This window comes from Pimephales promelas, chromosome 9 (assembly GCF_988280905.1).
Source record: "Pimephales promelas chromosome 9, fPimPro1.hap1.1, whole genome shotgun sequence".
Taxonomy (NCBI): Eukaryota; Metazoa; Chordata; class Actinopteri; order Cypriniformes; family Leuciscidae; genus Pimephales; species Pimephales promelas.
This window is the reverse complement of record NC_142777.1, coordinates 38,693,446-38,765,534: the sequence shown is the minus strand read 5'-3', so window position 1 is coordinate 38,765,534 and position 72,089 is coordinate 38,693,446. Positions and strand designations below refer to the sequence as shown.

The following is a 72,089-nucleotide window of genomic DNA, read 5'->3' as shown; positions in this document are numbered from 1 at the left end:
TTTGGGCAAAATTCTGCTTCCCTACCTCTTTATTGCATTTTAAATTGCAATTGCAATTTTTATCGGGATAATTGCAATTTAATACAAAAATATATATATTTTTAGACTATTTCAAATTTATAAAAGTGTGCAGTATATATAATTATGTAACGTAAAATATGTAATAGTTATTATGAAGCAGTGTTCTAATTGTTAACTAAAACTATTCAAAACTGATTTTGTTAAGCGCATAAAGCTTCAATTAATATATATATATATATATATATATATATATATATATAAAATATTAGAAATTATGAATTGCGTAATTTAATAATGAAAAAGGTTCAAGCACTAATATTAAAACTGAAATAGAAGTTAATTAAACTTATATACAACTATAAAAAAGACAAAGGCACAAAACAAAATTCCTAAAAATTGAAATAAAAAAAGGCCGATTTAAAACATGAATGAATCTAATAACAGTAAATGAATATTACCAAAATAAGTCTGTGTGAGCCTGAACTCAAATCAGACTCAATCAAGTGTGTTTGCTCACGATGTCACTTCCTGCAGCCTGACCCACAATCAGCACAGCAAACACACCCATAAATCACTGTCAACACACACACACACACACACACACACACACACACTCTCACGCAGAGACAGACAGGCCGCGAGAGAAAGACAGAAAGCATCGGGAGACAGTCATGCTGATTCTGTAAAACTGCAGCTCAAAACACACGCAGCTGCTTTCAATTAGGCAGCGAAACACGCAAACACACACACACACACACACACACACACGCGTCCGCCGCTGTTCACATTCAACCCCGTTTCTCTGACTCTTTAAAGTTGGTGTGTTACAACAAACACTCGTTTCTGTGCGCAAACCAACCCGTGGTGTTCTGGATGAACTGCGGTTAGTTAAGTCCACTAGTACTAGTCCTGGAGCTCGTAGTGATGCGGTCAAACCTCTCACGTGCAAATGCAATTTGAAAGAAAGGAATAGCATTAAAATGAACGTCTACATCATTTCCTCTTTAGCCCCGCCCACTGATTCAGTGAATACAAGAGAGACGCAAACAGCAACAAAACCATAAAGACGAGCGACTACATCAACTCGTCTCTGGTCAACAAAATCACATATTTGAGTGTTTGAATGTAACTCGACACCCTCGCCTCATTTAGTATGCGCGGTTCTATGAATATGCAAATGAGCCCCGCCTCCACTCACTCCGAGATCCACTCGTTGATCTGATTGGTTAAAGGTCATTTGTGACGTCAGAAACACCAGCGAATGAACTCAGTCACTCAGAACGACCATTTGGTTTACCATTAATATGAATTAAAAAAGCGCTCAGAATTCATCGACATCGCAGAGAGCGTTCTGATTGGCTGTCAGGCTGTCACAGGTGTGATGCTGCACACGACCTGTTTGAGGTAGTGACGTACACACACACACAGAGGGTTTAGAGAGGAATGTGTGTATCAGTCCAAACACTCCCACTGCTGAAAGAGAAAAGAGAGAAAGGGAGTAAAGAGAGACGGTAATCAGCCTTAAATCAGTCACACACACACACACACACACATCAGACAGAATGAAAAGAGCAAGACATCAAAACTGTCTGCATTTTAATATTTCTAAAAAACTATATTTTTATACCAAATGAGGACGTCTCTCACACACACACACACACAAACGATGAAACCTCACAAACACACAGCGATCGAGGAGCTGTTTTCTAAAGTCTAACACGAAGCACATTCGCTCCGCGGAAGGAAAAAGCCCGATTTATAAAGGCCAATCATCAAGCCTGTAATAATATAACATTTCTCCGTTCCAGTTGAAATTTCCAAAACACACACATATATAGAATCCCATTTGTTTTTCATTTGAGCAAGAGGCCTGCGCACACAAACCCACAAGCCCAGTGTAGAGTTTCATCTGGAGTTTAACTCTACCCCTCGAGGGAGAGTTTAGCGTCGCGACGCACCAACAGAACGCGCAGATTACGTTTCAGGCCTTCCCTCCGCGCTGTGAAAGAGCATTTCTATTCACTGGGACTTAGAGGGTCAGCTGAATTTAATGGTCACTTATTGCCCGTTCAGGCACAAAGCCGGGTCTCTGGGACCACCCTGCTCCGACATCGCCTGTGGCGGCAAACCCGGATAATTCCCTCGCTCGCTCAGTGGGAGACAGGTATCCGAGTCCCACACGCGGATCCGCAACACTCATTTCCCTTCAGACGCTTTATTTCAGCAGAAAACCATTACAATGAGAAAGAAACACACAATCCCATCCCGCCGTTTCGCGTTATTAGGCTTTTTTTCAGCTGCTTACACACGTTTTCACATCTTAGCATCTTTTTTTTTTCACAACTTTACACACAAATCCAGTAATTGCACACACAACCTATTCACTGCTGAAACCACATAACTGTGATTTCTTGTTGATAAGATTTACAATCATATAAATGAAGTGCCTAATCAAAGCGAACACTATCACATCCATTAATGAAGTCGGCTTATGTGAACTCATAACATGATGAGAGAACGCAACTAGAGAAAGAAGAAGAGGGAATGAGTGAAACGTCACTGTGTAACTCTTTTAGTTTGTTCTTAGCTAAAAACACTTAGTTATTTTAAATATATATGTGCTCGTTAACGTATTTACTTCGTTCAAGTAATAAAGTATTCTCGTGAGTGTATAATACGCCATTGAAAATACATACGGGTAAGGGTTTCGCCATGTTGCCCCTCCATCTTGAAAGTACGTTAGCCAAAGAGGGACATACCCGTTAATTAAGTTAACACTCATGGACGAGGTCGAACCGGAAGCCATGTTAATCTTGGACTACACTGGCCACCGTAGGAGTTAAAACGAAATCGGAATTGAGAGGAACAGAAACTAATATTCACCGGATGGTCATATACCTTTTCACCACTAGATGGAGGTAAAAATCACACGGTGTAGCTTTAAAACACATTTCTTGAAATCATCACTCACTTTCTCAAAACCTTAAACAACACCAAGTTTTCAAACCACATTCATGTCCACACTAAAACGTGTTTATTTGAAAACGTATATTTTTCTCTCCGTTTTGGCCTTCTGTCCACACTGAGACGGCGTTTTAAGTCAACAAAAACGTATCGTTTGGAAAACGCTCTCCAAAGTGGATAAATTTGAAAACGCCGTTTTCGCGTTGTAGTGTGGACAGTGAAACCGGGGGGTATTTCAAAACGATGCCGTAAGTTTAGTCATGTGATCCATGTAGTACCAATAGATATTCATGTTTATCGGTATTGTGCCTGTTATGTGTTATTAATTTTTACACTATTGCTAAAATATGTTACTTAATATGTGCTATTCTTCATAGCACAGTATTGCAAAGATAACAGATAATGTAGCTTACTCACATTTGCTGTCCTGCAGCAAAACAGGAGAGCAGTTGCGTTTTAGACCAAACATGTGGTTTTATAAATAAATAAAAATAAAATAAAAATTTAAATAAAAATTAAAAAATTTATTAAATAAAAATTTATTTTAAATTTATTTTAAAAAAAATACAAATTTATTTTCCCATCTGTATCATCTCAGTGAGCTTTTGTGAAGTTTCACGCATGCGCATTAAAGTGAATTTAGAAGTTCCTCATCCACACTGAAACGTCGGAAAACACCTGAAAACGCTAGTGTGGACGGAGAGCGTTTTTAAACGAAAACCCCGTTTTCAAATGTATCCGGATTAATGTGGACGTAGCCTCAGAGAACCTCTGACTTTTCCGGCAAAATCAAGCAATCGCCTCAAAAGCATTTCATCTGTTCAGAACTACACACGTTTAACGTTTTCAGATCCGACTCTATCAAACACTGGAGGACACAGAGCCCAAAGCACGCCGTTACAGGAACACCAGTACAGTGACTGGGTAAACTCATCTTCCGACTTCTGACAGCGTACAGTAGTGTGGTGAATAAATGCTGCTGTGTGCACTGCAAGTGTATATTCAGCTCTGGAATACATTGAACACACAGTGACACAGGGCAGAACACACAACTAGGGTTGGGTATCGTTTGAATTTGAACGATTCTGATTCCGATTCCGATTCCTTGTTTCGATTCCGGTTCCTAACGATTCTCGATTCCGATTCCTTGTTTCGATTCCGGTTCCTAACGATTCTCGATTCCGATTCCTTGTTTCGATTCCGGTTCCTAACGATTCTCGATTCCGATTCTTTTAAGAGGCAGGGTCAAAAAAGTTTAGCTAACCTTGCTAACCAACGGCTTTTCTGAAGGAAATACTCCTTCTGTAAAAATACTCCTTTTGTCACAAATTTTGCATTTTGCCGAGATTTCGTTATTTTTAGAAAAGTGAAGCCACACTTTGGATCGCCGACGTAAGTTACTCATGTTCGACTCGCGTGATTATGCCAACACTTCCGGTAGACGCTTCTTCGTTGGTGTTGTTCAGCGGTTTCTTCTTCCGGTCGGCGGACTGTGAATATCGAAACTAGGAATCGAAATTTTAACTTTTGAACGATTCCGGGAAAAACGAAAAGTTAGTCTCGGTTCCAATCGATACTTAATTCTCGATACCCAACCCTACACACAACCCAGATAGCAAACTGACATTGAATCAACGTGGAAATATGACATCGAAACAACGTTGATCGGACATTGTTTTGCTCATCGAATTAATGTTGAACCAACGTCAGACGCGTCATTCTTTCAAAACTAACAAAAATCAACTTGAAATCAACGCGTTGTTTCAACGTTATGAAAGCAAACCAATTTTCGATTTTCATTTAGCTTTGAAGAATGCCGCGCCTGACGTTGGTTCAACGTTAATTCGATGAGCAAAATCAACGTTGTTTCAATGTCATGAGAGACGTCGTTTCCACGTTGATTCAATGTCAGTTTGCTGTCTGGGAACGGATACAGTAAAAACTCAGAGAGAGAAACTGATCCTGCTTCACACACTCTTCCTCCTCTTACACACACACACTCTTCTTCTGACAGGATAATTTCATAAGAGTCGCCATCATATGTTGGGTCTAAAACGCTAAACTGATCTCATGTTTGACAGCAGATGTAAGTACGATATGTGAAGTAACATATTTCAGCAAAAATGTGAAAGTCAACCGCACATAACAGGCACAATACCGGTATAAACATCAATATATATTGCTACAATATGCGTCACATGACTAAACTTACGTCATCGTTTTTAAATCCCTCCGTTTTAACAGTGCACACCGCAACACGAAAAACGCGTTTTCACATTTATCCACTTTGGAGAGCGTTTTCAAACAACTTCGTTTTCATTAATAAAAACAAAAAAAACGCGTCTTCAATGTGACTGAAGGCCAAAACGGAGGGAAAAAGGAGGCGTTTTCAAACAAAAACAAAAACTAATACGTATTAGTGTGGACAAGGCCTAAGACAGAAACAAACTATTTGCTCTTTAATATCTGCAACCGTCTGATTGGTTAAATTTGTCGCCGCTGAGAAGAGAGATTAGTCCACTAGTCTATATATTACCCAGGATTCCCCTCTCTCTCAGCCTGAGATTAAGGCCTGTGCTCTCTCTGAGCTGAAACAATACAGTAAGCCTGCCAAAAAACAAAGCCCACATTCTCAAGTGCAAAGCAATTTATACTTAATACAACCCAGATCGGCTAAAAAAGAACAGGGGGAGGGAAGAAAAGAAACCAGGAACTTTAGTAATGCACGTACGGTTCAGCTTGGATATTTTCGCTCAGGTTTTTCCACCACATTCACACAAATGAGTTCAGCACATGTGTCCGAACACACCACCAGTCAAACGTGAAGACGTCTCTTCTGCTCAGCAAGACTGCATTTATATGATTAAAAATACAACAACAAAACAGTAATACTGTGAAATATTATTACAATTTAAAATCATCTGTTTTCTATGTGAATATACAGTAAAGTGTGATTTATTCCTGTGATTTTCAGCATCGTTACTCCAGCCTTCAGTGTCACATGATCCTTCACAAATCACTCTAATATGAGGATCTGATGATCAAGAAAATAATAATATTATTTTCAATGTTGAAAAAAAAAACAGAAAGATCAAAAGAACAGCATTTATTTGAAATAGAATATTTTGTAACATTATAAAATGTCTTTACTGGCACTTTTGATCAATTGAATACATCCTTAATGAATAAAAGTATTGATTTATTTTTTTTCTTTCCCCAAAAAAATAAAATAAAATTTCTTACTGACCCCAAACTTTCCAACGGTAGTGTTTAATGTTAAAAAAAATCTTTATATTTCAGATAAATGCTGTTCTTTTGAACTTCATATTCATCAAAGAATCTTGAAATAAAAATGTAAATAACGTGTCTTGATCATCAGATCCTCATATTAGAGTGATTTGTGAAGGATCATGTGACACTGAAGACTGGAGTAATGATGCTGAAAATTCAGGAATAAATTACATTTGACTATATATTCACATTGAAAACAGATGATTTACATTACAATAATATTTAACTGTTTTACTGTATTTTTTTTAATCAAATAAATGCAACTGATGAGCCTCTTTCAAAAACATAAATAAACTTACCGATCTTACAATATGGAAGAACCATCAAAATCGATCACGGACACCAAGAAAAAACAGAAACTCACCTCGGCGTGTTGCGTTCTGGGCTGGCTAGCGTCGGATTCGATGGCGTACACGTCCAGCAAGTACAGATCCGAGCCTTGCTCCCGGTCCAGTTCGGCCGCCGTTTGGATCGTCCCGGTGTGGCGTCCGATGGTGAACAGCCGGCCCGCGGCCTTCCCGCCGCTACGAACCGACACAATAAAAAACTCCACCTTGGTGCCGGTGCCTCGAGGACTGGAGGCGTCCAGGGAGATGACGTTGGTTCCCGGCGGCTGGCCTTCCTTTAAAATGGTGATGTATTTGGGTTGGGAGAAAACCGGGCCATCCGTACCCTGAAGGAGTATCGTTAGCTCCGTACGTGAGGTTTTGCGATCCGTGCCGTGATCCGTCGCCGACACGGTTAAACTATAGATGAGCTTGGAGGGAACGAGCTGAGATGCTAATCTGATATCTCCGCTGTAGCGATCCATTATAAACGTGTCTGAATCTCCTCTCACAAGCTCGTACTCCACCTCTCCGTTCGCCCCTTCGTCCGGATCAAAAGCGATCACGGTTGTCAGAATGGATCCGATCACGATGTTGGATTCTGCAACTAGTGCATTCTGGGAGATAAACGTCGGGATGTTGTCATTTTGGTCCGTCACCCAGATAGTGACGTTTTTAAGAGCGAAACGGCGAAACTCGGATGGCACGGCTTGGTCGGTGGCTTTGATTGTGAGCTCAAAAAGGTTTGAGAACTCTCGGTCGATGTTTTTATTGGTGTAGATCACGCCAGACGAAGGGTCTATGCTGAAGTGAGCACCCCTGGGTGTCTGCTGGACGATTGAGTACTCCAGCTCGCCGTTGATATCGGCGTCCGTGTCGTGAGCCGCGATAGTCATAACCGAGGTTGAGAGCGGGAGGTTTTCAGGGATTGACTTAAAAATGTCACCTGGTGTAAAAACAGGAGGGTTGTCGTTAAAATCCCTCACGTGGATTATAACCGGAATAGAGGAAGACTTGGACGGCCTTCCGTTATCTTTAGCCGTCACGTTGAGTTTGTAAAGCGACTGAGTCTCAAAGTCAAGTTTCTTGACTAGGAAGATGCTGCCGGTGTTGGGACTGATGCTGAACGTGCCGTGGTTGTTTGTAGCAGAAATGCTGTACGTGATTTCAGCGTTGGAGCCCGAATCAGAGTCCGTGGCGGTTATTGAGGCGACTAGCTCTCCGATCCGCATGTTCTCCAGCACATCCACCGTGAGGGTTGATTTGGGAAAAGACGGATAGTTGTCGTTATCATCCAGAACGCTGATGCTCAGCACACAAGTGGATGACAGAGGCACAGTCCCAGAGTCCTCAGCTATAATTTTAAGGGAGTAAAAGGGCGTCGACTCAAAGTCTAGCTTCCCCACTAGCGTAACCTGACCAGAGCTGCCATCAATGCTAAACTGTTTTTCCTCATTTCCCTCTATTATGTCGTAGCGAACGAGTCCGTTTTTATTTTCATCCACATCTGAGGCCGAGACTCGGAGCAGTTGCGTCATGTTCGGTGCGGATTCGGAGATTGAGCCCTGGTAAATGTCTTTGGTGAACTTCGGCGGGTTGTCGTTGATGTCTTGTATGTAGACTTGAACTTTAGCCTGGTCTTTGAGAGGCTTGGGAAGGCCTTGGTCGGAAGAAACGACCGTGAAACTGAACACCGAAGCTCCTCGTTGCCTCATGAGAGATTCACGGTCAAACTGTAGCGTGCTAGTCAACACGCCCGTGATGGCGTTGAGCTCGAAATTTAGCTGTGGCGTTTCAAAGGAATAACGGACTTCGCAATTCGGCCCGAAGTCTTTATCCTCGGCGAAAACACGCCCGACGAGCGACCCTCGTTCCCGCTCTTCCTCGAAGTGAAACACGTAATTGGTGCTGTTGAAAAGCGGACGATTGTCGTTGACGTCGTCGAGGAGAACCGTCACATTAACGCTCGCGCTCAGCGGCTCGACGGCTCGGTCTTTAGCCACCACTAATAAACTATACCGATCTTGTACTTCTCGGTCCAAATCTGCTTTGATATACAACTGTCCATCGGGGAAAATCCCAAAAATGTCGTTCGTGTTCCCGCTAGCGATGTCGTACACGATTTCCCCATTGAGCCCAGAGTCTTTATCGCCGGCCTCCACTTTAAAAAAACGGCTATTTACCGGCTCGGATTCCAAGATGGTGACTTCGTAGGAGAGCTGGTCGAACACCGGCGCGTTGTCGTTAACGTCGTACACGCTAATAGTGAGAATAAAGCTGGATGTGCGCTGAGGGACGCCGAGGTCAGAGGCCACGACCTCCAGCTGGTAGGAACTGGTTGTGACCTCTAGGGGGCCGGTGAGAGAGATCAATCCGTGCTTTTCGTGAATGTGAAACAAACCTTTAGGGTTTTGTTTGAGGCTGTACACGATCACGCCATTTGTGCCTTCATCCGGATCCGAAGCTTTCGCCTGGAATATATGGAGGCCGGCGGCCCAGTTTTCAACAGCGCTAACGTGCTCGACCGCATGAATAAAACGAGGTGCGTTATCGTTTAAATCTTTCACTGTGATGTTAACTAGCGCTTCCCCTGTAACCTCCCCACTCCTAGCGATCACCGTTAGCTGGTAAAACGCCTGTTCTTCTCTGTCTATAACACCGGACGCTATGATCTGCCCAGTGCCGCGTTTAACGTCAAACAAACCGCGTTGGTCGCCCGACGCGATTAAATACGTGATATTAGTGTTCAGATCTACAGTCGTGGCCGACACAGTCCCGATGATGCTATCAATCGCCACATTTTCAAACATAACGAAGCTGTATTCGTTCTGACTGAATACGGGAGGGTTATCTTGCGTATCTATAACCGTGATCGTGACTATAGCGTGTGTGTGCGAACGCAACCCGCCTCCGTCGGTCGCCGAAACCTGCAGCTGATACGTGGTTTTTTCCTCTCTATCGAGTGGCACCAGAGTCGTGATTTTACCAGAGTTGCCGTTAATGTGAAACTTGTAGGAGTCGCCAGCGGTGATGGCGTATTTAACAGTGCCGTTGCGACCCAAATCAGGATCGGAAGCGGTTACGATACTCACGAATGAGCCGGCCGGCTCGTTTTCTTTTATATTAGCGAAATATTGCACGGGGTAAAACACTGGGCTGTTATCGTTAACATCTTTCAGTGTGATGTTAACTTTGCAGCCGGAGTAAAGAGGAGGCGTTCCTGCATCTGTGGCTTTGATGTATAGAAGATACGAGCTTTCCTCTTCTCTATCTAACTCAGACGCTGAGCTCAAACGGCCTGAAATCGCATCTAATCTAAATCGGCTCTGAACGCTAACCGGGGTTTCGGTGTCGAACGAGAATCGGATCGTGCCGTTTGACCCGAGATCCGAATCCGTCGCAGACAACACCACAAGCTCGGATCCGACAGGGGAATGTTCGACCAACGAAACGTGATATGTGTTTTGCGTAAAAGTGGGGATTTGATCATTAACGTCTGTTATGTTCACAATCAATTTGGTGTAGGAGATTCTCGGCTGCAGGCCTTGGTCTTTGGCGCTGATATTTAGCACTATTTGAGATGCTTTTTCTCTATCGAGTTCTGCCGCACTGGTGACCAAACCACTGTTCTCACTGATGGCAAACCAACCCAAACTGTTTCCAGACACAAGTGAGTAACGGAGATTGGCGTTTTGCCCGGAGTCTCCATCTGTGGCCGAGACCCCTTTAATGTAACTGCCTTTGGGAATGTCTTCGCTTATGTCTACTTTATACACAGCTTCCTGAAATATAGGCGGATGGTCGTTAATATCATTCACGAATATAACCAGGCTTGCGAAGGACGAGCGGGACACGGGCTTGCCGTTGTCCGACACTGAAACGGTGAGGTTGTACGAGGAGATTCTCTCTCTGTCTAACACACTTGCTACTTTGATCAGACTCAGATTTGGGACGGGCGAACTGTGAACGTCAAAGTGTCTCTGCTCGTTCCCACCGAGTATCGAAACCGAGATGTTACCGTTAGCGGTGGCCGAATCCGAGTCCGAAACGGTCAATAATGCTACGACCGTCCCGACTTGTGCGTTTTCGTCCACCGAAGCGAATTTGGACGTTGTAGGGAAGTAGCGAAATTTAACAACAGGGTCGTTGTCATTAACGTCAAGCAGTTTGATAGTGGCTTCAGACCTGACTGAGAGCGAGGGAATGCCGTTATCCACAGCATGGATGGTTAGGGAATACTCTTTCCTAGTCTCATAGTCTAACCCGTCCTTTATAATAACAGTCCCGGCTTTGGGGTCGATCTGAAATGGAGTTCCTTCATCTAAAAGATATGTAATATCAGCATTCGCACCCTCATCCAAGTCTGTGGCTGATATCTGAAGTACACTGGAGCCAATGGCAGAGTCCTCAAACACACTGGTCTGATACTGGTCCTGGTCAAACGCAGGCGGGTTGTCATTTATATCCTGAATTGTGACGTTTACCTGCAGGTACCCGAACTTTTTAGGTTCTCCTTTGTCTTCAACCTGGATTAGGAGCTGATAGAAAGGGGTTATTTCTCTGTCAAGCCCTCCTGTGGACACGAGGTGCAGAAACGCGCCTTCACCGCTCGGGTTTACGGTGATATCCAGGCGAAATTTACGTTGATCGTTCCCGTTAATGATTCGGTAAGTCGTGTGATCCACTCCATTGGTCCCGATGTCTGAATCCGTCGCGGTGTCTAATATCACCTGACGCCCGTTGCTCGCGTCCTCTTTAAACGACACCACGATCGACGCGTCGGGAAACACGGGCGCGTTATCATTAATATCCAGAACCACGATGCGCACTTCGGTTGGGTAAGTCGGCTGACTGGATAAAACCACGACATTAATGATATTACTCGGCAAAACTTCTCGATCGATCACCGAGGACGTGTATATGACGCCCGTCGTGGCGTTGATGGAAAAAAGTTTGTGTTGTTCGCTGAATCTGTATGTGAAAGTGGGTTTGGTGTTGATAGTGCCCACATATGTGCCCATCGGCTGCTCTTCCAGAACCTCAAACTCCTGCCGAACTTGACTGGATAAAGAATAGCGCGATAAAGTCCATAAAACGAATAAAATGAGGTGCAAAGTGTCCATAGATGTACCTGAACGCGCCATGATCACGGATCCAGTCAGGGTTTTTCCAAGCCTGATACATTCAACTCACATTTGCATTGTATCCAAAAAAAAAAAAAAAGAAAAGAAAAGAAAGAAAATACAAAAAAAGATGATTATATATCCAAATGCATCCGCGTTTGGTGTTTTAAACAAACTTAAGGTAAAGTTGAGATCTTACTGTTGTAATTCCACGGGTTTAATCCTTCAAAAAATCCTTTTACGGGAGGAAAATGAGTTCATTCGCATGCAGTAAAATCCTGTCAGAACTTCACCCTGCAAAACTCAACGCGTTCCTCTCATGATGAGGAAGATGATGATGATGATGGAGTTTCCATTGTGGGGAGAAAGGAAAAGTAAATCCTCAGTTCTCACACTGCACAAGAGTTTTCCCTGGAGGAGATAAAGGAGCTCTGATATTATCCCTGTGATTCTCATACGGGATGTCCCGCGGAATAACGGTGACCAAACTTCACTTTACTGCCCTGACAGAGAACAAAAGCCCGAGTTGAGAAAGTGCCCGCCCTCCTGTCCAGCGATTGGCTCTCTGTGTAAGACCCCGCCCCTCTCTGGCTCCCCTTTCTATTGTAAAGTCATCGCCTCGGCTGCTGATTGGACGAGGAGGATGTCAATCATCGCATGGACTGAATAGTACACGCGAGTTGCGCTCCAGGTACTGGATGTACCGTTATGTGCCCACAATAACATTCCCAACTTACCGTAGTTTTTATAACTCTCCATTAGTGTTTTAAATACATTTATATATTTGGTAAAACTTTAAAATAAGGTTAACAACATTAATTATCATGAACTACACTTATACAGCATTTATTGATCTTTGTTAATTTCAACATTTACTAATACATATATTTAAATTAATACATTTACTAATAATATTATTAAATTAGTTAATGCACTTTGAAATAACATGAACAAACAATGAACAGCTTTATTTTTATTAACTAACATCAATAAAGATGAACAAAAACAGTGACAAATGTGTTGCTCATTGTTAGTTTATGATGTTAACTAATGAACCTTACTGTAAAGTATTGATTTTTTTTTTTAGAAAATGCTTTTAAATGTTCAATTTATTTTTATTTTATCACAATGATATTTTTTTTTCAATAACAGAAAGTTTCTGACGTTGAAAATCTCAAGCTTTGTTTTTTTTACACCGAATTTCAAGTCTTTTTTTTCATGTTAGAGTTTCTCATGCTCGGTTGGGAAAATGAGCTCTATTAGTTTATTAAGTTACAAATACAATCAGGAGCAACAGTTTATCAATGAAATGTCCCTGCGGTGTGTGTGTGTGTGTGTGTGTGTGTGTGCAGATTCACCAGCGCGTGGCGCCATCTAGCGGTCAGATACAGACAGTAGTGTAAAGTTTCACGAATGAAGCCTAATCACGTATTGCAGGGTGAAATATCCTCTTTATTAACTGCTGTGCTGATATATATATATATATATATATCTTTATTTACTGCTGATATAAAGCTTCTCCTCGTCCGAGTGTAAATGAGATGTCCGGCAGATCCGGTTCTCGGTTCTCACAGTAAATCGGATTATGCGCAGGATCTGCTCCACTAATCTCCCAGCGTTCAGTCCTGTGTCGTTACTCAGTTTGTGCTGATCTTTTAATTGGGCCAATGCATTGATGTTTCTTTCCTCTTTAATTAAAAACGTCTTCTGGGTCTGATGAGGCTAATTTTAGCCCATTAATGCAGCACACTGACCTACTTGAAGAACAAACAAGTACACAAATGCCCAGGAAGCGTTCGAGACTGTATTGATCCAGTAACTAACCGATGTAAAACATAAACTAGGCCTGCTTTAGGAACACGACACACGCAGAAACACTCTTGATGATAAAGTTCAAATAAAGTTCAAAACCGCACTCTAAAATACTGGGAATATGATGCATATTGTGCTGGAAAACAAGACAGAAACATATTTTTTGCAGTGTGTGTGTGTTTCTGTTTATGTGTGTGTTGTGACAACATGCCCCGGTTTATTTAACCACGTCTGATCACACAGTGCACTGAGAGACACACACACACGTGTTGAGACACTAAACTAAACTCCCCGAGTGTGTGGACAGAAGCAGTATTGTCGTGTATTAACTGGATATACGAGCGGCCGCTGTTTGTTTAACACACATTCAGGGTTTAAATGGTCGTTTTAATTTCCCCTGGATTTTCCCTCACACACACACACACACACTCTGTGTTTCTCCCTGAATGTTCCTCTGTTCCCTCTCTCGTCCAAACCGCAGCGTCTCGTTCCTCTGTTACAGGAAATAAAGTTTAATCAGAGTGTGTGTGTGTGTGTGTGTGTGTGTGTGTGTGTGTGTGAGCGCTGATATACGACAGAAAACACACTCACTGTACATGAAGAAACCACAGCGAGAGCCTGCTCACTCCACAGCATCTTCATCATCATCATCATCATCGTCACGCGTGTGTGTTTCTGTGCAGGGGGACAAAAGTGGGCAAAATTATTTTGATTTATTTTTAAAAAATACTTCCCTTGATCTGAGCGGGACAAGACGAACACACACACACACACACACACACGACTCGATTCGACAATGTTAAGTGGGTGAAAAAACTCTTTAATTAATTGTTCGTGGACAGAAATGGGCACCCATATGGGAATGAATAAGGAAAAAAATAAATAATAATAAAAAAATAAATAAATCCAATACAATATATATCTACCATACACACATATGAAGGGCTGGTCCTGTACAACATTCTCATGGCAAAAACTATCACTCACTCACACACACACACACCACAAATTATGCATTCAGTGACCCTATGACCGAGCATTTTTTTATAAAAAATTTTTTACAATTAAAAACTCTCACACATATAAAAACAAAGAATAGTGAGCTGATGTCGGAGCATGCATCATCAGACTCTCCACATGAGCGACTACTGTCTTTTTCTTAAAGCATGGTCATATTTAAATAAATATAAATTTAATCTTAGCATATTTTGGCATCTTTGTATAGTCTCACCTAACACCGATATTTTTTATTATTACAATTTTAACTTGCGATAGTCAAAAACTTAAGAGGTCAACCGTCAAATTCATTGGTTCATAGAGTTCAGCAGCCTATATGCCGCCATCTAGTGGCTATTGATATTAATGTTTTTCTTACCAACATAAGACAGCAGATGCCAGCAAACACACTTCATCTTTAGGTTTTAACTCTCAGAACTTTGTGGAATGGTATTTTAAATATAACATAAAATAAGCTCAATTTACAGAGAAAATGTGGTACTTTTAGAGGTAAATAAATTCAAAAATACCCTCAAAAAATGGATAGTATAAATTTAATCGAAGACAGTGACAGTTTATACGGGCTGTGAAGTGAACAGGGCATGCATGAGGGTTAAAGTACGGTGGCCGAGAGGTGCAAAACAAATCACAATTATGAAAACAAAAAAACAAGTCAGAAAACACAACGACAATTCAGAAAACAAAATAACAAATCAGAAAACACAACAACAAATCTGAAAACAAATTAACAAGTCAGAAAACACAACGGCAAGTCAGACAAAACGGAAAAGGTAGGTATATGTGGCGAATGGAATACTGATCGCTGATTAAACAAACATGTGCAAACATGTTTCTAATAATTCAACAGGCGTTATTTACTTCGAAACTCTTCACTGGATGCATTTCAACACATTTGTCAGGTTAAAATGCTCTTGTGTGTGGGACTAATTTCTTTCACTTTGAGAGAGAGAGAGAGAGAGAGAGAGAGAGAGAGAGAGAGAGATTCCAATAATGAGACAGAAATGGATGTGCGTCGATATTGTTTTATTTATTTATTTCTTAAGTCAATCGTTAATTTTTTTTCTTTGGTTTTATACTGAGTTGTTAAAATGTTCGTTCACCATAAATATTAAAATGGGCTTTGGGATAGACTGAGTGTCATGCAGTGATTGTCCAGCAGGGGGCAGTGTTTCCCAGCACTGATCTGCCATAACTCACAGTGACCATACTAGGAGTAGAGATGTGGAGTAGAGATGTAGAGTAGAGATGTAAAGTAGAGATGTGGAGTAGAGATGTGGAGTAGAGATGTGGAGTAGAGATGTGGAGTAGAGATGTGGAGTAGAGATGTAGAGTAGAGATGTAGAGTAGAGATGTGGAGTAGAAATGTGGAGTAGAGATGTGGAGTAGAGATGTGGAGTAGAGATATGGAGTAGAGATGTGTAATAGAGGTGTGGAGTAGAGATGTGGAGTAGAGATGTGGAGTAGAGATATGGAGTAGATATGTGGAGTAGAGATGTGGAGTAGAGATGTGGAGTAGAGATGTGTAATAGAGGTGTGGAGTAGATATGTGGAGTAGAGATGTGGAGTAGAGATGTGGAGTAGAGATGTGGAGTAGAGATGTGGAGTAGAGATGTGGAGTAGAGATGTGGAGTAGAGATATGGAGTAGAGATGTGGAGTAGAGATGTGGAGTAGAGATGTGGAGTAGAGATGTGTAATAGAGGTGTGGAGTAGATATGTGGAGTAGAGATGTGGAGTAGAGATGTGGAGTAGAGATGTGGAGTAGAGATGTGGAGTAGAGATATGGAGTAGAGATGTGTAATAGAGGTGTGGAGTAGATATGTGGAGTAGAGATGTGGAGTAGATATGTGGAGTAGAGATGTGGAGTAGAGATGTGGAGTAGAGATGTGGAGTAGAGATGTGGAGTAGAGATGTGGAGTAGAGATGTGGAGTAGAGATGTGGAGTAGAGATGTGGAGTAGAGATGTGGAGTAGAGATGTGGAGTAGAGATGTAGAGTAGAGATGTAGAGTAGAGATGTGGAGTAGAGATGTAGAGTAGAGATGTAGAGTAGAGATGTGGAGCAGAGATGTGGAGTAGAGATGTGTAATAGAGGTGTAGAGTAGAGATGTAGAGTAGAGATGTGGAGCAGAGATGTGGAGTAGAGATGTGGAGTAGAGGTGTGGAGTAGAGATGTGGAGTAGAGATGTGGAGTAGAGATGTGGAGTAGATATGTGGAGTAGAGATGTGGAGTAGAGATGTGGAGTAGAGATGTGGAGTAGAGATGTAGAGTAGAGATGTAGAGTAGAGATGTGGAGCAGAGATGTGGAGTAGAGATGTGGAGTAGAGGTGTGGAGTAGAGATGTGGAGTAGAGATGTGGAGTAGAGATGTGGAGTAGATATGTGGAGTAGAGATGTGGAGTAGAGATGTGGAGTAGAGATGTGGAGTAGAGATGTGGAGTAGAGATGTGGAGTAGAGATGTAGAGTAGAGATGTAGAGTAGAGATGTGGAGCAGAGATGTGGAGTAGAGATGTGGAGTAGAGGTGTGGAGTAGAGATGTGGAGTAGAGATGTGGAGTAGAGATGTGGAGTAGATATGTGGAGTAGAGATGTGGAGTAGAGATGTGGAGTAGAGATGTGGAGTAGAGATGTGGAGTAGAGATGTGGAGTAGAGATGTAGAGTAGAGATGTAGAGTAGAGATGTGGAGCAGAGATGTGGAGTAGAGATGTGGAGTAGAGGTGTGGAGTAGAGATGTGGAGTAGAGATGTGGAGTAGAGATGTGGAGTAGATATGTGGAGTAGAGATGTAGAGTAGAGATGTAGAGTAGAGATGTGGAGCAGAGATGTGGAGTAGAGATGTGGAGTAGAGGTGTGGAGTAGAGATGTGGAGTAGAGATGTGGAGTAGATATGTGGAGTAGAGATGTGGAGTAGAGATGTGGAGTAGAGATGTGGAGTAGAGATGTGGAGTAGAGATGTGGAGTAGAGATGTAGAGTAGAGATGTAGAGTAGAGATGTGGAGCAGAGATGTGGAGTAGAGATGTGGAGTAGAGGTGTGGAGTAGAGATGTGGAGTAGAGATGTGGAGTAGAGATGTGGAGTAGATATGTGGAGTAGAGATGTAGAGTAGAGATGTAGAGTAGAGATGTGGAGTAGAGATGTGGAGTAGAGATGTGGAGTAGAGGTGTGGAGTAGAGATGTGGAGTAGAGATGTGGAGTAGAGATGTGGAGTAGATATGTAGAGTAGATATGTGGAGTAGAGATGTGGAGTAGAGATGTAGAGTAGAGATGTAGAGTAGATATGTGGAGTAGAGATGTGGAGTAGAGATGTGGAGTAGAGATGTAGAGTAGAGATGTAGAGTAGATATGTGGAGTAGAGATGTGTAATAGAGTTATTGTGCTGCTGTTCTCCAGGAGGATCTGGACTGAGAGGAACGCTCACAAACAGACTAAACATCTGGTTGCCTCCTGGAGAACCGCAGGATTGATCGGCTCCACACACACACACATCAGAAGCTCCACTGAACACTCATCTGTGTCTGTGTGTGTGTGTGTGTGTGTGTGTGTGTGTGTGTGTGTGTGTGTGTGTGTGTGTGTGAAATCTGTACCGTCAGCATTATCCAGCCTCACGAAGATCAGTTACAGCCTCAATCTATCAAGAGTTGGACTGAGAGCATCATATATCAGCACATCTCTCTCTCTCTCTCTCTCTCTCTCTCTCTCTCTCTCTCGTAACATTATATATATATATGCTGGGTACAATTAATGGTATAAGTTATCATCAACTCATACATCTATTGAAACTATTTTAAGTGTAACCATATTTCGTCATTTAACCTTTCAAGTACAAAGGATGTAACTAGTTTTAGTTGTATGTTACTAATAATAATAATAATACACAACACACACACACTCACATATATTGTAAACACAAAACTTTTATGTTGGATGCGATTAATCGTTGCCCAGAACTAAAGAAAATCTCAATTTAATTAAAGTTTTACTTTTTTGTTGTTGTCATTTTAACTTTTTTTTCAGTTTGAATTATTTTACTACATCAATTTAAACAAAATTAAAATAAGAAATGTTTTATTTGCAACTAGCTAAAATAAAAATAAATAAATAACTATAATAAACCTTTTTGTGAGGATGGAAACCTAGATCATTAATTAAATTATAAAATGTAAAAAGAAATTTAATTAAGTACATTTTTAAATAAAAACAATCAAAATTAAACACTCAGTAGAATGTAATAATTAAAAGTTAAACAATTGAATTAAAAGACTGATTTGATCTGCTTTGAAATGATTGAAATATTACAGTATTTGAAGAGCGCTGATAAAGCTAATCTTTCATCTTACGACAGTGACTGATCTGAGTTTACACTCATGATGTCATCAATCACCTGAGTGTGCGTGATTTACATTCATGAATATGCTAATGAGCTGCATTAGGAGCAGAGTGTGCATGAAGGATCTGTGTGTGTGTGTGTGTGTGAGAGAGAGAGAGCAAGAGAGAGAGAGTGCATCTGTATCTGAAACACACACACACAGAGAGAGAGAGAGAGAGAGAGAGAGAGAGAGAGAGAGAGAGAGAGAGAGAGAGAGTTATGTGTTCTGGATCTGTGTTGTACAGAGAGTCATTATTTAAAATGTTCAGATAAAAAAAAAAAAACAGGATCTTATGTCGAACAGAACCAGAATGTGGGTCAATCTTTCTCCTGAACCGACCCGTGTGTGTGTGTGTGTGTGTGTGTGTGTGTGTGATGGAAAGTTTAACAGACTCATATGGCAGTCATTACTGAGAGGGATGATATTTAAACACGTGACACTGATGCCTCTAGTGTTCACTAGTGAAACTACACACACACAAACACACACACTGAGAGAGAGAGAGAGAGAGAGAGAGAGAGAGAGAGAGAGAGAGAGAGAGAGAGAGAGAGAGAGAGAGAGAGTGTTGCAGAGGTTTCTCAGCTCTTGCTGCTGGATTTTTCCTCTGTTGTCGATTTTGATTTTTTCCCCAGTTTTCCTGAATCCAGCCCCCAGGATGACTCACTGAATCATCAGTCTTTCCTTCATCAGTGCAAGTCTGTTCAATCATCAGTTGACTCACTGAATCATTAGTACGAGTCTCAGTTCAATCATCAGATGACTCAATGAATCATTAGCACGATTCTCAGTTCAATCATCAGATGAATCACTGAATCATTGGCGCGAGTCTCAGTTCAATCATCAGATGACTCACTGAATCATCAGCGCCAGCCTCAGTTCAATCATCAGATGACTCACTGAATCATCAGCGCGAGTCTCAGTTCAATCATCAGATGACTCACTGAATCATTAGCTCGAGTCTCAGTTCAATCATCAGATGACTCAATGAATCATCAGCGCGAGTCTCAGTTTAATCATCAGTTCGACCTGCAGAAACATCACAGAATCAGATTCAAACAGACTCACTTTTAATTCGAATATAAACGAATTTAGCCCCAAATTTAGTGCACTTTGTGACTTCGAATTGAACTTTGAATTGATCATTGATTTTGATTTTGATTCATCTGGAGTTCGGCAATAACTAAGATTGCATGACGTCATAATGACAATATCAAGTACATTTGTGGCCTCGAGTGTTTTGATTCGGTTTGATTGAGTCACTTTTACTGAATCAGTGCGAGTCAGAATCAGATTCAAACAGACGACTCGGTTTTAATTAAAATATAAATGAATCCAGCCCTAAATATTGTGCATTTTATGGATTTGACACTTTTGATTTTGGAGTTCAGTGATAACTTGCATTACGTCATGATGATGACACATTCGTAGCCTTGTGTTTCGATTCATTTCGATTGACTCTGATTGATTCGACTGAATCAGTTCAAGTCCCAGAGAGAATCGGTCTGTGAAGCAGTTTCCGCACTTCAATCCTTCACATGTGTTTCACAGACGCTCGCTTAACAGAAATAATCTTTCATTAGCAGATAAAACAACAGTAAAGCGCGCACACACACACACACACACACACACACTCTCTCTCCCTCACACACACACTCTCTCTCCCTCAAACACACACAGACACACACACACTGTCTTTCTCACGTTCCTCCTTCTGTGAATCCGATCCCGATCCTGAGGCTGTTCTGAGGCTTGTCCCACTTCACACACACACACACTCTCACACACACACACTCACACACACACACACACACACACTCACACACACACACACACCTCACAGTATCTGCTCTGGTTTCAGGAGGGATCGGATGCCCGTGGGGTCGACGAGTCTCCTTCCCAGCGCAGGGAAACATCTGGAAAACACATCACACACACACACACACACACACGTGAGGAAACCTGCTTTATTATCCTGTTCATCAAGAAAATAATAATAACACCGTTCAAGTGTGTTCAAGACACAGAAAACACAAACAGGAGTTACTTTTGCTCTGAGAAGCACATATTTTATCTGTGATCACTGACTGTCACACACACACACACACACACACACACACGTTGATGTTCTGCTGATGAAGACGAGGGTGTGTTGTTGTGTCTTCATCAGAAAGTCCCTGTTCAGGAGGTCAGAGGTCAGAGGGCAAGCCGACATGACAAGCTGAAGTGGAGAAAATTCCCCATGAGATTCTGTCCTGAATCCCTGATCAATGAACACACACACACACACACACACACACACACACACACACCATCAGATCAAAAATGAAAAGAGAGCACACCTGTGACATCAGACGCTCTTTCATGATATAGTGAGTGTGTGTGTGTGTGTGTGTGTGTGACAGTAATACTCTTCTGATTAAACACCTGTCTGTGTTTGCCCTCCCATAATGCCCTGCAGCGACAACAGCTGACATCTCTCAGACCATCTATATGCTAATGAACACACACACACACACACACCGATCTGAGCTGCTCCTCCCCCTCACACACAAACACAAAAACAACACACGCACAAAAAAAACACACACACACACACACATACAAACACACACACTGGAGGTCTGACCCTGCTTGACCTCTGACCCCAGCGCTCGTCAGGCTGACGGGTCGTCCTGAGCGTTTAACGATGACAGTAATGAGTGCACTCGAGTTTGATGAAGAACACACAGTGATCAAACCGAGTATGTGTGTGTGTGTGTGTGTGTGTGTGTGTGTGTGTGTGTGTGTGTGTGTGTGTGTGTACATGAATCTTGCACAACCCTGTTAGTCTGAAGATGGTGAAAAGGCTAATGGAGCTTAAAGACACTCTGACCATCAATTATTCAGTCTTCTTTTGTGCCACACCTGTGTATCTCACACACACACACACACACACACACACACATGCTCAAATAAACACACTCACACACACACACACACACTCACATGCTCAAATAAACACACTCACTCACACACACACACTCACACATCCACTCAAACACACCCACACCCTCGAAAATACACTAGCACACACACACACACACACACACGCTCAAATAAACACACTCACTCACACACACACACTCACACATCCACTCAAACACACCCACACCCTCGAAAATACACTAGCACACACACCCACACACACACACACACATGCTCAAATAAACACACTCACTCACACACACACACTCACACATCCACTCAAACACACCCACACCCTCGAAAATACACTAGCACACACACACACACACACACACACGCTCAAATAAACACACTCACTCACACACACACACTCACACATCCACTCAAACACACCCACACCCTCGAAAATACACTAGCACACACACACACACACACACACACACGCTCAAATAAACACACACATCCACTTACACAATATCAAAAATAAACTCGCACGCACACACAAACACAAACACTCACACTCACACACACTCACACGCTCAAATAAACACACTCACATTCTCACACACACACACACACACACACTCACGCTCAAATAAACACACTCACTCACACACTCACACACACACACACACACACACACTCACAGGCTCTCACACACACACACACACACACACACACACACACACACACACACACACACACACACACACTCACCAGCACAATCAAGAGACGCTTAAAAGCACCGGGAGACTAAAACACACCCGCCCTTGTGTCTCAGGCTTTTTGACAGGCTGTTGTGTGTGTGTGTGTATGTGTGAGTGTGTGTGTGTGTGTGTGTGTGTGCGTTCTGCTCATGTAGACTGTAATTCCCCGGCAGTAGAGACGTGTCCTCAGCTCAACTCTGAACACATGCTCACACACACACACTCCAAGAAATCCTCCAAAGCATTCAAAACACTCCCACACACACACACACACACACACACACACACACACACACACAGCTGTTGAGATACCGAGTTCAACACAAACCCTACAGTGAGTGTGTGAGTTTTGTGATCTGCTTTTAACACACACACACACACACACACACACACACACTCCTCTGGCCAGAGATATCCCGAGTCAAAGTTACACTCTGCCGTAAAACACACACATTGAAATAAGGGGTCAGAACACACCAATACACATGATGTCATCTGCCTCCAGTAAGTGTGATTTATTATGATTATTATTTTTGATATACGATTATAGTTTTTATTCATATTTTGTATATTATGTCATAAAATACATAAAAATAAAAAAGGTGTATTTTCACTGCAATTCGATTTCACAGAAATGGCAAGAAACATTGAATTAAGAATTCTCTAAGACTGAAACAGTATTTTCTGATTAAAAAAAACTAATAATTTTAGTATTATTTATATAGCATTGAATATGACTTTGCTTTTCTCTTTATATTTCCAATTTTCATTGAAGCTTCATTTGATAGAAACGAGTGCCTTTATCATTTGTATTACTGTTTGTTATTTTGTAATTTTAACATTTAGGTTTAATTTATTTGTTATTTCAGTTTTTATTTATTTGCAGTTAATATTTAGGTAACATGCCTAGTTTTTTCATCTAATATTGATATTTGATTTAAACTCTATTATGAGCAGAAGTCGTGTAGTGTGTGTGGGAAGCTCGATCTGCCACGTGCACGGCCCTCACCGCAGCACACACACACACACACACACACGATGGAAACACTGAGGAGAGCTCGTCCGCATCACTCCTGCAGTTAGAAGGACTCTACAAGGGTCTGAGGCCAGACCTTTAAAGGGACAGTACACACAAAACATCATATTTTGACAAATGACTGCATTTTGCTTATAATGAAAGTAAATGGGGTCCAAAGTTGTTTGACTCCATATGTTCGCCCTGATATGCTCATGGCCAAGATCTTTCTCATTCTTCGCATAGGGGTTTGAACAAGTTTAAAGAATATATATATATATATACTGTTATTAAACATCTGATCATGGAGATGTTAGCGATGCAACACTTTATAAATCCTAAAAGTATAAGTAGACAAATCCCGCACACGCCTAGAGCTTACATTGTGCAACCTTCATCAGGAATTGTTTTTCTATTTATTTTTGTCATTTTTACAGTAAAATAATGTTAAATGTAAAGTTTTTGGAAGTGAAAAAAAAACAAGTCATCTTAATTAATTAATTTCTTAATCCAAGTTAATTAGTTTAATTTAATTTTTAAATAATCGTTCGTGTGATTTACAGTAAAAATAGACAGTCAACTCTTGCTGCCAGAATTTTAATGTAAAAAAAATATGGTGGTAGAATTTTAAGTTTTACAGATTTAACTTAAATTCACAATTAATATAAATATATAATATATTGACACCACCTTAATAACAGGTGGTAAAGAGAAAGACCAGATGAATGAAGAAGACGCTTTACAAGTATACTTCTCCACAAGCTGATATAGCTTAATATTAACGTATTTCATTTATTTATTCTTTTGCAAATTTAAATTCAATCTGTAAAACTTGCCACTAGCATATTTTTACAGTAAATTTCTAGGGTTTCTTTACTGTAAAATTCGCATTTTGTCTCACCAGAAATCACATGATCGCTTTGAGTGAGACCACCTTCGATCACCTTCATCAAGTATTGTTTTCCTTTATCTATTTTTGTAATTTTACAGTAAAATAATTTTGGAGTGAAAAAGAACAGGTCATCTTATAATTTACAGCAAAAAAACCCCAAAACAAAACAATAAACAACGTAAATTTAGACTCCCAGAATCATACGTGTGATTTACAGTAAAGGTCAGCTGTGGTTGCCGGAATATTACTGTAAAAAAATATGGTAGCGGCGTTTTAACGTTTGTGTATTTACAAAAAAATTATAAAATATAAATCGTAATATATTGACAACCACCTTAAAAACATGTGGTACAAGCTGATATAAATAGTATAAAAATATTTATATATACAATAACTATCTACTGTATATACTATATATATATATACAAAACGCACAACACTAAAATTATGCAATAAACATTAATCAACATAAGATGTACTATATTGGAGTAATCTGGTTTAACATGACTTTGTGTGTGTGTGTAAATTTCAGTTTATTCTGTAAAACCTAAAATGTCACTAGAATATTTCTATTACTGTAAAATTCACATTTCATCTCGCCAGAAATCCCATGATGGCTTTGAGTGAGACGGATCAAAAACAAGTCCTTCATTGAGTCTTACCCTCGGACGAGTCTCGGCAGGTTCGGCACGGCTCCGGATGTCAAGCCTGGGTTCGGCAGAACTGAACACGCGCACCAATGAGATGGCAGAGCTACACAGCCTACACACAGCCAAGCACTTCTATACAAGACACAGTCCCATTCTCCTTCAGTATCTGTTTGGGTTTCACAGAAGAATTATTATAAAAATAAAGCGTTTCTTAAATAAAAGACACTATAAAGAACCTTTTCTGGATCAATGCCAATGAACAAGCTTTATTTTTAAGAGTGTACTCACAAATATTTCGATAGGGATCTCTGTTGTTCACATTTGTGTTCTTGTCATACTTCACCAACATTTCTGAAGTGGGCACAGAATCTTTTTTTTTTTTCCTGGAAAATCTCGTCTTATCATCTGAACTCTGAAAACACAAGATATATGTCATGTGTGAAAGCTGTTAGCGACTGAGATATCGCTGGCTCCTTTCTGTGAGAGATCCAGTCTTGTGATATGATGTAAAAACAACATTTTTGTCATGGTGTCTACAGGTTGTGTGTGCAATAAGGGCACTGTGCCCACATCCAAACACTGCACAATACTTACGATAAGATACTTTAAGGCAAGACACTACAGGCGAATCATTCGGATAAAAATGAACTAATCCACATCGTTTCTGAAATGTTTAAATATGGACTTATTTACATTTCCAGGTGTATCTGAACATTGGATAAAGCCAGGCTGGAAATCCTGTTCGGTGTTGATGAAGGTTTTTACAGAGGGAATTTAAGACATCTCTTTTTTTCACTGCATAAATTGGAAATTGCGAACGATATATGAACAAACCCCTCAGAATATCGATCTTCAGATAATCGCTGGTGTTTCTGACGTCACAAACAGATCAACGTGTGATCGTCAACCAGTGGATCTCTGAGTGAGTGAGTGGGGGCGGGGCTCATTTGCATATTCATAGAACCATGGATACTAAATGAGGCAAGGGTGTCAAGTTACATTCAAGATATTTTAAGGCATGATTGCTGATCGAAGACGAGTTTTAAGGGGTACGATGATTGACTACAGGGGGACATTGGATGTAAAACTGTATGAAAAGACGATGGTTTGCCATTTGACATTGGTAAAGTCCACATCCATGGTGCGGGCGTCCCTCCTCCTGCAATACAAGTCTGTGAGAGTTTTTTTTCTGAGCAACAACGACGGTCATGATCGACTCAGAAAACACCACAAATCAAGAATGAATTTGCTTTGGCAGAAAAGCAGATATGTTTATTAAGCACTTTAATATGTCAGAAAATTCAGCTCAATATAATACAGGAAATTAAATTTCAAAATGTGAACATTTCCGATGTACACGGTCAGCTATTTACAATCAAACTTCTCTTTAAGCTCAGAGAACCAAAACAGCTGGACAAAAGGAGGAAAACAGATGGCTTGAGATTTCTGAATACTGTCCAGGGCTCATCTTCATCTAAAAAGCGTCCTTGTCCCAGGCTTAGTAATTCTTCAGAGGACAAGCTTTCTGATGCAAGTTGTACCCAATATGGCCTTTCTCATAGCAAACAGATGTCTGAAACCCAGTCCACGCCCACCCCATCCTCCCTCCCCCATACAGACCTTTTTGTGTCCTTACTGGGTTTTAACTTTGGCTTGAGGAGTATACATTTCAAAAACCCCTTCCTGAAATCACAATATTACTGCGGTTCGCTGCTTGGCATGAGTACAAAGCACAATGACCTTTCACTGACCTTATAATCAGAAGTCCCTGACATCACCTGCGCACAAACGACACTACCCTCGTTGCATTTTCTTCAGTCGCTGAGAACGCCGCATTTAGCACCAAACTCTGTAGTTAACGATACACGTCAGCTGTTTAAATATGCAATTATGCAAATAGAGAAAAAACAAACAAACAAACAAAGACAGGTCCCACAGGGACTAAATAATGAAGCATGGTAAAGCCAGAGTTACTCTTCCTTAAGGGCATCAATAATGCTACAAATATAATATAGCAATACCAATTAAAATGACGGAATAAGACGTTTGTGGTTCAGGCCTGTGAGAAAATAATACAAAATAATTAAAGCAGGCGACGCCAAAACATAGCACCATGGTAATAGCAATACAGCACACATGGAAGAGGCTTTTTCTCCAAAATAAATATGTGCGAAGAGTAAACTAAGACTGGTTTCATAATTGTATGAGTGAACTTTAAGAGACTGTGAATATGAGTTTGGAAACAACGTACTCCGGCGGCACATTGCTGTCAGTTGCACTTATACAGGTCAAGACAAAACAAACAGAACAATTTACATTTCTTCTTTTAAAGTAAACTCTGTTAAAACAAAGGCAAAAAAAACTTAAAATACAATTTAGATTTAAAAAAAAAAAAAAAAAAAAAGGAAAACAACGGAAGAAAGTGCATCCACTGCCTATTAAATATTAATGCATTAAATTAAAAGCGTCTGTGTGCATCATGGTCACCACAAGAAGGCTGGAGCAATCACGACAGGCACGAGGACTAATTTGCATCACCGTTGGGTTACAGTCCCCTCTTTAGTTCTTTAATTTTCCTTTCTTCTTGAGACGTTGAAATGCGAGAAATGGTTTCAGTTCGTTTGCAGATGAAAGCGTTCACTTTGGCACAGTCTCTTTCTGAATGGCGAATAGCGATTAAGACATCTGAAAAAGCATTAAAACCACCCGGGTCAGCATTTGAGACGTTATTGTCAAGCTTACAATAAATATATGAGTGGTTCTCAAACTTTTCAGGCCAAGTTCACTCTTAGAAGAAAAGGTTCTATATGGAACCCTTTAAAAGGTTCTAAAGCGCTACATATTTGGAACCCCTAAAATGCAATGCATGATCACAAAATTAAAGATATGGTGGTTAAAATGTAATTAATAAATATCACATTATCTCCAAAAATCTGCATGATTAAAATGTGATATTAAGTTACTACAACAGTTTAATAAACAATAATTTAATTACAACTACAAAATGTTGAAGAATAATGTAACATATGAATGAATAATAGCCTTTAAAGAACCTTTGTGCCAAAAGTGTTCTTTCTTGTCATTATTGAACCTTTTTTTAGCATAAAATGTCCTTCGGAGTTATGCTACATACATATATAGAAGCCTTTTTTCTAAGAGTGATACCTTCGATCATAAATCATATCAATCATAAAGGTAATTTGACATGCAGTACACAAACCATAGTTTGAGAACCACTAACATGCATAAATGAATAATTTTACTATGGTTATCTTAGAGGCCATATGATGTTTACAGAGAGAAAAGCTTTACACTACATCATTTATAAACACCACAATGCTATAAAAACTACAGAATTACAGCTTTATGTAATAATACACTGTACATCTACGTGACAATTTAATAATACTGTGAATGTGAGTTACAAATGTGCTTTAAGATACAAAATGGCCAATAGAGAGCCTAAGTCCCGCCGCTCCGCTTCCGGCTCATGGGACCTTATTTCGGAAAAAATATGGCGAGAGACAACTTATCTTTTTATTCCGTCTGAACTGTGCCCTCAATTACACATATGATGTTTGTCAATTTAAAAGATAATTCTAAAAGTCAAAAACGTCGCAGTTTGTCATAAAACAGAAGAGTAACATTTAGTTTTATGTGAAAATCGCTCTGTGAACTACATCTCCCAGAAGCGAAACAACGAGTGAGATCCACTGCTCGTGTGTGTGCAGTCTGGTACAAAACACTCAGGTATGACGGCGTAACGTTACGATTATAACGTAAGATTATAGAAACAATGACAGACGTTAGCCTGTTGTAGTCTTTGTATTTACGTATTTTCACAGTCTTATACCTCAACGGTTTTACATCAAACTGCGACTTTCTTTACTTTAAAATGTATCTTTTAAATTGACAAACATCATATGTGTAATTCAGGGCACAATTCAAACGAGATCAAAATATTTGGTGTCTCTCACCATTGACTACCATTCAATATTTTTCCAAAATAAGGTCCCATGGTGGTCGACCGGAAGGGGAGGGACTTAGGCTCTCTATTGACTCAATTTCCAAACGTCATGTACTCACCATTTATAGCGGCGTCTCTTTTTTGCAGTTAATCCCAGGGTCCGATCCTTCAATCTGGAGCTGTAAGGCTTGTTTCAGGCTTAATTCCGTCTCCCCTATTGGGTAATTGTCCAGTAGGTCCTGGTGGCCCCTGCTGGGAACGGTCCTGGGGACTGAAACTCTCCCAAGAAAAACTTGGTTTCCCTGTAGGTGGTATTTGGGGTTGGTCATAATGCCGTTCCTCTTCTTCTCGGCACAGCTCTGGGTCTGAATGTAAAACTGCTCTTGTGTTTGGACCGACTCTACGGCGTTGGATCTGCCCACTATAATCTTACACTGAGGATCTTTAACTGCAATGCTGGACACTGCAAGGCTTTTATCAAACTGAGTCAGCTCATACTCAAGAACCTGACCTTGCGAATAAGAACTATTCTTGCTTTTCTTCCTTTCGCTTGACGTTCCCTTGTTCGAGCAGTTTTGGCCGTTCTTGGACGCTTTGGTGGACTTGAGGCCTGGCTTCACTTGGCTCCAGTCGAACTCGCTGGTTGGAGAGCCAGGTTGAGTGCCGACGGACCTCGTAGTTGAGGAGGGCGAAACGATGGATTGTCGACTACGACTGCGAGGCAGTGAATGCTGCTGGATCTGCTCGATGAAAGAAAGGGCATGGACGCTGTCAATGGGAACGGTTTGGGCGGTCGCAGTGGACGAGGTGGTCCTCAGCGAAGAGTTCTTTGAACTTTTGAGCGAGTTATTGGAGAGGGAGGACTTCTGCCGGTCCACTGTTGAGTCTGGAGACTCTGACGGTGAGCTGAAAGCATGAACGGGTCCATTGGATTGTCCTCGCCCGGCATGAACATCACCGGCTCCCGTGCTTCCAGAGCTGCTAGACTTAATAGTGAGGGACTGAACTTTCCCCGCAACCGAAACTGGGATTTGTTGCTCCATAGTGTGGACCGGAGATGGGTTACAGCCATTGAGACTTGAGGCACCATATTTATCCAAGAGTTTGATTATGGCGCTGTGACCACCTTTGGCTGCCACTCTCATGGCAGTGCGTCCAAACTGATCAGCGTGATTAGGATCCGCACCATGTTCTAGAAGAATCTGAACCGCGTCGATGTGCCCCTCCTGAGCGGCGATTCCCAGAGCTGTCGCACCCTGGTTGCATGTGTGGTCTACAACAGTGCCGTTTTCAATCAAGATCTGAACGATCTTTATGTGACCCTGCCAAGCTGCCGACTGGAGAGCAGATCGCTTCTCGTTATCACATGAGTTTACGTCTGCGTGGTAGTTGATGAGCAACCTCACCATCTCTACGTGGCCTTGCCAACACGACACATGCAAAGCCGTTCTCCCTTCCATATCGCTGGCCTCAACATTGGCGCCATTTTCGAGGAAGTACTCCGCCATCGCAAGCTGATTCTCAAGTGCAAGGATGTAAAGAGTTGGGCGACCGTCCGCATCCTTAAAGTCGATGTCCGCCCCGTGGCTCAGCAACAACTCCACGATGTCTCTGTGCCCCTCTAGTGCTGCAACTCGGAGAGCATTTCTCCCATCATACCCTCTCTGGTCGATACACGACTTGTTCTCCACCAAGATATGTACACAATCATAATGACCCTCTTGAGAGGACAGAATCAAAGGGATACGTCCGTCGTTGTCAATCTCTATGCAGCGGGCACCTTGTTCGATGAGAGCATCGCACACTTGTCTGTGTCCCTCAAAAGAAGCCATGTGTAAAGGCGTCCAGCCTGCGTCATCTCTGTGGTTTTCATCAAGTCCTCTGTCCAGCAGAGTTCGAACAACCTCTACGTTCCCCTGTGCAGATGCTATGCTAAGCACAGTCCTGCCTTCGCTGTCGATACTGTCCACTGCGGCACCCCAAAAAAGCAGAGTATTGACGACAGAAGCGTGTCCCATCGACGCCGCAGCGAGCAAAGGTGTTCTCCCGTTGTTATCCGTGTGATCGACATCCGCTCCTCCTTCTAGAAGCAGATCGACCACATCCACATGGCCTTCGTAGGCAGCCACTAGAAGTGGAGTCATGCAGTCTTTATCGCAGTGATCCACCTCGGCTCCTCGGTCGATCAGGAGGCTCACGACCGCGCCGTGGCCCTTACTTGCCGGCACGCAAAGAGCCGCGACCGAGAGCGCAGTCCTCCCATCCACATCTTCGTGGTTCACCTCAGCCCCATGATCCAACAAATGCTCAACAATTTCCCTGTGGCCCATGTAGGCGGCAGCGATCAGCGCTGTTCGTCCTTCATTATCCGCCTTGTTGACTTCGGCTCCATGCTGAAGAAGGTTGAGGACTATATCTTCATGACCTCCCCAGGCGGCGGCTCTCAGGGCAGTTCTGCTGTCGGCGTCTGCGCAGTCCACTTTAGCGCCGGCATACAGGAGAGCGGACACAACTTCGGAGTGCCCTCCCCACGCTGCAGACCTAAGAGCGGTCCAGCCATCGTGATCCGTGTGATTGATGTTAGCGTCACACCCGATGAGACAGTTGACCACCTTGGTGTGGCCCTGTCTCGCAGCCAGAGTAAGTGCAGTCTGTCCATGGCTGTCTACCAACTCCATGTTGGCTCGCCTAGAGATAAGAAGGTTCACAACATCCAGATTCCCGCTGTACGCAGCATTGGCTAAAAGAGTTCTCCCATTGGAGTCGGTTTGATTGACGGAAGCGCCGTTGTCTAGTAAAGTTCGAATGGAGTCTTCACGTTCCAAGGCCTGTTGGACAATGCATGAAGCATGGTCATCTTCGTTGCTAACGTGAGCCCCGGCTTTGACAAGTAGCTGAAGCACCTCCTGTTCTTTAGGGATAGAAGTGGACAGGGAGTCTTTAGCAGGGGTGCCGTTCCACACCATCCAAAGGGCGAGATTAAAGGGCTCGATCTGCAGGTTGGAGTTGATCAGGTGGTAGGCAAACTCCTGCACCTCAAGAGGTTTAAGCTGCTTTGCTCTGCACGTGTAACTCATTGCCATCATTCGGTGTCCTTCGGCTGCATTGCAAAGGTATTTTTGTGTGCAGTGCTTAACATCCAGGAGCCATTCCGCAAAGCTGTAATGAAACAAGATTTTAGTACTGCCAAGCCCATTAATAAGCAGCTTGGAGAGAATGTCCATCTTCTTCTGAAAGTCCTCCATCGTCAAACTCATGTTTTTAGTCCAGACTGCATGATAGAGCTCCCTGACAGTCAGCGGCCTGCAAGCAGCCAGAATAACGTTCAAGATGGCCTGAACTTTAGCAAACTGCTTTCTGACAAACAGCCTCTGGCAGAGCCAAAGGTAAAGTCCATTCAGCGTTCCCGGGATGTCTCGAATTTCCCGCAGCATGATGAAGTTCTCAACCACTCCGTCAAGAACGCGCTCAAGGTACAGGAAGCAGCCGCTGCTCTTGATGTGGAGCTGGTTCAGCATCTCTGCCGTCTCCTTGGTGAGGTGCTGGCGTAGCGCCTCCTCCTGGTCGAGCCGGTGGAGGATGTATTGCTGCACATCTTTTACGATGTAGGCCTTCCGTAGGTCATCTAGGCTGATCTTTCGGAATCCTACGGAGAGGACAGAGACAAAGGGCGATTAGTTTGGCTTCAACTCTGTGCATTGCTGGTTGTCACATTTGATCACGGTGAGGTTTACACATAAATGACTCGGTGAGCGTATAGCTGTAGATTGCTTTGAGTATCAGCCTGAGGACTATTACTAAAGTAATAGCGGAATTTTAGAAAACTGGGTCACTGACTTTTCATATTAGGTTTAACTTTTTGTCTTTAGATATGTTACACTTTTATTGCTATGCTGGTCATTTTTCAAGTTTGTATTTATTTATTTAGTTGCTGATCTGTTATTTACTTGAGATGTTTTTAACCGGACTGCAGAACTAATTTCGTTCAAGATCATGTACCATGATTTTGGAAAGACAATAAAATCCTTGAATGTATTGATCACCCCTTTTGGCTCCTAAGTTGCAGAGTTTATAGATATAAACGAGATAAAAGACCTTCAGAACAAAGATACCTATATGAATAGTTCCCATAAGACAATACAAATTTTAAGTGATTCAAATTTGTTTACAAAAGTTTCCATTTGCTTGGTTCCTAGTGTGTCTTCTTGAGCATCAATAAATGTTTGCACCAATTGTAAAAAAGTTTGTTTGTGTCCCTCATTTGTCCTCAATGTGAAATGCTCAAATATGTAGAAAACCAAAGAACATGCATGAGGATTTTTTTAAAGGATTGTGGGCAGCTTCACTACTCAGGACAAAGCAGGGACTAACAACTATGACAAAGCACAAACAGTCATTGTGATGTTTGTCAATTCAGCTATTATATTTCCTTGTGGAATATATATAAATATCTGTGACAAATAGTGTCATCGGGCCAATACTAAATATAAAACAAAATGCATTTTTTAAATGGTAAACATCTTGCAGATACAACAAGAGGAATGCAAACTTCCTTTTTATACACACACACACACACACACACAAACACACACACAATCTTGCAAAATATTCAAAACTAAAGTCCAGTAGTGACAAGATAAAGGCACTTTTCCTGCAGAAAAGGTGAGTGGAATTTGCTTTGTTTTCTCTAGAATATAAAACAAGTGTAATGATTCCTGTGGCAGAACTAGGTCACATCTGCAACTCAACACAGTTTGAGGCGTTCTCAAGAGTTGCACGTAAACTGTAAAGAGATTTCGCACAATAAAACAAGGCAGAACCAAGAGTTTTACAAACAAGCACTTATGCCAACACCAGATGTCAACAGCTTAGGCATTCTGCTTCAGATAAGTGCAAATTCCATAGTTTTATCTGGGTCGGCAACAACGGATCAAGAATTTTATGCAAAGTTTTTATTTACAGTTCCCATGGACTCAAGAGGTCAAAGGAACAGGAAAAAACACGAACCCCTCTAGGTCGTTCACATACGTCTTCATCTTTCTGTAGCCCTACTGGTGGGAGAGCGGCAAAACATTTTTCCTATGAAGGCTAATTTAATTGCTCACTAATGCAATCTATACAAGTCTATTTTCTATGGGAAAGAGGGTAAGGCCTTCTTCCTCTCTGAAAGGAGTAAATACAATATACTTCAAGTCAAGTCAAAAGTGTTTCAAACCAGCAACACAGATTACATCTTTCATGGCCAGTCCCATAGTGTTTGAAAAGTTCACAAAACCCCTTTTGAATGAGATTATATAACGTCCATCTTTCTGAAAGGGCTCAGGAGTTATTTTCTTTGTCGTTGGTGCTTAAGGCCCGAGGCTGCCGTCAACAGCTGAGGTTTCCCAAATAAAACCTGTGTGAAATTTAAACCGGAGCATGAATGACAACAGAGGCACACCTGTGGACAATCGTCCCGCCTTCCACGCCATCCTTTCTTCTCCTTTATACCTATGGCTTTTAATATCCAGTTATTACAAAACACTTAGATCCAGTTTACCTTTCACAATAACCAGGCAAGTCAAAGGCATGCAGGTTACAACAACCCATGTTCCTGCTTTGGTTGAGGTTTGTTTCGCCATTAGTGGACTAACTGACCCAGACCTTCACCCTGCCATTATAAACACACCGCTGCCTCCGTGCCTTGAGCTTGTGTGACTCCAGATGAAGGAAGTAGAAAGGCTGGAAGAGGAAGGGGCCTTTTATGGGGACTAAAAGTGGGGCAGTGGAATAGATGACCCAAATATGTTATTTGGCCAGCGGGCCTGCATGCGACTAACTCGTCTATTTAAGTAGGTTGTTGGGTTTGGAAGACTGCCACCAGTTAAAGAGTTCACAGGGTTTAGAAAACGGATAGCAAATTACTGTCTATCTAGTAAATACTGGAATCAATTCAAGAGTTCAGAACATATTCAAGATTTAGCCTCCTAGAAATGTGTTATACACCTCTTTCTTTATGTTTTCAGCATCCCACCGGACACATGTACTTCGACGAGAGCGGCGGACGGTCAGATTCTTATTATTATTTATTATTACATGATACAATCAATAATACTATACTATTGTTGACGGGCGGGAATCCGATCTTAATCTATAGATTTTTTTCTAAGTAATAATGCGTTAGTTTAGTGACTTTGAACTTTGTATGTAAAGTATAAGGTGTGCAACAATGGAAATGTCCCAATTCGGTTTGATACACCATACTGATCTCACGATACACTAATCTCACAATACTTTGAACAAAATTAATTAAAATAGTAAGTTTTCCACAATTACTATTTATATGGTAAACGGTTCACAAAAAGTACTGAACAATGAAATGCAAAATTTGGTATGACATCAGGATTGGATTGAATAGGCCTTTATTTTTTATTTTATTTTTTTATTTTTTATTATTATTTATTTATTTTACTTTTTATTTATTTATTTATTTATTTATTATTATTTCTTATTTTTTATTCTAAACTGTTTTAATTATTCTGATTTCTTTTGATTTTTTTAATTTCTTCTATGTAAAGCACTTTGAATTGCCATTGTGTATGAAATGTGCTATATAAATAAACTTGCCTTGCCTTGCCTAGGCCTGCATTCGGGCTTCTCCTTGATGGACAGGTCAATGGTGACAAGAATAGAAATATTAATGATTCAACTTGCTAAAAATATAGAATTATGTTAGACACTCTGACTACATACATGAAATAAAAGTTTAAAATGTTGTTTATATATATATATATATATTAATAGTTTTTAAAAATGTGCGACCTTCTGAGTTTCTTAATTTTGGGTGAAAAATATACAATATATATATATATATATATATATATATATATACGCTATTCTCAAATCATATCACATTTTAGTATTGCAGCATATTGTGACATGATATACCGTCACACCCCTAATTAAGAACTTGAAAACATCCAAGCAAATGTACGGTAGTAAAAGTGAACAGAAATGCATTACAATCAATAAACAAAAAAGTGCTTTGAGTATCTGGAGGTTTTCCAGTCAAACACAGCGAGAGATTTCTCTCTTCTCAGTTTTATAGCTGCATTTATCCATTTCCACAGAGTTCAATGTGTTTTCGGCGGGTCAGAAACTCTACAACGCCCGCTGACGAACAGACACGCTGCGGTTACATCCACACTGAGGCTCAGGAGATGCTGCAGGCGGTTTGAGAGGAAACTGGATCTTCAAGCATAAATGAATTCATCAATCATACGACAGAACCACAGACAGGTGTGCTTGCATAAGGAGCGGCACTTGGGTGTGTGAACCTGCACATAACACAGAGACAGCGCGAGCTCTCGGAGGAAATCAAATCAGGGTTTGGACAGACACTGCATGTAAAACTACTTTCAAGCACTAATTTTGGATTAATAGATAGATTAATACAGTGCAACACAAACAATGACTGTGGAAACTTTAAAGGAGTAGTTCTCTTTTGAAAAAACTTTTGCTGATAATTTACTCACCCCCGTGTCATCCAAGATGTCCATGTCTGTCTTTCCTCAGTCGAAAAGAAATTAAGGTTTTTGATGAAAACATTCCAGGATTTTCTCTATATAATGGACTTCAATGGGAACCAAACGGTCCAAGATCCAAAAGACAGTTTCAGTGCAAACTGTTCAAATGTCTTTAAACGACACCAGACGATGAATAAGGGTCTTATCATGCGAAACGATCGCTTATTTCAAAACTTATTCCAAAAATGTAACTTTTCTAAGGACAAATGCTAGCCTTGCTCTATTCTGTGAGGCGCGTTTGTAACGTCACGTAATACGTAATTACGTTCAAAAGGTCACGGGCGACGTAGCCGGAAGTACAGAATCAAAATCGTCCGACATCGTTGTTTTACCTTTTAATTCCTTTTTTTGTAAACGGCGTTTGAGTTAGTTTGCATGTTCAACCTATGCGTTCAACTTGTAAACACTGACTCTGTACTTCCGGCTACGTCGCCCGTGACCTTTTGAACGTAATTACGTATTACGTGACGTTACAAACGCGCCTCACAGAATAGAGCAAGGCTAGCATTTGTCCTTAGAAAAGTTACATTTTGAAACTGTTATTAACTGTCTTTTGGACCTTGAACCGTTTGGTTCCCATTGAAGTCCATTATATGGAGAAAATCCTGGAATGTTTTCATCAAAAACCTTCATTTCTTTTCGACTGAGGAAAGACAGACATGGACATCTTGGATGACATGGGGGAGAGTAAATTATCAGCAAAAGTTTTTTCAAAAGTGAACTACTCCTTTAACCATTGGAAGAATACTATGACAAAGATGTCGCTTTCCTTATTCAAACTGATTATTTCCTCCCATCAATATATGATTGACCTGAAGAATGAAAGTTGTATCATATACATTGATTACTTATATGAACAATATCAAGATCAGACGGCTTGATTTTGTGTGAAAAGATTGTTTTATCAATAAAATTAAACACTAATTTCACATTTATTGTGAAATATTTTCAAGTACCTTTCCATAAATATGGCCATTTCAAGGACTTACATTTCAAAACATCAAGTACTTCAAGCACCTTGTATGAACCCTGTCAAACGAGATCAACGGGTTCACATTGTCTGCATTGAGATAAAAAGAAAAACCTCTTTAAACTCATATGAGTTTCAATAATGTCTCAAATTATGCTGTAAAGACGTTGTTAGGGAAACATCACTATTACAAAGCTCATCAACTATGAAAGAAATTCAATATTTAGCTGTAAAGCAGCTCTACAGAAGTCAAGTGTCATTATGCAGCTCAACTCAATGTTGATTACATTTAGTTCAATAACAATATTGCAAAGTTAGAGTCATTATTCAGCTCAACTGAGTTAAAATGTCGTTCTAATTTGAAACTGTCAGTGCAGTTACATCAATAATAATAGATGTCCCGAGAAAAGATAATGATTAAACTGCATTAAATAAGTACAGCAGACAGGAATAGTCAACATGCATCAGATTATCATTCGTCAATGATCAAATCGATCATCAGTTAGAGGATGTTTCTGAGATCATCTGGCCTTCCCAGTCTGTCAGATGTTAAACCCTGAACCCCACGCACATGTGTGTCTTGATTACGTCTGTTTGAACTCGCTCTCTGTACATGCGGTGAAGCGTCGCTCGCCCTCGATCGCCCCACACATGCGCTCCGCGTTTGTAATTATGCGAGTTGAGCTCTTACCAAAAGAGCAAAGTTTCCTAAAAATACACTTGAATCAGCAAACTTCCCGAACACGAGCAATTCAAAGATCAAGTGTGTGTGTGTTCTGATCCAAATGCAGTGTTTCAGCAGTGAGTGTGTGTTAGGTGTGTGTCGAGTGGACAGTGCAGACGAGAGAGAGAGAGAGAAAATGATTATGTAGAAACATTAAATCATGTACGGACATGTTCTCGGCTGCAGATGGAGATGAAAGACTGCTGCTCTATTGTTGAACTGGATAGTATGATATCATAGATATATTATTTTACTTATAAAAGTGCCCTTATGCTATTTTAAAGGCTACTAATGTTGTTTTGGCGTCTCCTATGACAGGCTCACGTTCATCCAAGGTCAAAATCAGCTCTTTCCTCTCAGTGTCTGAAACACTCAGTCTCTCTAAGCCCCGCCTCTCTGAGATCTGATTGGTTAAAAAGCAGACGCTCATTATCATATCTTGATCACAGTGATAGGAACAGTAACGATGGCGTGGGTTTTACCGTATCAGTCTCACGAACAACACGAGCCGAATTCTTCCAGTCTCAGATACACTACAGTGTTTGAGGGCGGGGCTAAGAGACGCCGCTCAGCCAATCAACACCACAGGCTGCCATTATGCTAATGAGGTACAAACCTACATTACTGACGACTCATTTCAGTTCAGAATCGATTCTTTCTTTTGGGAGACAAAACTCTTTTACATTCATAAACAGCTTTATTAGGGGCACTTTAACTTTACTAATTACATCTACACAATTTCACTGTTTAAAGCTCTATCGTCAGCAATCAAGTAGACACTTTCAAATTATTATAAAAATATAATCAAATACGTTTTTAATTTTTATAAAATAATGAAGAAATCATTGATAAAACAATGTCTTTAGTATTGTACAACAGTAGGCAAAGTGTCTATAGCTTGAGTTGAATTTTTTACATTAAGATTCAAGCATTGGATCAGTTCATGTTTTCTCTGGGAATCGAATCCACAACCTAGATTTATATCACAATATATATGTCTTAATTCGGTCGATACGATATAATTCTGATATCGATATGAACAATCAATGTAAAAGCCTTAAAAACGGATATGTGTACCTAAACTTCTAATAAATGATTTTGCCAAGTCATGACACCTCCTCCTAAAAAACTATATAATTTAGCCTTCAAACAAACAAGAAACGTGAAATCACCATCAAATAAACAGGAATCTCGACTTTATGAATATTCATATCTTTCACTCTAAACAATAACAAAGGCTGATATTATTCTCATAGATTGAAACAAAAGTGTTTCAGCCAGGATAAAGAATTATTAAAAGTGCTGAAAACAGAAAAACAGAGATCAGCCAATCAGGAGACAGGATCCTCCTCAGTACGATGACAGCTCAAGGTACGGGATGTTTGCAGGAGAGACAGTGACACACACACACACACACACTTCCTGATCTTTCAGTCAGTATGAGGCATGAGCTCAATTGCACATATATATCTTTTCAGTGCATTAATTCTTGTGCAACTCATTTGCTCTTATAATGTGGGAAATTCCCGCAAACATACAAGACTTTCTCAGGACGTATATTAATATTATAATTCACAGTGCACAGAATATGAAACGCCTCAGGACAAAAACACACACAAACCAGCACAAAAACACACTCAGCAATCGACAAAACCACAGAAAATAGACATTATTATTGATCAACATCGCACTTCAAACTCGTTAAACCGGCAGCAGGGCAACTCATTTGAAGGTTCTGCACTATTTCCCACAGATTAACCTTTGACCCCTGCGCCCCGTCGCCATGGGAACAGCACAGAGGTCGCAGAGGTCGGCCCCTCACACCCAAACACTGCTAACGGTCAAACGTGTTAATGAGTAAGTGTGCGCCTCAACCACACTGATTATATGGCTAACTCCACAGAGACTCGCTTCATTAACTCTTTATTAAGATGGACTTTATTTATTTATCATGCTACTTATGATATGAATCATGATCTACCGGTATATATGTTTTGTTTGTTTGTTTTATTATTTTATGTTATAAATGCTTCTGCAACATTGTGTGACACGCAGACGCAGTCATGCTAATAAAGTGAAATTTTAGGTGTAATATCTGCCGATTTCATCCCGGAAGTGGTTCTGATTGGATGTGCTGTGATGTTTCCAGCACTCTAAAAAATGCTGGGTTGTTTTAACCCAATTTTGGGTCAAATATGGACAAACCCGAAATGTTGGGTTAAAAATGTAATGTAAAAATTTAACCCAACGGCTGGGTTAGTCCATATTTGACCCAAAGTTGGGTTAAAACAACCCAGCATTTTTTAGAGTGAGCTAATATTAATATTAACAGATGATGGAATAATGTGCACAATAAGAGCGTGAATGTTTGCTGTATGCTGGCGTTTATAATCTGAGGTTCAATGCGGCTGATTTTAATGCTGAACATGAACCACTTCAGCTTTCCGTTGATCTTCTGGTCTGGGGTCAGGTTTACTGGTCACGGATGTTTACTGTGTCCCGCCACACACACACACACACACACAGATGGTGTATTTTTACTACCGTTTGACCTGGATTCTGAAAACCTGCCACCTGTTCCTGTTCTAAGACACGCAAACACACACTTCTGTTCACAAAAGTAACTCCCTCAAATAATTAATCTCAAATGATGTCACAGTATCTCAGCATCACAAACACAAAGCAACGTGAACTGACTGAATCTCACAAGACTAATATGTGCTTGCTTGTGCAATTATATAGTTTGCGGTTTGCAAAAGGAAGGCGTAGCATATGACAACATGTTCTAACTTTCAAAACAAAAAATAAAGAGCTGAAACAAAATCTGACAACACAAACCTGAGCACATTAACATATAATTATATAATAATAAGCCACATTAATGCATCAATGCCACAATTAAATATCTCAATGTCCACACACACTGCAGATGAAGTGAACTCGATTGTCAATTCACCTTTTAGTGCTTCATTTTGATCTCTGTACACAGTTTTCGTAGAGCCATGACTGATTCTATATTTATTTTTATGGTAAAATACTTAATATTAATCTAATGTAAAAAAATATATCAGGAAACAAAAACTTATATATAAATCTCTTTCTTAAAAAAAGAATAAAATGCCACAAAAGTGTAAAAATGTACAAAAAAAAAGTGAAGAAACGTCAGAGTTAGAAAGTCACAAGACTCAGTCAATGAGGGTTTTAGTTTCAGACGGCTGAGACAGAATCCACACGGCCAAAACAAGCAGCAGCGTTTATCTGTCCTCACACACACACACACACACACACACACACACACACACACACAGTCTTTCTGCTCATTAGAAATATTCACACATCTGGATCTGATTTCCTGCTGCAGGCGCTGAGAAACTCATCCAGTCTGAACACACAACAACTGCACTGTCCTTTACAGCACAAATATTATTATCATCATTATTATTATTATTAAAATTAACACTTTACAATAATGTATTTAGGGATCCACCGAAATTAAAATTCTGGATGCAGTTGGCCGAAAACCAAAACTGAAAATAACTTTTTAAAAATAATTGTTTTTTTATTTTTTTTTATTAATTGTTAATGGTGTTGTTATTAGACTTTTAAATTAAATGCAATCATTTTACTGGATCTGAATTAAAAAAAAAAACTACAAGGCAAGAAAATGAAGGGGAAAAAACACAATTGGACAGAAAATATAGCCCTATATTACATAATTTTAAATATTTATATTTAGATAATAAATATATATTATAATAATAATAATAATAAAACCAAAAACCAAAAATGCCAGTGTTTCTGACGTCATAAACGACCTTGTAACCAATCAGATCAACGTGTGATCGTCAACCAGTGGATCTCTGAGTGAGTGAGTGGAGGCGGGGCTCATTTGCATATTCATAGAACCGCACATACTAATTGAGGCGAGGGTTTTGAGTTACATTAAGACATTTCAAGGGAAAAAAAGTTTAAATATGTGATTTTAGTGACCAAAGGTGAGTTTTAAGGGATAAAATAATTTACTACAGGGGGTTATTATTATAAAAACTGCTGTATGTCGAATTTAAATGTTTGTGTGATAATATTAATGTTCATTTGTATGTTCATACTGCGTCCATGCCCAGCCCTAGAAACACAGCATGAGCCTCTCACCGACTCTCTGATGCACAACACACAAATCTGGCAATCTCAACATCCATAAATGTCCATGTCTAAAAGACACATAGTCCTTAGACTAACTAGTTTACTTTATACAGATTAAACAGATGCGCATTGTCCCTAAAGAAAGCCCACTGATAGAAGCAAGCAGCTGAAGTCACCTGTGAAGAGTTTGGTGATGTGCTTGTTCTGCCGGCGCGCGGAGCAGATTAGCAGGAGCCATGGCGGGAAGAGCTCGTGGTGAGCGGCCAGGAGATCAGCGATGTTCTCCGGTGTCTTCTGCTCTCGGTCTCGGGTCAAACAGCCCTCGTCCACCGAGTCCACCAGCACCAGCAGAGCCTGCGGAGGAGCCTTGCAGCTCAGCAGCGGCAGCAGCACACACCTGACACACACACACACACACAGGTGATGTCATCCGATTGCTCATCAAACATGCAAGTACCATTTCTAAGAATAAAACATGCACAAAAGAGACAAAAGAGTTTAAAAGTCTCAGCAAGTCATTCATTCAAGCGGTTTAGTAAAAGGAATTATGAAAAACTCAATTCTATGTTAATTCATCTGGATTCCATTTAAATGGTTCAATCAAATTTTAATAAAAGAAAAAGTACATCCAATCAATTGAAGTCAGAAAACTTTTGCATTTTTATGAAACTTTATTCAATTGTAAAGCACTTTACATTTCAATTTTAACCCTATGAAATGTTTTATTAATTCAAAATATCTGTTTCGCATTTTCAGAATTCAGTTTTTAATAATTTAATACAAAGTATTATCGAAAACAAAACAATTTACATAATCTTTTAAAATGCTGTCAAATATAACAATATTTTTTTGTGTGTTGCACTCCAAAAGTTAACAGTTTAAATTAAAACATGGATGAATAATTAAAAAAAAAATCCTTTGTTACTTCTGCTTTACTATAATGATGTCATTTCTGTCATAATTTCTTCAAGTTAAACCGAACTTTAATTTTGGCGGGTTGCAGTGAGACCTTTGATTGTGTGTGTATCTGCCGATAGCGTCCTCAGATGAAACGCTGAAGATGAATGTGCTCATATAGAGGCACGGACGAGTCTTTTTGCACTGTAATATTCGCAGACATGTCGGCATTTGATTAGCTGTGCAGCCCTACGCTTGATTTATGCAAAATCTGCCTAATTCTGTGACGTTCAATCAGCACAATCCCTCATTTTGATTGGATTCTGTGTTTTCTGCCTCGCTGACATCATAAGCCACTAGATAAGGAGTGTGTGAGTGCATAACATTGTTCTTTGAATATGCATTTCCCAAAAGAAACTCGTCATTACCAACAAAGACCAATTGAACTTGCGACCAATCACACTCTGACAGCTGGTGGCTGAAAGCACACAATAATGGGTAGAAATGCATCGGATTTAATTATAAACGGGATGATTTGTGCAGTTTGACTGTTTCAGAATATAGTTTACTCTCTTTCAGTCGGTCCACTCAGTTCCAGTCCGTTTCTGTCGTTATCACACAGTCCAGTTAAAAGGACTCGAGTTTTGGTCAGCTTTAAATGCGTGTCTGATCTCATCATAATCATCATCACAGCTATTATTCTAATATCTGACCGAACGCTCGAGACAAGTCTGAATATGATTGATCTCAGCCCACGTCACACACACTAACAGAGTGTGTTTGTGGAGCGTGGTCTTAAATCTCCCAGAATGCACTACAGCAGATTGTCAGGTGTCGTTGCATCAGTGACATACATCATCACCAAATAGTAATTAGACTTATCATTATACCAAAACAAAACCTTATAATCCTCAATATGAACACAATACAAGATAATAACTAAATAATCATATTTAACTTTCCCTGCACATATAAAGTCAAATAATATAGCAATTCTCAACTGCTAGATTGCTTATTTAGTCCCAAAAGATGTAAGAAGCCTATATTATTATTGCACTTTGATTTGCTAAATGTGACTAAGGCATTAGATATTAAGACTTTCTGCTTTGAAACGCTCTGTATTGTGAAATGCACTATGCAAATAAAACTGACTTGACATCAGATACAGTCCAGAGAAAGATCGCTGGCATGTGCAAATGTGTGCAAAAACTAGGGTTGGGTATCGAGAATCGAGTATCGATTGGAACCGAGACTAACTTTTCGTTTTTCCCGGAATCGTTCAAAAGTTAAAACTTCAATTCCTAGTTTCGATATTCACAGTCCGCCGAGCGGAAGAAGAAACCGCTGAACAACACCAACGAAGAAGCGTCTACCGGAAGTGTTGGCATAACCACGCGAGTCGAACATGAGTAGCTTGCGTCGGCGGTCCAAAGTGTGGCTTCGCTTTTCTAAAAATAACGAAATCTCGGCAAAATGCAAAATTTGTGACAAAAGGAGTATTTGTGACAGAAGGAGTATTTCCTTCAGAAAGGCCGTTGGTTAGCAAGGTTAGCTAAACTTTTTTGACCCTGCCTCTTAGAAGAATCGGAATCGAGAATCGTTAGGAACCGGAATCGAAACAAGGAATCGGAATCGGAATCAGAATCGTTCAAATTCAAACGATACCCAACCCTAGCAAAAACACAAAGAATCAGAAACCAATGGCTGCATAAAGACACTGATTAAATCAAAGACAAACTAGCAAACCAACATCGCAATGTTGAATGTTCATGCATCATAATCAATTACAGGACTGTTCCCGAAGGCACTGAGCCAGCACTGACATCAGCACCTGTTCAGAGGAGAGTGTGTGTGTGTGTGTGTTTAAACGGTGTCTGAAGCATCGAGTAAAACTGCTGAATCATCTCTCAGAGAACGAGATCCACACGATCATCCTTCATTAGCTCAAGCCCTCAACACACACACACACACACACACACAGTCCTGGAGTAAACCAACACAATCCGAATCCGAATCAGCTTTCGGCCCAAAACAGACCAATCTGATTCAGAACTGAGCCTGTGTGTGTGTGTGTGAGTGTCATTGCTCAAATTAAAAAAGATGATGTTAGTTTTAAAAACATACCGAACCGTGTCACCGCTGTATCGTATCGAACCGTGAGTTTTGTGAACCGACACACACACACCCCTAGTTGCAGCATTTCACTGATGAAAACACCAGAATAAAGCGGATGAAACGGCTCGAGACTCTGCACAACAACACACTCTCACACACTTTAGTTGCACGTGTGTGTGCTGAAGCGCTTCAGTCATGAAGGCAGTTCCAGCACTTATTTACCATCACCATCACAGACCCGTCAGTCCTCATCGCTATATACACTCCCATTCAAACATCTGGAGTCAGAAATTAATACTTTTATTCAGCAAGGACGCATTAAATTGATCAAAAGTGACATTTATAATGTTAGATTATACTTCAAATAACTGCTGTTCTTTTGAACTTTCTATTCATCAACACTGATAATAATCATAAATGTTTGTTGCTCATCAGATCCTTGATTTCTGGAGGATCATGTGACACTGAAGACTGGAGTAATGATGATAAATTCAGCTTTAATCACAGGAATAAATTACACTTTACTGTATTATTGTTATTTTAAACTGTAAAAATATTTCACAATTTTACTGTATTTTTGATCAAATACACGCAGCCCTGCTGAGCAGGAGACTCTTTCACAAACATCCTGACCCCAAAGGTTTTACTGATCGTAATAAACTGATACTGAATAAATCATAAATCAGACTCGACTTGAGCTGTTAAACACAGAAGCTGATCAATCAATCATATCTCTCTCTGCTCTCGCTCTCGCTCAACTGTAGAGTTCACAGAGTACAGCCGAGACCTTCACATCAACACACACGTGACCAAAGACTAGAGTTCACACACACACACACTCACAGTCTATTTCAGTCGTATCTTTGTTCAGTGTGTTTACTTGTCTTTAATAATGCTTGATATTCTAGAAGAAAATATCCTCTCAGTCCAGCTTAAGTACATTCAGTATTATATATATATATATATATATATATATATACAGTATATAGCCGCTCTGGAGAAAACCGTGACGTCATCATCCAGTAGGGCTGGGTATTGACACAAATTTCACAATTCGATTCGATTTCGATTCACAAGCTTGCAATTAGATTCGATTCCGATTCGATTCAATATCGATTATTTTGGATATCAGTTACAATAAATGGCAAATTTTCTCAAGGAAATTAAATCTCTTAACTAATGCTGTAAACTATGGGAGTCTAGTTGTAGCCTATAGGCTTAGCCTAATATGAAGGTAATAATGAACTGTTTTGTAGCTATACAAACACTTAAATTACACATTTATTTATTTTTATAATAAGACGATTATATGAAATATAAACATTTAAATGGTGGCTGTCATAAAAACTTGCCAGATTTATTCAAACATGCAATAAATATTGAAGAACATTAAGATTATAATGCATATGTAATATGGTGTATATATTTAGCAAAATGCTCCTCTCTAGAGTTATTTATTTCTAGCTGACTAACGAGTTTATGTGGGTTTTCTGAGGTAAATATGACGATACATTGATTACAAGCTGTTTAACTGACGTCTTTCCACGGTTGAAACGCTGATTGAGCGAATCAATGTGACATGATCCGGATTTGGATAAGTTGTACTAGTGATGCACGATATATCGGCCGCCGATATAATATCGGCCGATTTGGTCAATTTTTTACACATCGGTATCGTTCCGATGTCAAAATAGGGCCGATGTGAACAGGCCGATGATCATTCCCTGTGTATTTGACTTGCGTGGGGGCGGGGATGTTTGTTTTTGCACGCGTATTAAAAGCGCAAGTGCGTTTAAACATCAAGCGCACGACTGGAACTGGTGAGCTGTTTTCTGCCAGCCTTCCTAATGCGTATTTTTGTCCCGCCAAAGCCATATTTGACCGGTAAGTGATGTAGATGAGTGACTGCTGCGCTTGTTTAACTGAGGGAACGAGAGTCAATTAAAGCACCGGTCACGCGCGCCGCCTTCAAAATGTCTTTCGCTTGTTTAACTCAGGGAACAAGAGAGAGTGAAAGCACCGGTCACGCGCGCCGTCTTCAAAATGTCTTTTGCTTGTTTAACGGAGGGAACAAGAGAGAGTGAAAGCACCGGTCAAGCGCGCCGTCTTCAAAATGTCTTTCGCTTGTTTAACTGAGGGAACAAGAGTGAAAGCACCGGTCACGCGCGCCGTCTTCAAAATGTCTTGCTCTCTTTCCCCCTCACGCATGTTTATGAATTGAGTTGACTGAATATCTTTGAGAATACACGATGGTAAAAGGTGAACTACTGAACTACTTCTGAACTACTGGTTGTGAATTGTGAAACCACACTTTCAATAAACCAAAAAAAAAAAATCTATCGTGTTGATGAAATGTTTTCTGTGTCGACTGTCGAGACCATAGACTGTAAAAATAAGTCGAGACAAATCTCGTGCGATGTTCTAAACTGCCTGGATAATCACACAACGTGTGCCGTGGTTCCGTTAATGACACGTCCGTTTCGCGAACTAATGACTCCTTTGAACCGATTCACTTTAATGAATGGTTAAAACAACTGATCTGTCCAACACTGAGCTCAAGATACATAAATCGGAAACACTTTACAATAAGGTTCCATTTATTAAAGTGTACATTAAATGAACACTTTAATAAATGGAACCTTCTTGTAAAGTGTAAGGTTAATAGATTAAGAATGTTAACAAATTTTGTTAACATTCTATTAATATTAGTTTCTGTGGATATACTCCATGACAAAACTACCCCAGTCATTCTAGAATGATTCATTCTTTCCAAATAGAGCAATTTAAGTAATCTGGTGAAATTGTTTTATATCACAATATATATCGCAGAAAAATAAAATATCACAATGTCATTTTTTACCAATATCGTGCAGCCCTAATCCTCGCTATGTGTTTTCTATACAGGGATATCGACATCGGTAAATATCGGTATCGGCCATAACAGCAATGTTAATATCGGTTATCGGTATCGGCCACAAATTTTCACATCGGTGCATCACTAAGTTGTACTGTATCTTTAACACACTTTCAGATGTTCATTCATGTTTATTTGGCGCTGTGACTGGTATTATTAAGCCGGAAGAGAGATCAGCGCTGCTGCTTCTCCAGAGCGATCTCACGCCACAGCGCCAAAACCATAGACTGTAAAAAATATGGACGTAGTGTCCGTGACGTCACCCATAGGTTTCTGAAGAGCGATTTTGAGGCCTAAAGTGGGCGGGGCCGACCGTCGCCATCTTGGCAGTGCGTCACCTCTCGTCACTACCGGATAAATTAAAATGGGCAAAGAGGCGGGACGCGGGTGGAGCTGAGGTGCTAATGCTATGCTACTTCCGCTGAATTGACAGCTGATTGAAAAAGTAAAGCCAATGGTTAAAGTTCATGTTTTGCCCTTCGAAATATTATAATAGTTAAGATGTAACTAAAAGTGAGACTACTTGACTTTTTTTTATCAACTTTATTAATCTCACAAGGGGCAATTAGTTAAGAGCATATACAAGTACATTAACACAGATCACACATTTCTCACAACATACAAGCAGTCAACTATGTGCATTGTGATGCATTATTATTCTGCTAGTTAAAATGTATAAGTTACTTACAATATTGCTCTAAGCTTGTGCATGCGACAGTGATTCAAGGCAAGCACACATGTCAGTCGGCATCTCACGTCAAGTTCGTAAAGAGCTTTAATTCAGTCCATTTTACAATCCGATTTTGGCCGCCTCTCAGATGGGTCAAACCAAATATTACCTCAGAACTTCAAGTAAATGAACTAGAAATCCGCGCTCATTCAAGGGTGTGCATCTATTGCATGGACGGAGAGAACGCGCTGAAATCATCAGACATCCATTAGTGCATGAGAGGGAAACAGCTGGAAACACGGCGCTGGTTGTTCTCTCCATGCTCAACACGACGGAATCCAACGGCGTGCACGGGCGAAGGTATAATACATGTATTAAATTGTATGAAATAATCCCGGAAAAGCAGAAACACAGCTGAGGGTGACGCTAACAGACAGCAGACTAACGATTAGCAGTGAAAGCGGCAGCATGAATCCACCTGTCACTCAAGTGGCCACGCCCTTAATTATGCAGAACTTTAAGGCTTAAATATAATTTAAACAGATGAGTTGTAAAAAAATTCACCCCCCTCACAGTTGTCATGAAGGGAAAAATGAGCTCAATAGACCAAAGCCACTTTTTGCTCCAGGCTGTAAACATGTTTTTTTCTGCTGTAAAGTTGGGCATTTTAACATGGGGGAGATACAGATTTGACTCGCTTCTGCAGCCTGCCTCAAGCGGCCACTCGATAAATTGCAGTTTAATTCACTTCCGTATTGGCTTCAAGAGAGAGACGGGGAGGTTGCCGCTTGGCCAAAACACTATTTATGTTTTTGAATTTCTAAAGAAAATGGACGTAATTTGAAAATTGAGACTTTGTTTCATATCAATAGTAACAAAGGACAAAGATTATTGCGATTTTTTGGATGCGCGCAGCCGCGATACAATGATCCATTCATTCAAATGAAACAGGATGACTAATCGATTCAAGAATCGATATCAGTTCGTAAAAATGAGAATCGATTGATATCGAGAAATCGATATTTATTACCCAGCCCCATCATCCAGCTCAGTTCAGTTCTCATATAATGATCAATAATATTGTTGAATATTGAATGAAATGTCCCCAACTAAGCAAGCCAAAGGCAAAAAAAAATGAACGTGTTCCTCACCTCTTGAACGTCTCGGCTGGGTTCCTCTCGCATTCTCCCGGTTGCAGTGCGCTCTGGACCGCCGGTTCCCTCACTTTCTCCTCGTAATCCGGGACGAGTCCGGATCGGCGTATCTGCGCCACCAGTCCGCGAACGAACCCGCTCACACACAGCGTGTCCGAGTCCTCGGGCCGGCAGAAGTGGAAGCCCAGACAGTGCTGGTGAAGCCCGCGGTGAACAGAAACGGGCCACAGTAACTCCGTACACAGAGCCGTCTTCCCGCTCCCGGGTCCGCCGAGCAGCAGAACCCCCCACGACCCGCTCTTCCCCGGCCCGCTGACGGGCTCCAGCGGTTCTGAGGACCCCGGGGCGCTGAGGTTTTGGGTTTTCTCCTGAAGGCAGTGCTGGATCTTGTGGAAGACCCACTCGCGGCAGTAGAAGCGCTTGCCCTGCAACAGGCTGGTCTGGGCCATGATCCGAGTCCGGCGGGTCGAGATGGACTGGTCGTTCAGATTGTTCTGGGCATGTTCTCAAACCCTGCGAGGGCGTCTGCGTAGACACCCGTCCGTCATCATGATGATGAGTTTGAGTGACCGCTCCCCCCCCTTGACGAATGCAGAACTGGACCGTGAAGATGACGGGGTTGAATGTTGCGGGCGGTTCAGACCCTAAAGAGTGAAGTCTCCATCAAACCTGTCTATGACAGTCCATCATAGCGTTGAGGAAACACCCTGAAACAGACACAGTCAACACTAAAGCCAACATGTATTTGGTTTACTTTCTGAACATGTTTTTTTAGTGACCAATCAGCTCAAACATGGAGCTAGCAAAGCCATGGGTTTGAATCCCAAGAGAATACGTGAACTTATAAACATGTATACATTTTAATAATAACATTAAAAGCTTGATTTTCACCACAGGGGGACTTTAATGAACTTAACTTTCTCCAGCCCAACTTTATCAGTCCACAATCATACTTCACTTTTTATCAACCAATATATCATGAATAAAACCCATGCACGTTTTTCCAGCAACCACTGACTTTACAACCTTGATTTAGCACACACTTTTATCCAAAGCAACACAAAAGAGTGAACGGCGCGACAATATTCATAAATATACAATGTCGGGGTTTTTAGACAACTAGATTAGGAAGAAAGCTTGGTTAAGGTATATGGCAAAAACACCAATGCAAAGACTCAGAGAAGCATCATAGGATACTGGCCAACATGCAAAAGAGCAACGAACCACTGAAACATGCAAATATTGAGCCAACTCAAACAGTGAGGGATCAAACTCGTGAATCAAATGCATTTTAGTAATATTAAGGATGACTTGGATTAAATATAGCAAGTACATTTGATAAGATGCCACAAAAATGTCATCAATTCACAAAGATAATATGATTGATGTCCCAAAAATGCTGACTAGGTTTGACACACAGCCAGTGTCTTTTAATAGAAAACAAATCAAGACTGTCTTCCAATAATAAAACCAACAAAACCTAAACCACCATGCTAAAATAAATAACATGGGACAACCTTCATTTTGAAGACAGCTATTCTTTATTTACACACGTGACCTTTACGGAATCCAAAAGTAATCCGATTACATTAACGTTACTTTAATATTGTTTTGTTTAAATTACGTTACAAAATACTATTTTAGGAAGTAATAGCTATCCTATAATGTGGAATACGTTTTAAAGTAACCCTCTAATCTCTGTAAATGGCCAGGGTTTTACTGTGGTAGAATAATTATACTGTAGTCGCTATTGTTTTTAACGGAAACTTTGGTCACCATAGTAAATGGCTGTCAGAGCCAAAGCGAATCTGAGCGCTGCGATTCTTCAAACGGATCTTTAAACGCCCATCAATCAACACAAACCCGTTCAGAACCGGACAGAAGCCAGCTATCTACAGTAACGGGTCACATACACCAAACCCGAGCTCCGCCTGTCCCGGGTGACAAAGACTCTGAACACACACACACACACACACACACACACACATTACACGCGTCCCAGTCTCTCTCCATTAGACATTGATTTTCTTATTTAAAAACATTCGTTTGAACAGTGTCGGTTATTTTAACGGCTATCCTGACTGAAACTGCCCGTTGACTAACAACGCATCAAACAACAGAACGCTCCTGTCGGCACGGCAAGCGTCGCGTTGATCATGATGGGAGCGTTCTAGTTTATCGCGTCGCTCGCGTTCAGTGTAGACGCAGTGACTCTGAGTGGAACTTCGGATAAATATCTAATACATATCTCACCTTTAGCGCGCAGGTCCTCTCAGATATCATATCGCATCCACATATGAACACTCTTATACCGGGTTTATGTCGTTATTTCCAATCCCGAGTCTTCCGTTCACATTTTCCACTCGGGTTGTGTGTCGGTTTGTTCTGTTGAGCTCCTCCCGCAAACCGACACTCGCGAACCCGAGACTCCGCCCATTGGTCGTGATGCATGCGCAAAGGGTGATGGGAAATGTAGTTCTGTTAAACACACGCAGCCGGACGTCAATACAAACACAAATATATTTATAAACAGGTATAATAAATTGGTAACACTTTACATTAAGGTTAATTAGTTAACATTGGTTATGTATTAAGTAACTTAAACTATGAGCAATACATTTGTTACTATATTCATCTTTCTTAACATTAGTAAATAAAAAATACAGCTGTTCATTGTTTGTTCATGTTAGTTATAGGTGCATTAACTACTTTTAACAAGATTTTAATAAAGTTTTTGTAAATTTTGAAGTTAACATTAACATAGATTAATAAATGCTGTATACATGCAGTATATTTTAGTTCAAGCTAACTAATATACTAATGAACCTTTACCAATACATAGCCTATACAATAAAGTACATAAACTTACAAAGATAAAATATTTTCATTGAAAAATTGTTATTTAGCCTGTACATTTTTATTCATATTATTTACTAAACAAAAAAACAAGAGAAAAATTATTATCGCAGCTTTTTTATTGCTATTTTCCCCCCGTCACATATTTTAGTAATCATCAGAAACGATGGATCATTCATGAAGACCGTACTTTAAAACCACTGACCGGCTCAATTTCTTATAATATCAACTTTACATTTGCAACACAACTTGGTTGGACACACAGCTTTGATTTTCTAGAAATTTAAAGTCTAAATTATTTTGTAAAATACATATTTTGCTTTATAGAATACTATAAATAGTTTATGCGTGTGTGTGAATCAGTGCAAAACACATTAGACGTCTGCGTCTCTCCTGAATGTCGCCAGGGTTGGTGTCGTCGCGCTGACCTCTGAAGTGTAAAGGTCAAAGGTCAGCAGTGTTGCGGCCCCTCATCTCTGTGCTGTCAGCAGGTTTAGAGCCGATGAAAACTGTGATTCTCTGGATGTGAATAATGGCCTGGTTCAATGAATGAATGAATGAATGAATGAATTACTCTTTATTTCAGACCAATGGGTCCATATCAAAAACAAACAAAGTAGAACAAGAACAATACATACAGACATCGATTTACAGACAACATACACATTTCTCTTAAAAAACATAAGCTTTCATTCCACTGCCTCCAGAAATAGGAAAAATACCTTGTATCACTTAATGTGATATTATTTAGCACCATTATGATTTTTTTTTTTTGAGTCACTCAACCGACACATAAAATTGTACCTTCGTAATATAGCATGTTTGGTTCAATGACTCAAACTGTGCTCAGATTTGTCATTTCCATTTATTATTTTTTAGTTCATACTTTTATCCACAGTGACGTAGGAATGAAGAGCAACACGAGAGCATTGGGAGCTGTGATACTCCGAGGCGAGGATGAACGCAGAGGAGGAAGAGCACTGAGCTATAGTGTTATCCAGTGTGTGTGTGTGTGTGTGTGTGTGTGTGTGTGAGTCAGGGTGTTTAATGGTCACCTGGTTAAGCTGGTGAATGCCTCTATTTGTGTCTCATTATTTTACAGTAAAAGCAGATCTTTTCCTCCATGAAACAGCCTTCTGATGGTGACTCACACACACACACACACACACACACACACACACACACACGAGCGACACGTGAGGCACAAACACCTGGAGATTAAAGAGAGATGAAAGAGACAGAGAACTGATTGTCATCTTTTGGTTAAAGTTCTCTGGTCCTCGTGTCTGTTGAGATGTTTTCCTCCATGTTTCTCACACTACAGGTGATGATGATTCACAGGTGATGATGATTCACAGGTGATGATGATGATGCACAGGTGATGATGATGCACAGGTGATGATGATACACAGGGCTGATTGAGCAGTGATTGAGCAGTGCTGCTCGGCGATTGTTGCCCTGTGTATCATCACCTTCAGCATCAGTTCAAATGAATGCAAAGAGTATTAAACCACAAAGGCTTGAGTGTTCAGACTGATGGAGCCTCATCTTCTCTTCTGTGTGTGTGTGTGAGAGAGAGAGAGTCCATTACAGCTGCTGTGATTGTATTATCCTGACGGTTAATGGAACATCAACGGTGATTTGATGTGTTTCTCTGCAAGCTGTTGAAAGATCCTTCATGCTGATGTGTTTAAGAGACGGTTCACTGGGATTGGTCACTGGTTTTGGTCACTGGGATCGGTCATTGGTTTTGGTCACTGGGATCGGTCACTGGTTTCAGTCACTGGGATCGGTCATTGGTTTTGGTCACTGGTATCGGTCACTGGGATCGGTCACTGGTTTCGGTCACTGGTTTTGGTCACTGGTTTCGGTCACTGGGATCGGTCACTGGCATCGGTCACTGGGATCAGTCACTGGTTTTGGTCACTGGTTTCGATCACTGGGATCGGTCATTGATTTTGGTCACTGGGATCGGTCACTGGCATCGGTCACTGCTTTCGGTCACTGACATCAGTCACTGGTTTTGATCACTTGTTTCGGTCACTGGGATCGGTCACTGGGATCGGTCATTGGTTTTAGTCACTGGGATCGGTCACTGGCATCGGTCACTGGTATCGGTCACTGGGATCGGTCACTGGTTTTGGTCACTGGTTTCGGTCACTGGGATTGGTCACTGGTTTTGGTCACTGGTTTCGGTTACTGGGATTGGTCACTGGTTTTGGTCACTGGTTTCGGTCACTGGGATCGGTCACTGGCATCGGTCACTGGTATCGGTCACTGGGATCAGTCACTGGTTTTGGTCACTGGTTTCGGTCACTGGGATCGGTCATTGATTTTGGTCACTGGGATCGGTCACTGGCATCGGTCACTGCTTTCGGTCACTGGGATTGGTCACTGGTTTTGGTCACTGGTTTCGGTCACTGGGATTGGTCACTGGTTTTGGTCACTGGTTTCGGTCACTGGGATTGGTCACTGGTTTTGGTCACTGGTTTCGGTCACTGGGATTGGTCACTGGTTGTGGTCACTGGTTTCGGTCACTGGGATCGGTCACTGGCATCGGTCACTGCTTTCGGTCACTGGGATTGGTCACTGGTTTTGGTCACTGGTTTCGGTCACTGGGATTGGTCACTGGGATCGGTCACTGGGATCAGTCACTGGGATTGGTCACTGGGATCGGTCACTGGTATCGGTCACTGGGATCAGTCACTGGTTTTGGTCACTGGTTTCGGTCACTGGGATCGGTCACTGGCATCGGTCACTGCTTTCGGTCACTGGGATTGGTCACTGGTTTTGGTCACTGGTTTCGGTCACTGGGATTGGTCACTGGGATCGGTCACTGGTATCGGTCACTGGGATCAGTCACTGGTTTTGGTCACTGGTTTCGGTCACTGGGATCGGTCACTGGCATCGGTCACTGGTTTTGATCACTTGTTTCGGTCACTGGGATCGGTCACTGGTTTCAGTCACTGGGATCAGTCACTGGGATCGGTCACTGGTTTCGGTCACTGGGATCGATCACTGGTTTCCGTCACTGGGATCGGTCACTGGTTTCAGTCACTGGTTTCAGTCACTGGGATCAGTCACTGGGATCAGTCACTGGTTTCGGTCACTGGGATCGATCACTGGTTTCCGTCATTGGGATCGGTCACAGGGATCGGTCACTGGCATCGGTCACTGGGATCAGTCACTGGTTTTGGTCACTGGTTTCGGTCACTGGGATCGGTCATTGATTTTGGTCACTGGGATCGGTCACTGGCATCGGTCACTGCTTTCGGTCACTGGCATCAGTCACTGGTTTTGATCACTTGTTTCGGTCACTGGGATCGGTCACTGGGATCGGTCATTGGTTTTAGTCACTGGGATCGGTCACTGGCATCGGTCACTGGTATCGGTCACTGGGATCGGTCACTGGTTTTGGTCACTGGTTTCGGTCACTGGGATTGGTCACTGGTTTTGGTCACTGGTTTCGGTCACTGGGATCGGTCACTGGCATCGGTCACTGGTATCGGTCACTGGGATCAGTCACTGGTTTTGGTCACTGGTTTCGGTCACTGGGATCGGTCATTGATTTTGGTCACTGGGATCGGTCACTGGCATCGGTCACTGCTTTCGGTCACTGGGATTGGTCACTGGTTTTGGTCACTGGTTTCGGTCACTGGGATTGGTCACTGGTTTTGGTCACTGGTTTCGGTCACTGGGATCAGTCACTGGTTTTGGTCACTGGTTTCGGTCACTGGGATCAGTCACTGGGATTGGTCACTGGGATCGGTCACTGGTATCGGTCACTGGGATCAGTCACTGGTTTTGGTCACTGGTTTCGGTCACTGGGATCGGTCACTGGCATCGGTCACTGCTTTCGGTCACTGGGATTGGTCACTGGTTTTGGTCACTGGTTTCGGTCACTGGGATTGGTCACTGGGATCGGTCACTGGTATCGGTCACTGGGATCAGTCACTGGTTTTGGTCACTGGTTTCGGTCACTGGGATCGGTCACTGGCATCGGTCACTGGTTTTGATCACTTGTTTCGGTCACTGGGATGGGTCATTAGTTTTAGTCACTGGTTTTCGTCACTGGTTTCGGTCACTGGGATCGGTCACTGGCATCGGTCACTGGTATCAGTCACTGGGATCAGTCACTGGTTTTGGTCACTGGTTTCGGTCACTGGCATCGGTCCTTGCTTTCGGTCACTGGCATCAGTCACTGGTTTTGGTCACTGGTTTCGGTCACTGGGATCGGTCATTGGTTTTGGTCACTGGGATTGGTCACTGGCATCGGTCAATGGGATCGGTCACTGGGATCGGTCACTGGCATCGGTCACTGGGATCGGTCGCTGGGATCGGTCATTGGTTTTAGTCACTGGTTTCGGTCACTGGGATCAGTCATTGATTTTGGTCACTGGGATCGGTCACAGGCATCAGTCACTGGTTTTGATCACTTGTTTCAGTCACTGGGATCGGTCACTGGTTTCAGTCACTGGGATCAGTCACTGGGATCGGTCACTGGTTTCGGTCACTGGGATCGATCACTGGTTTCCGTCACTGGGATCGGTCACTGGTTTCAGTCACTGGTTTCAGTCACTGGGATCAGTCACTGGGATCAGTCACTGGTTTCGGTCACTGGGATCGATCACTGGTTTCCGTCATTGGGATCGGTCACAGGGATCAGTCACTGGGATCAGTCACTGGTTTCGGTCACTGGGATCGGTCACTGGTTTCAGTCACTGGGATTAGTCACTGGGATCGGTCACTGGGATCGGTCACTGGTTTCGGTCACTGGTTTCAGTCACTGTGATCGGTCACTGGGATCAGTCACTGGTTTCGGTCAGATCTGTGTGAGTCCAGTAAGTGTGTATATTTAAGTTGACGAACTCACAGTGGTCGAGCTGCATTATGTGGAATATCTTACATTCACTCTAAACACTACCGGCTCTTTATTGAGTTTCCGCAGTGAGACCCGACCCGTTACATGTGAGCATAACAGTAACAGGTGTGTGTAAAGAGTGTGTGAGATCAGTGTCGGGTGAGAAACTCAAGCGCTTCGTCTCCACACTGATATAATCTGAGCCGTCACAGTCAAAACACACACAGTTCAGGGTGAACGAGCCAAACTACTGCTGATAATAGTCAACACACACTCACACTAGAACACACACTCACGCACACACACACACTAGAACACACACTCACATTTGATTTCTTTATTTGAATCAAATTTCTTCAAGAAAGGATTCAAATGTTCTCAGAGAGAATATTCAAATATTCATTCTCACACTTACACACACACACACACACAAACACACACACAGTTTCCCAGGGAAAGTTCTCTCAAGTTATGAACAAACGTTCTTCCAGGAACATTAATTGAAGGTTCTTTCAGTGTTTTCTGTTCTTTAATAATGTTCTTAAATCGTTAATAAAATTTCAGGTTATTTTGGTGAAACAACCGGTATAACTTTCAAAAACGCTTCGGCACAACAACTAAACAACTACAGAATCCAGAAAACTTAAGAATGAGTTGTTGTGTTTACTCAAATTGTTCTTGTTGTAGTTACAGAAACAGACCGATCAAAAACCGACACATTTTCATTGGACGTTATCTAATGTTTCAGAACGTTTAGAGAACATTTCAAAGTTACATTCCAATAATGATGAAATGAAATGTTCCTTTGACTTTTGCATTAAACCCCCCCCCCCCCCACACACACACACACACACACACACACACACACTCTGAGTGCATAACGTTCACATAACTTGATGTTCGATAACATTTCTTTGTTATAAAACGTTCTTAGATATGTCTTGGTTTAAAGCACAGAGAAAGATCTCTGATCATGAGCAGCTCTTAGAGACAGAGAGAGAGAGAGTGTGTGTGTGTGTGTGTGTGTGTGTGTGTGTGTGTGTGTGTGTGTGTGTGTGTGTGTGTGTGTGTGTGTGTGTGCTGGACTGGATCTGAATCTCCACATCTGCTGTGTCACTCTTTAATGCAGCAGGATTGAGTTTCTCTAATAGCAGTATTACGAACTCAGTCAGCACAAAAACCCATTTAAACTCTCATTCCAGACAGGCACATACTGTAACACACACACACAATAATCCTGTGTACTTTATTTACAGTAGGTTATTCCACAGTGAAAGATGTGCAGGATAAGCTACTGTTCTGAAGCGAAGTTTAACAGTGTAGAAGTGTGTAAGCGTGTGCAGATTGGCCTGTAGGACAGAGTTGTGGCGAAGCGAGAGAATAATAATTAAAGTACTTTGAAAGATAGTCATTGAATGCATTTCGTGCCAAAGCCATGATGACACATGATCCTCAGTTTAGCACACATGTACTTCTGTTGTGCTCAGTGTGTGAAGAATGACCCATTGAGAAATGAGTCCTCGACTGTAAAAACCTGCAATAAAGACTGAACTGGTGTTTTATTGTAAAACTTACTCCAATAATCTTTATTTACAACTCCGAAATATAATTATGGTGCATTAGTTTGGTCCACAAAAAACAGACTGAATAATGCAATAAATATAACAAAATCAAGATGAAATCAATTCAATTTAGTTATGGACAAAAGAAATCCATCAGGTTTTGATTGAGTGAAGGATGACAACATTTTCATTTCTGAGCATTACGGAGCTCTCGAATTCAATTCTTACTAGTAACAATTATATTTGTGCTCTCTAATTCAGTTATTACTAGTAAGAATGCAATTACAGAGCTCTTTAATTCAATTACAGAGCTCTGCAATTATACATATCTTTAATTCGTTTTTTTACTAGTATAAATTAAATTAGAGAGCTCTGCAATTGCATTCTTAGTAAAAACTGAATTAGAGAGCTCTCTAATTGTAATTCTTAGTAACAATTCAATTGAGCTCTCTAATTAAAAATGAATGGAAGTCAAGGAGACATACCCTATGACTAGTAACAATTCATTTTTAGAGCTATCTAATAGAGATCCGAAGTGATGACGTCACTTTGTAGGACAACTCGGAAGCTAGCGGCGCATGGGTTCCCTCGGTCGAAAAGCAATGCATTTTCCCCATAGACTTTTGGAAAATCGCAAAAAATAAGATCTGTGTTTAACAAAGCCCTTACACGTTTTGTCTAGCAAGATAATCTGTACAAGTTAATCCAAAATTTATACATTTTGAAGCCTATATTTAAAGATTTTAAAAAACACAATCAGACACAATAAAGTTTTAAAAACCAGAAGCAGGTTATAACTGTGTGTTTTATGTCATAGATCAAAACGTGAAAATATTTAGAGGCTTTGTTCACCACAGACCTTATTTCAGGCCATTTAGCAAAAACCCATTCAAAAATCCCATAGAGCGAGGGAACCGAAGTGCTAAAATGCTAACTCACTTCCGCGTTTTGGCCTACAGAGTGACGTCGTAACTTCGGCACTGACTCTATTGCAATTGTTACTAGTAAGAATTGAATTGTAGAGCTCTCTAATTGAATATAGCTACTAGTAAAAATGCAATTCCGACGAGTACAATTTAAGCTAAAACGGCTTGCCATAGTGTGTCTGTTGCGAGTGTGTTTAATCTCTTCTTTTTTTTTTCAACATATAGGCCTACACACAGTATAATCATCAGAGATGCACGCGATTACATTTGGAAATAGACAAGCTTTGTTTACATAAATGCCCCAAGCGAAGATATCCCGTCAATTTTATAAACTTTTATAAACCCAGCCAGTAGGCTATAATCATAATGAAAACATCCAAAATTATTTAACATAGCCTATGACAACTGCAATGAGGCAAGCCGGGTATTGATTTACATTTAAGATATTTTATGAGAAAAAAAAAGTTTAAATATGTGATTTTGGTGACCAAAAATGAGTTTTAAGGAATAATACTATTGACTACAGGGGGACTTTTATTTTTCGAATGGTCTCCTCATGGTCATATTTTGGGTCTGTGGAATTTAAAAGATTGAAAAGCTCTCAATAACAGACAGCCGATGATATTCTCATGTGTTGATCAACAGCGCCTTCTAGTGCCTCGATGATTAAACACAGTTTTGGGAAGAGAAGTGGGAGACCGGGTATGGTTGTAACACTTTTTGCTTCAGTAATAACTCACTGAATTTTATAACTAGAGTTCTCGAATTTTTATACAAAGTTCCCACATTTGTTCACTACAAATGGCACAAATTCAATCCCATACAAGTATATCACAGACCTCGTGAGTTGATGTCAAATACATACAGTACCTTTGTTACAACCTAACCCCAGAGACTGCATAGAGTCTTTGCAGCTGATCTAACTAACTGACTTGTCCTTCTGTAAGGGCATTCTGTAAAAATATTAAAATCAATCAGTTGTATGATGATTTTTCAAGAAGTGTTACAACCCACACCCCTGTCAGTCACTGTTTAGCTAGCTGTATTAGCAGACTGGTTTGGAACTGTATCACATGTTGCCTAAGAAACTAGCTACATTTTAATATTTAAGTCAAACTATTTTATCTACAATAGTTTAGATACTAGACAAAAAATAGTCTTGGTCAAATAATTACGTCCTTACCTCATAATCAGTTTTTTCTCAGGTTTCCAGACTTGACAACTGAAGAATCAGGGAGGAAGTAGGTAAATACTGAAGTGATCACATGACTCTGGGGCTAACGGCGCCAGTTAAATTAAATTATTTTAAATTAAATTATAATTAAATTATTATTTAATTATAAATAACGCCGTTACTAACGGCATTACTTTTTCCAGTAACGAGTAATCTAATTTTCTAATTTTACTCTTCTCATCTTAATAACGCCGTTACCGTTACTGCCAAAAAATGTGGCGCGTTACTATAACTGAAGCTGAGACACTTAAGGCTTTTGTGAGACACAATAATCATGATAATAACAATGCAGTTACACTGTGAGCCATGAGATGGCAGTAAAGCACCAGATGTGTTTATGTGTGTGTGTGTGTGTGTGTGTGTGTTTGTGTGTCTGAGAGAGAGAGAGTGTGCGTGTGTTATGCATGAAAGGCTTCTGAGTGACGTGAAATATGCGCTGCATATGTTTGTGTTTAATAATCATAAAGAGTGGATGAGGGATGATCGCTCTTTGAAGCGAGCGCGCGCTGGAGAAGGACAGACACGGAGACGCGCGGTCACTGGAGATGCGCGTGCACGAGCGCCTGTTCTGGGAGTGACTGTCAGCTGATGTTGGCCGGTGTGTGTGTGTGTGTGTGTGTGTGTGTGTGTGTGTGTGTGTGTGTGTGTGTGTGTGTGTGTGTGTGTGTGTGTGTGTGTGTCAGTCAGGGGTTCTCGCGCCATCTAGAGGCTCGTCATCATAATCTGAGCAAAATTGATATTTGTCAGAAGCTTCAGGAACATTTATGATCAGATCCACCAACATCTGCTGACACACACACACACACACACACACACACACACACACACACACACACACACACAGAGAGAGAGAGAATCTGCCTTTCTGTTCCTTTATATCTCACAATCCTCTCCAACACGATCATGATGAAGAACAGAAGCGGAAAGAGAGGGTGTGTGTGTGTGTGTGTGTGTGTGTGTGAGAGAGAGAGAGAGAGAGAGAGAGAGATGAACCTGCACAGAGGAACTTTTGAAATTCATCTGGACAGCAGCTGCAGGAAACACACACACACACACACACACACACTTTTAACTCATATTAGTGTACTCATATTAGTTTTGGGTCAAATATGGACAAACCCCAGCCATTGGGTTACATTTTTAAATTACATGTTTAACCCAATGTTTGAGTTTGTTCATAGTTGACCCAAAATTGGGTTAAAACAACCCAGCAATTTTTAGAGTGTAGTACTGCACCATTATCTCACCGAAAAGATGAATGTCAAGACTGAGTTTTGAGATAGTATGGGCCACCCTGCAGGAAACACACACACACACACACACACACACACACCTGTTTGTCATGTGGGTGTCTCTCTGATGGGGGTGGAAGTTGTGCTTCAGTGATCATATATGCTTTACTGATTACTGATGTAGGTCACACACACACACACACACACACACACACACACACCTCGCTCCTCTGTCTCTCTATCTGTCCTCCATCGGCCGTTATAAAAGCTCTGAGTCATAGTGCAGGCGCAGTGTGTGTGTGTGTGTGTGTGTGTGTGTGTGTGTGTGTGTGTGTGTGTGTCGCGCTTCTGTTTGGATTCTCAAGCTCAACAGTAATGAGGGCATCATCAACATCATCAACAGCCAGAGAGTCAGAAACACCTGCACTATCACACACACTCATCTAAACACACACACAGAGAGAGAGAGAGAGAGAGAGAGAGAGAGAGAGAGAGAGAGAGAGAGAGAGAGCCCACAGAGAACCTTTAATCACGTTCAGAAAGACTGAAAGATTATTCTCAGCGAACACACAGATCCTGCAAAATGATACAATAAACCGTTCATTCTAGCTTTGGAAACAATACAAACATGAATATCTGTCAAAATAATCTGACGAGGTGAAGCGGACAGAAGCATCTCCGCACACTTTCACTGCAGAAGAACACACTGATAGGAAAAAAGCAATGAGGAAACTGTTATTCATTGAGAACACTTACAGTTAACCGATTTATAGCGCAGGTTTATATTATTACCGTTCACTGTCTTTTTATTTATATACTAACATATACATGTAGGCTATATATATATATATATATATATATATATATGAAGAGTTCAGATGCAAAAGCCTCTAAGTGCCATTTGAAATTTTCTTCTAAAATTATCATTTTTATCAACCATGTTGATACTAATAGTTCACTAATTCAGTTCAGTAATTTCTACTAGTTCAGTGATTTCACTTAAATTGCAATGATAATTACCTATTAATTGCCATTTAAGTGAAATTACTGAACTTAAATACACAAGCTTGATAAAAATGGTCATTCTAGAAGAAAATTTCAAATGGCACTTAGAGGCTTTTGCATCTGAACTCTTCATATATATATATATAGTAAATATATAGGGCTGGACCGGCAGCGCATGGATGTTATATGTCACTGTAAACTTTTCTGAGAGTAAATTCCTCCAGGGTCTCTGAGCTAAAATCATGCCCAGGACGGTGCCTCCTCCCTGGGGTGCCAGAGCTGCTCTGAGGGGGTGGAAGTCTGACCCAAACCAACACTGCAGATGGACATTCAGTGAAGGAGTGTGTGTGTGTGTGTGTGTGTGTGTGTGTGTGTGTGTGTGTGTGTGTGTGTGTGTGTGTGTGTGTGAGTGTGTGTGTGTGTGAGTGATGCCATCTGCGGCTGGGAAACGCTGCTCTGGCATGTGTGACTAAAGAAAGCTGCATATTTGTGCCAGCTGTGCCGTTCTCCCAGAATCCTGGATCAGATCCACCGGAGACTCAGACGAGGAGAACGGATCAGATGTTTCAGGGAGACGCCGTTTAGTCTTTTATAATCGAGTCGCTGCCGAAACTCCAGCATCCGCTGATCGAATCACTACATTTTTACATTTTCTACTTCGTTCATAAATCACTTATGTGTTTCATGTAAATCACTTTTGGTAAAAGCATCTGCTGAAAATATCAGTGTAAATGTAAAACTTATGTGTGTGTGTGTGTGTGTGTATGAAACTCTTTGATCTTTGACTTTAGCACTGATAATAGGAAAGAAGAAAGAAGGGGTGTAATCCTATAAAAGAGGTGACCACACACTCATTGTGTGTGTGTGTGTCAATGAGTGAGAGCCACAGCTGTGAGGCATGCTGCTATTAACACACACACACACACACAGAGAGAGAGGAAAGCCCCCGGTGGTGTGTGTTTCTCTCTGTTCTCTCACCTGAGTTGTTCTTCTTCCTGTTATAATTACAGACTCTCTCTCTCGATCTCCTGTCGACACAGGTCGAGTTAATCCGTAACCAGCAGCCGGAGATTCCCTTCACTCTTCCTCAGCGCTTCGGTCTCGTTTCCCAGAGCAAACATCTAAACAAATCAAGACACATTACTGGAGAACAAGCAAAATGACTGAAGATATGAAATCTTGTTTAATGAAAACTGTGTTGGATGTGCTGGGATTGTTTGCATTGTTAGAAAACAGGACAGATATGAGAGGATTGCACACTTTAGGAAGTTTTACCTTCACTGTGAAGATCTAAACACACTCCAAAAAATGATTGTAAAATTTCATTCATTAAAATGAGCATATACGACACAATCCTTCATAGAAGTGATTCCAGCTTAATTTCATTAAATGTAATCAATGTAATCTTGGTTTACCAAATCAAATTTTCGTTCGTCTTAAACATATGTCACTCAAAAAATGAATTTTGGCCTCTTGTTAAAATAATTAATTAAAATAAGCAAAAGTAACAGGATTGTTTAATATTGTCACAACTTAATTTAATTGTGTTCAATCAGCCTAATTCATTTGTGTGAAATCTACATGAATCATTGTTGTTGACATCTAACTGGGCAGTGGATCTGTAGTTCCCAGCATGCTTTGCAAGGGACTGCATTAAGAGGGTCAATTTATGGAAAAAGTTTTATTGTATGTGTTTTTCAGTAAATGGAAAGATGTTAGTTACTAACATTAGTGTTTTATGTTCAGTTATGTTAGAAACTTAGAGTACTTTCTGTAATGTTTTTGAATTTTGTGGTTACCATTATGTGTAAACCTCACTCACAGTCCTGCACAAGTAACATAATATTACTATGTTAAAATACTTTAAAAGTGTCTATCATTGAGTCCAAGTGACCATGAGTCAAAATAACTAAAATTATAATGTTGGTGAATTAAGGCAGGACAAAACTAAATATAGTTAACCTGACAAAACTTTATCTAGTAGGAATGACTAAATTAATTTAAGTTCATGCAACAAGATTTCAACAAATTATTTCAAACTAATTTGAATTTGTTGGAAAAATGTAATTCAATTTCGTGGAAAACCTTTCCTTAATTTAATTAAGTTCGTTCAACAGATAATTTTTTTAGATATGTCAAAATGGATTTTGATATATCTAAATATATTTAGTGAAAGGTAAAACTTCCGAAATCTCCATGTAAACAATGCGTGACGTACACGCGTAAGAGATCACAGTTGGACGTGGCTGCGGTAACACAAGGTAAAACTATATAAATACGGTTCGTTTTCTCACAAAAAACGCTCGCTTCGTGTTTCAGGCAATCAATGTGTGCTTACATTTACGAGTCGTTTAATTTGGACTTCTCTGTGCATGCTCTTTGAGGTGGTGACCATAGACCTCCATTATATGACTGACAGACAACAACGGTTTGACCTAAAAATATCAAAATTGAAAATACTGTGGAAACAAAGACACCTACATCTTGGATGCCCTTGAGGTAAGATAAAATATATCAAAAATTAATTTCAAAGTGAACTATCCCTTTAAAAAAAAAACTTTAGAGGATTTAAATTAATCTGTAAACATTAATTATTGTATATGAAGTTTAAAAAAACACTACTATAGTAACAATTAACCCATTATGCTGGGTTAAATAAACAACACGTGTTCTGTCCTATATTTACCCAACCCTTGGGTTGTTTTTAACCCAGTGTTTTTTGTGTAATTATTTTAGTTATTTCTTAATTCCTGTAAATGATAAAGGGAGGTCTGTTTTAAAAGCAGTGCTTTAAGAGCCTGATGAAACATCTACAGGAATAGCGTGAAATATTAGTGTATGAATGTTTATTTCATCAGATCCAGATGCTGTGTGTTCAGATGGTGCCGTTAGATCTACAGCTAAACCTGGTTATTTCAGCTGCGTCTCCAGAATGTTCCTGCATTTCCAGCTCACTGCCGCTCATTAGACCCAAACTAAACTGTGAGCGCTTGTGGGATCAGCGTGTGTGTGTGTGTGTGTGTGTGTGAGAGAGAGAAGGTTCTGTCCTTAGGTTTCCACGGCACTGAGAAATATATATACGGCCAAACGTTTGGGGTCAGAAAGATTTTGTAATGTTTTTGAACGACGACAAGTCTGCATTAATTTGATCAAAAATACAGAAAAAAAACAGTTAAATATTTATTCTATGTGAATATACAGTAAAGTGTTATTCCTGTGAATTTATCATGATTACTCCAGTCTTCAGTGTCACATGACCCTTCAGAAATCACTCTAATATGAGGATCTGATGATCAACACACAGTTATGATTATTATCAGTGTTGGAAACTGTTGCGCTGCTTCATAATTTGTGCAAACCGTCATCCATTGTTGTTTCTTATTTTTAATGAACATAAAGATCAAAAGAACAGCATTTATCTTTTGCAACATGACTTTACTGTCACTTTTGATCATTTTAGCGCATTCTTGCTGAATGAAAGTATTTAAATCATGACAACAAATTAGTTTTAGCATGTTATGCATGTGATATGGCAATGTTAAAGTCTCCCAGTCAGTGATTTTATCCCTTAAAACTCATCTTTGAGCACAAAAATCACATATTTAATTTTTTTGAATGTAACTCGACACCCTCGCCTCATTTAGCATGCGCGCTACTATGAATATGGAAATGAGCCCCGCCTCCACTCCCTCACTTTTTGAGACTGTCTTTGGTTCACTGCAGTTTAAGGAGGAAATACTCGACTTACCAACTTACACACGGTTTAAGCGTATTAAAAAGACACATAAACAACATTAAACGCTGGATTTACACCACAGGGGGACTTTAAAGTGTTTGGTCTCGGTGGACTAGATCTGCTGATGAACACACACTCAGATTTAGGCAGGTGGAGCTGGGGAGGGGGAGGGGTCAGAGGACGCAAGCGACAAGTTGAGCAAGCGATCTCATTGGCTGCAGGAGACCAATCAGCTTGTGCCGTGAGCTAAGGATGTGATTGCATGTGAACAAGGCGCTGTCAGTCAACGCTCCTCGACTGAAATAGTCATATACACACAGCTTCATGTCGTCTTCAACATAATGGTTGATGACAGAATCCGGTTACCATGGCAACATGAGGTCATTTCGCTCTCCGTGACTTCTGACCCCTGTAGATTATCAGCACTCAGAAGGGAGGTGTCACACACACCTGTCGCTCAGCACCTGTCGAGAGCTCCGGCTGTTTGTTAAACACGTCCTTCAGCACAAACTTATTACTGATGTGTGTGTGTGTGTGTGTGTTTACTCACAAACACCTGAAACCCACGAGCAGGACATGGCCGTCGGTGTGTGTGTGTGTGTTTCTAATGAAAACTCCAGCTGAGGACATAGACTCGTACATGAAGTCCACAGTTTTGTAAGTTATATGTTGGGGTTAGGGTCAGAGACAGTGCCGGAGAAACGAGGTTACAATCAGTTCATCTCCAACCAGTGACGAATGAGACGACACCGATCTGGCCAATCAGGGGCTGGAGCTCGCCGGCCCTACTTTAGGGCTTCATTTCTCTTTCTTTCTTTCAGCTTTGAGTAAGTGTGTGTGTGTGTGTGTGTGCGCATCATATGTGTGTAAAGCACAGCTGTGTGTATTTTGTTTCCTCCTGCAGGATGTTTTATAAACGTGTTACCTTGCTTCAGGTAAAAGCTGTCATCACACTGGGTGGGACTGATGTACTTTCAGCGTGTGTGTGTGTGTGTGTGTGTGTGTGTGTGTGTGTTTGAACTCTTGATCATACACACACACACACACAGAGTGTCAGCTGGCAGGCTGGTGAGTGTGTTGTGTTTGCTGTAGTGTATTGTCAGTGGCGTGTTCGGCCTTGCGAGTCGAAGGCTCCACACGGGGACGAGGAGAGGGCGGATCGAGGACTGGAGCTGTCAGCGTGAGTTACAGCGCAGGAACTTTTATCAGCTGTCATGTTCCTGATATATGACGTGCAGAGTTGCACAATATCCACATTCAACTTTTAAACTCTCATGCCGGAGCAGAAGAATCATCAGAGTCATTCAGAGGCGAACGTGCACAAATCCTGCTGTGAGTTTACCGTGTTTGGTGCCAGATTCATTTTTTCTTTCATTTATGAAGTCACTAGAGCTAGTGCTCACAGAGATTGGATCAGAACACCCTGGCAACTGCATAGCAACACCCTGGCAACCGCATAGCAACACCCTGGCAACCGCATAGCACCACCCTGGCAACCGCATAGCAACACCCTGGCAACCGCATAGCAACACCCTGGCAACCGCATAGCACCACCCTGGCAACCGCATAGCAACACCCTGGCAACCGCATAGCAACACCCTGGCAACCGCATAGCAACACCCTGGCAACCGCATAGCACCACCCTGGCAACAGCATAGCAACACCCTGGCAACCGCATAGCAACCCCCTGGCAACCGCATAGCACCACCCTGGCAACCGCATAGCAACACCCTGGCAACCGCATAGCAACACCCTGGCAACCGCATGGCAACACCCTGGCAACCGCATAGCAACACCCTGGCAACAGCATAGCAACACCCTGGCAACCGCATAGCAACACCCTGGCAACCGCATAGCACCACCCTGGCAACCGCATAGCAACACCCTGGCAACCGCATAGCAACACCCTGGCAACCGAATAGCAACACCCTGGCAACTGCATAGCACCACTCTGGCAACCGCATAGCAACACCCTGGCAACCACCCACAGCACACTAGCACTGTCAAGACTAAATTCATCAACATCGCCATCATACCCATATGTCATACGGCACTGATGTGTGTTTGCACATGCTCATTACTACACACACTCTGTGCAATACTGTGAGGAGGAAAGTGTGTGTGTGTGTGTGTAAGTGTGTATGGACCAAGAGCATGATCTTGGTTTCAGGAATCTGTGTGTGGCCTCCAAACGCGCTGTGAAACAGATTTCCTGACGTCTCAGTGCCAGGAACAGCATTAATGACCATACACACACACACACACACAGAGTCCTGAGAGCCGGAGAATGTGAAACATGCAAACATCTCACATCAAATGATGGAGGAACATCTGGAGTCAAAGCCTGGGGGCGACACATCGACAACAGATCAAACACACATCAGTGTGTGTGTGTGTGTGTGTGTGTGTGTGAGTGAGTGCGTGCATGAGTGTGTATGTGATTGTGTAAGAGTGTGTGAGTGAGCGAGTGAGTGAGTGCATGAGTGTGTGTGTATGTGTGTGTGTGAGTGTGTGTGTGAGTGTGTGTCAGGAGTTCCCCGTCTGTAGAAGTGTGGAGTGATGTATATGTGTGTGTTTGCGCCCTGTAATGATCAGTCCTGTGAAGTTCACAGACGTCCCAGTATCCCCGAAGGAGAGTCTTGTGATTCCTTCACGTTATCCTGGAAAGTTCCTTCTTACATCTATTTATGTTGTGATGTGTGTACAAATCCCTTTGGTTGGAAATAAAGAAGCTTTTCTATTGCTAGTGCAACAAAAGAGCATGTGGTGTGTGACTGAGGCTTCATCAGTGTTTTATCATTCTTGATCTGCTCTAGTGAATGATTGGAAATGTAGAAACACACCAGCAACCACCCACAATGCTCTAGCAACAGCATAGTAACACCCCAGCAACCACCCACAATGCTCTAGCAACAGCATAGTAACACCCCAGCAACCACCCACAATGCTCTAGCAACTGCATAGTAACACCCCAGCAACCACCCACAATGCTCTAGCAACAGCATAGTAACACCCCAGCAACCACCCACAATGCTCTAGCAACTGCATAGTAACACCCCAGCAACCACCCACAATGCTCTAGCAACTGCATAGTAACACCCCAGCAACCACCCACAATGCTCTAGCAACAGCATAGTAACACCCCAGCAACCACCCACAATGCTCTAGCAACTGCATAGTAACACCCCAGCAACCACCCACAATGCTCTAGCAACAGCATAGTAACACCCCAGCAACCACCCACAATGCTCTAGCAACTGCATAGTAACACCCCAGCAACCACCCACAATGCTCTAGCAACAGCATAGTAACACCCCAGCAACCACCCACAATGCTCTAGCAACTGCATAGTAACACGCCAGCAACCACCCACAATGCTCTAGCAACTGCATAGTAACACCCCAGCAACCATCCACAATGCTCTAGCAACCACCCACAATGCTCTAGCAACTGCATAGTAACACCCCAGCAACCACCCACAATGCTCTAGCAACTGCATAGTAACACCCCAGCAACCACCCACAATGCTCTAGCAACAGCATAGTAACACCCCAGCAACCATCCACAATGCTCTAGCAAACTGCATAGTAACACCCCAGCAACCACCCATAATGCTCTAGCAACTGCATAGTAACACCCCAGCAACCATCCACAATGCTCTAGCAACTGCATAGTAACACCCCAGCAACCACCCACAATGCTCTAGCAACAGCATAGTAACACCCCAGCAACCATCCACAATGCTCTAGCAACGGCATAACACCCCAGCAGCAACCACCCATAATGCTCTAGCAACTGCATAGTAACACCCCAGCAACCATCCACAATGCTCTAGCAACTGCATAGTAACACCCCAGCAACCACCCACAATGCTCTAGCAACTGCATAGTAACACCCCAGCAACCATCCACAATGCTCTAGCAAACTGCACAGTAACACCCCAGCAACCACCCACAATGCTCTAGCAACAGCATAGTAACACCCCAGCAACCATCCACAATGCTCTAGCAACTGCATAGTAACACCTCAGCAACCACCCATAATGCTCTAGCAACTGCATAGTAACACCCCAGCAACCATCCACAATGCTCTAGCAACTGCATAGTAACACCCCAGCAACCACCCACAATGCTCTAGCAACTGCATAGTAACACCCCAGCAACCATCCACAATGCTCTAGCAACTGCATAGTAACACCCCAGCAACCACCCACAATGCTCTAGCAACTGCATAGTAACACCCCAGCAACCACCCATAATGCTCTAGCAACTGCATAGTAACACCCCAGCAACCATCCACAATGCTCTAGCAACTGCATAGTAACACCCCAGCAACCACCCACAATGCTCTAGCAACTGCATAGTAACACCCCAGCAACCATCCACAATGCTCTAGCAACTGCATAGTAACACC

The 72,089-nt window shown here is 41.3% G+C and overlaps 2 protein-coding genes across 3 annotated transcripts in view; both read right to left on the bottom strand.

Moving 5' to 3' along the window:
- fat4 (FAT atypical cadherin 4) overlaps window positions 1–12,257 on the bottom strand; it is a 78,414-nt gene extending 66,157 nt beyond the window's left edge. The window contains exon 1 of one of the 2 annotated variants that reach the window (XM_089135150.1): window positions 6,641–12,257. In XM_089135150.1, the coding sequence (XP_088991276.1) occupies window positions 6,641–11,746 (5,106 nt within the window). In that variant the 5' untranslated portion in view covers window positions 11,747–12,257. The remainder of the gene's footprint in view (window positions 1–6,640) is intronic. The other variant, XM_039654971.2, reaches the window with a different exon arrangement.
- A 14,133-nt stretch (window positions 12,258–26,390) lies between these two features.
- ankrd50 (ankyrin repeat domain 50) lies at window positions 26,391–52,685 on the bottom strand. The gene is made up of 5 exons (XM_039654998.2): window positions 52,518–52,685; window positions 50,262–50,971; window positions 42,691–42,911; window positions 29,232–32,758; window positions 26,391–27,830 (listed from the first exon to the last, which is right to left on the bottom strand). The coding sequence occupies exons 2-4, from the start codon at window positions 50,711–50,713 to the stop codon at window positions 29,235–29,237; spliced, it is 4,197 nt and encodes a 1,398-aa protein (XP_039510932.2). The 5' UTR covers window positions 50,714–50,971; window positions 52,518–52,685; the 3' UTR covers window positions 26,391–27,830; window positions 29,232–29,234.
- Window positions 52,686–72,089: the final 19,404 nt, after the last annotated feature.

What these genes read in the sequence shown, in the direction of transcription:
- ankrd50 (XM_039654998.2), bottom strand. Translation starts at nt 50,713, where the DNA reads ATGGCCCAGACCAGCCTGTTGCAGGGCAAGCGCTTCTACTGCCGCGAG. An exon ending in CCAGCCGAGACGTTCAAGAG is followed by an intron (nt 42,912 to 50,261) that starts GTGAGGAACACG and finishes TGTGTGTGTCAG; the next exon opens with GTGTGTGCTGCTGCCGCTGC. An exon ending in CATCACCAAACTCTTCACAG is followed by an intron (nt 32,759 to 42,690) that starts GTGACTTCAGCT and finishes TCCTCTCCGTAG; the next exon opens with GATTCCGAAAGATCAGCCTA.